The sequence below is a fragment of the Ovis aries genome, chromosome 18, assembly GCF_016772045.2.
Source record: "Ovis aries strain OAR_USU_Benz2616 breed Rambouillet chromosome 18, ARS-UI_Ramb_v3.0, whole genome shotgun sequence".
Taxonomy (NCBI): domain Eukaryota; kingdom Metazoa; phylum Chordata; class Mammalia; order Artiodactyla; family Bovidae; genus Ovis; species Ovis aries.
This window is the reverse complement of record NC_056071.1, coordinates 20,569,313-20,627,759: the sequence shown is the minus strand read 5'-3', so window position 1 is coordinate 20,627,759 and position 58,447 is coordinate 20,569,313. Positions and strand designations below refer to the sequence as shown.

The window sequence follows — 58,447 nt, the reverse complement described above, 5'->3', positions numbered from 1 at the left end:
AACATATTGTCATCTCCAAGTTTCCTCAAGTCTTATTATTATTTTGTAGTGTGTGCGTGTGTTTGTGCGTGTGTGGAAGAACACTCAATGTGAGATCTACCCTCAGTTAATGTTTAAGTATATAATATTGTTAACTACAGGCACTCCGTAGTTATAGATCTCCAGGTATTATTCACCTTGTACACCTAAATAACTGTGCCCTTTGACTACTACCTGCCTGTTTCTCCCTCCCCCTTTCAGCCCCCGACAGCCTCTGCATTCTCTGCGTCTGATTATTTTAGATTCCTCATGTAAATGAGATCACACACTACTTGTCTTTTTGTGCCTGGCTTCTTTCATTTCCAGGTGCATCCATGTTGCTGCAAATGGCAGGCTTTCCTTCTTTTTTTCAACCCAAATAATATTCCATAGTATGCGTATACCACATTTTCCTTTGCCATTCATCCACTGATGGACATTTAGGTTGCTTCTACTTTTTGGCTGCTGTGAAAGAAACATGGTAGTGTGGACCTTCCTTTGATGTCTTGATTTCAGTTTCCTTGTGCATATACCCAGAGTGAGATTGCTGGATCATTTGGTGGTTTTCTTTTTAATTTCATGAGAAACTTCCATAATGTCTTCCGTAGTGGCTGTACCAATTCACATTCCCATCAATGCCATACAAGGGTTCCCTTTTCTTCATATCCTTGCTAACACTTATCTTTTGTCTTTTTGATAATAGCCATTCTAACAGGTGTGAGGTGATACCTCATTGTGGTTTTGGTTTGCATTTCTCTGATTATTAGTGATACTGAGCCGCTTTTCATACATCTTTTGTCCATCTGTATGTCTTCCTTGGAGAAATATCTATTTAGTTCATTGGCCTATTTTTAAAAATCATTTACCCTGCCTTTTCTATTGAGTTATGCAAGTTCCTTACATCAGCCTGGGGAGTTTTTGTTTTTGGTTTTTTTTTTTTTTTTTTGGTTTGAAAACTGATTTTATTTACCAGCAATGTGATTTTGGTTTACTGACAATTTTTTTTAAATTTTTATTGGAGTATAGTTGATTTACAATGTTGTGTTTCAGGTGTACAGCAAAGTGAATCAGTTCACATACACATATGCCCACTCTTCTTTAGATTCTTTTTCCATATAGGTCATTACGGAGTATTGTCTAGAGTTCCCTCTGCTATACAGTAGGTCCTTGCTGGTTATCTATTTTATATACAGTAGCGCACAGCGTGCATGCTTAGTTGCTCAGTAGAGTCCGACACTTGGCGACCCCCGTGCACTGTAGGACCCGCCAGGCTCCATGGAATTCTCCAGGCCAGAATACTGGAATGTGTTGCCATTTCCTTCTCCAGAGGAACTTCCCAACCCAGGGATCGGATCTGTGTGTCCCAGGTTCTTTACCGGCAGGGTCTTTACCACTGAGCCACCAGGGAAGCCGTTAAACCCTTACAACCCCTCTGATTCGGACCCCGTTTTACAGAGTAAGAAGCTCAGAGAGGTTGAGGCACTTGCCCAAGCTCACACAGCGCGGATTCCAGCCTTGGTAGGTCAGTTGATCTGACACCCAAGCCCAGGCTCCTTCGTGACAGATCCCAAGAACCCCTTCCTCGGCCACTGTGAGACCTCACCCGGGCAAAAAGAGCAGCTCGGCACTTACCACCCAGCCGCCTCAGGGGCCGTTCTCTTCTTCCTATTCTTGCTCTTTGGAAACGCATACTATCAGAGCTGATCCTATGCGCTCTCTGAGCCTCGATTTCCCCTTTGTGCGTGTAAGGAGTAGGGGTCTCCCACTAGTAACAAGGACGAGGGAGAGAAAAGAGAAGAGAGTGGCTCTCTCCTTCATCCCACCCCCACCTCCAGGCTAAGGCCCCAGCCCGGTCCTCCCGGAAGCCCACTTAACACCAAGCAGGGTCCTGCGGGCAGGAATGGGGCTCGGCCCCTTTAAATCCCGCGCGGGAACGTCCGGGGCCGGGCCGCGCAGTCCCTGCTCGGCCGCCGGGAATTGCCGGCCTCGGCGCGTCCTCCGGAAGCTGCCTCTCGCGCTGCCCCCAGCCCCGCGTGCCCGCTCGGTTTGCCAGCCCTCCAGGGCACCGCGGCCGTGGGGAGGATGAGCCGCATCTACCACGACAGCGCCCTCCGCAACAAGGCGGTGCGGAGCGCGCGGCTGCCGGGGGCCTGGGACCCTGCCGCTCACCAGCGGTAGGCTCCGCCCGCGTCTCTCCGCCGCCTCCCCGCCCGGCCTCCGTCGGCTCGCGAGCATCTGCTTTGAATCCAGGCTCCCTGATTGCGCGCGGGGGTTGGGGTGGGGGTGGCGCCACCGGGATGGGGTGCGGGTGGGAGGAAAGGCGGGGCTCGCCTAACACCTCCGGGGCCTCGGGACCGTCTCTCACAGTGTTCCCCTCGGAGCGCACCCCACAGAGACCGATCGGCGTGAAGCTCACAGACGGTCGGTCTCGACTCCTAAACGGGTCTCAAAAGGCGGTGCTTACTCACCTCCACCTTTGTCTCTACCCCGCCCCGGTGACTCCGCGTGCCGCCACTTGCCCTTGCCTTGTCTTCAGGCCTTTGCACAGCTCCAGAAGGACAGTGTTCTGCAGGGACGGGGATAGCGGGTGGGAGTCGGCCTGGAAGGGTTAGGGGAGCGCAAGACCTGCCCGGTGGCCTTGTTGGATTGGGAGGGCCCAGCCCTGCCATTATGGACCCGGAGGTTATGAGAACAAATGGACCATTCCATTTGCATTGACAAAACCTTAAGAAAGGAGTCTGAGAGACGGTGAAGGACAGGGAAGCCTGGCGCGCTGCAGTCCGTGGGGTCGTCAAAGGTCGGACACGACTTTAGCTACTAAACAACCAACCACCACCAAAGAATGAAGGGCTTAACGGGGGTGGGTAGGGACAGGTAAGGTCCAGGGAGGTTTCATTTCATTCCCATCCCTTCAGTTGCCCCCACGCCTCTTCCATTTCCATAGTTCCGAAGGCGGAAGTCCCTAGGTTCTGCTTTTATGAAAACTGGAATTGGGAAGGGAGGGTCCAGTTCCTCTCAGTGAGGGACCCTGTGACCTTGGGCTTCTCAGGAAACTTCTGAGTCTGGGTTTCTCCATTCTAGAAATGGATAAGAATGAGAACAGAAATATGAAAGTGCTTTAAAACAGGTGAAAAGAGGAGATACTTTATAGCAGCTTAGACCTTAGAACCCCACCCCCAAATTTGGTTACATGAAAAAGTAAAGTTCTTTATATTTTGTAAACGCTTAATAGTTTACAAAGCACCTTCGGGTAGGTAGTCGTATGTCACCCTCATAGAAGCAAGTGAGGTGGTTGTTCCTCTCATTTGGCGGATGTGAAGACTGAGGCTCTGGTCACAGTAACGCCCTGCAGGTGGGACCACTGCACTTGTGGTTCTTTCCTGAGGACGACAGAGCCAGTGACGCCCTCATTCTCTCTCTCCCTCAGGGGAGATGGCGTCCTGCTGGAGGGAGAATTACTCGATGTATCCCGGCACAGCGTCTCGGATGCCCACGGCAGGAAGGTGAGGATGTTTCCCAGGGGGCCCCCTCAGGGCACTGGCTTCAGGGTTCCCACCCACCAGGGTATCTCCCTCTGCTTGACTCTGCCAATGCCAAGACTTGGGGTCCAGCTCTTTCCTTGTGAGGCTCACAGGGCAGGTAGAGGGTTGGCTGGGAGATTGGCAACCAAAAGGGGCCACGGATGGAAGGGATCAGTAGGGCTGTGTTGGGTGGCAGACAGACCAGGGTTGGGGGTGGGGACTGGGTTCTTGATGAGAAGACAGACCAGGCCCTAAACCAAGGGGTGTGTCTGGGGCCAGGACTGGGAGGGCTTAGAGCAGGATGGGGTGAGGTCAGTGGTTCAGGACTCAAGCTGTGGGTTCTGAGTGGGCTGGAAGGCCCTCTGAAGAGGTCCTGTCTCCCGATGGAACAGAGCTAGAATGCCGGGAACTTCTCTGAGTAGGCAGGGTGAGTGGCTCTGGGCGAGGGCCTGGCCCCGCTCCTCTGGTCTGGTGGTTCCCACTGCTTCTGGACCTGATGAACAAAGTCAGAGCAAAGTTACCTGCCTATATGGGTTCAAGGTCAACAGTGACCTTTCCCTTTGGGGTACCAGCTGTGTGGCTGGGAAATCACGTGTACCTTGAGTTGTTTGGAGTTGAATTACTTTAAATGTACTATTGGAGTCTGCTTTCAGAAGGAGCCCTGAAGCAACTCCATCTGCAGAGTAGTGAATATCTTAGCAGGGCTTTCGCATTCCTTTTTTTTTTTTTTGTCCATGTACAGCTCATTTTGCAGGGATCTTAGTTCCCCGACCAGGGATCAAACCCGGGTTCCCTGCAGTGGAAGGACGGAGTCCTAACCACTGTACCTTCAGGGAATTCCGTTGCTCATCTTTTAATGTCCCTGTGTGGCTGAGTGTTTTGGAATGCTGGATTTTTATAAAGCAGGTCACCAGTGTGGACCTGGACATTCGCATGTGCATGAGTGTGGAACCCTGAGGTGGGAGGAGGGTTGCTGTGTGTTCTGGGCCTTTGTTTCCCGCTTGAATGTGAAGTCTACCTTGCGGATACCACCTGAGGCTTCAGCTCCCATGTCCATGCCCTTCTCTTCTTGTCCTCTCAGCCTCCTAGTGTCACACCCTTTATCGCCCCCCATCTCAGACGTCCATGGACACACCTGGCTTGCATTCACCATCCCCTACTAGCAAGGGTTTCTTTCCTGAGCACGAGTTCTGAAAAGCTTTTTGAAAGAAAAGCTATGACAAACGTAGACAGCATATTAAAAAGCAGAGACATCACTATGCCGACAAAGGTCCGCATCGTCAAAGCTATGGTTGTTCCAGTAGTCGTGTATGGATGTGAGAGTTGGATCTTAAAGAAGGCTGAGTGCTGAAGAATTGATGTTTTCAAATTGTGGTGCTAGAGAAGACTCTTGAGGGTCCCTTGGACTGCAAGGAGATCAAACCAGTCAACCCTAAAGGAAATCAACCCTGAATATTCACTGGAGGAACTGATGTTCAAGCTGAAGCTCCATTACTTTGGCTACCTGATGCAAAGAGCCAACTCACTGGAAAAGACCCTGATGCTGGGAAGTACTGAGGGCAGGAGTACAAGGGGGTGACAGGATGAGATGATTAGATAGTATCACCGACTCAATGGACATGAGTTTGAGCAAACTCTGGGAGATGGTGAATGACAGGGAAGCCTGGCGTGTTGCAGTCCATGGGGTTGCAAAGAGTCAGACATAACTTAGCAACTGAACAACAAGTGCTGAATCTGTACGCCCCGCCCCTCTTCCAAATAACCCCAGATGTACTGACCAACTTATCTCCTTGATCTCTAGAACTGAGCTTAGCAAGTTCCAGAGTCCTGTGGCTACTTGGAGCCAGTTTCTCACCCACACCCCTTGTGAACCTCAGCTTCCAGCTCAGCACTAGTTTCAGGCCAGGAGATGCTTTGCTTCACCCTCCCTTCCTTAGCACACGGGTCAGCAGAGTGAGCACCCCAGTCCATAACCCCAGCCAGCCTGCCCAACAGAGCCCAGCAGGAACTGATGTGGGGCTGGACTGACCCAGCTGTCCTCTGCAGGCAGGGTGTTCTCCAGCCCCTCTCCAAACCTCCTCGTTCCTAATTTATCACTATATGCCCCCAACCACCAGCCTGCAAGCCTCCAGTTTCCTCCAGCCCTCCCCCAAGTGGGTAATGCTTGGTCCTACAGGTTTCCTACCTTGACCATGTCACACCTCCCCTTCCATGTCCCCACATGGGCCCTTAGGAACTCACCCTGTCCTGATTAAACCTTGCGCCCCCCTCTCCTGCCTTCTGGCTGCACCCAGCGCCCATCCCTGCCCTGCAGCCTGCTGGTCTCCTGAAAGACATCTGTCATAGTCTAGGTGCTGTGTAGAAACCTTTCAGGATTCCCTCTGGTCTGCCATGTAAAACCCAAACTCCAGATGCCAACTCAAGGCCTGTCTTATATCATCCCCCATGTGCTTCCGCAGCTCAGACTCCCATGAGGCTTCCAAGGCCCCTCCGCTGTTCAGACGTCCACATGGGACCTTGGCTTTTGTCTTATGTGCCTGTCCAGGCCTTTAAAATCCTTCCTACACCCTTACTCGCACAGTTGCAGGTTTCTCCACACTATGAGAACTTGCCTTCCCTGTTTGTCCCAGGTGGTGGTTTCCTCTTCTTCAGTCTCTAGTTTTTGTTTTGGATCATAGTGTTTATTTAAAATTTTCTTGATGTATAGTTGATTTACAACGTAGTCTCCTGTTTTGATTGGGACAGCTGGCAGACAGCACGTATCGCACACTTCACGTTTACACGGTGCTTGCTCCTTTGTTCTCTCTTGAATCCTTACAACATGCCTGAAAGTAGACCTCACGTTGTCTCCAGGCAACAGGGGAAACTGAGGCTAAGCGTCACATGCTGCAGGACCCACGTTTGTTGGAAGGGGAACAGTGGCAGCCCTCACTCAGAACTCCATCTCGGTGCCCTTTTTGTGGCATCTCGGCAGCCACTACTCCTGCTTCGTGGTATTTGGGGTCCTTGGGTTATGGTTTCCTGTTCTTTCTGGCTCTGACCATGTGGAGGCCGTGGGGTTGGGCTCTGAGCCTGCCCTCTCATGGACGTGTGGCCATGGTTCATCATGTATGGCCCATGCTCTACTCAACATGTGAATGAATGAATGATTATTGGGAGTTGGGGGCCCTCTGGGCAGCTTGAATATCTTTTGGAGCCAAGGTGGGATTCTAGAGTAGAGAGTGAGGCTGGGGGGGCTGCACGTGGGGAGTATGTACGTTGTGGGGTGAAGGGAGTGAACAGCCCCTCATTCTCTCTGCTTGGCCCCAGGAGCGCTACTACGTGCTGTATATCCGGCCGAGTTGCATCCATCGCCGAAAGTTTGACCCCAAGGGAAATGAAATTGAGCCCAACTTCAGCGCCACCAGGAAGGTGAACACAGGCTTCCTCATGTCCTCTTACAGTAGGTACCCTCTGCCCTTCCTGCCCTGGGGCCATCCTACACTGTGGCCTTCCTTTGCCTCCAGAGGTCTCTTAGGCGCCACAAAGTGTCTTTTCAGCATGATTGAAGTCCGTGTCTGGTCTGGGGGACATCTGGCTGGACTCTCCCTGCCCTCCGTTCACTCAGAGGGTCCCCAGTGCCCCGCCTCAGTGCTGAGGGCCTGCTGCCTTCCCAGTGCCTCTTGTCTCCTGCAGTCTGGTGGAGTCATTCTCCCCATGCCCAAGCTGAGATCAGCAGATTTGGGATTTCCAGGGTAGGCGGTGAGAGGCTGTTGGAACCCTGGCTGAGCCCCTGTGCTCTGCCCAGGCCAGGATAAGCAGGCCAGTAGAGAATCTGAGGACCATCCAGAGTTGCTGCTGGTTCCAGCAGACCCCATCCCAGCCAGGGGAGACCTCTGCCTGGTCCCTGGGAAGGCAGCATTGTGTGAAGGGCTTGAATCCCGCCTCCTCTGCCGACTAGCTGTGTAACCTTGGGCAAATCACTTAACCTCTCTAAGCCCTAGCTGTCTCATTTGTAAATAGAGATAGTAAAAATACTGATGCCTGCTGAGGGTTTGCTGTGTGCTGGGCCTCATGCTAAGCACTTTATGTACACTAGCTCTTTTACACCTCATGTCAGTCCCGTTGGGTAGGTACCGCGTTTCACCCTGTTTGTCAGGCACAGAGAGGGTAAGTAACTTGCCTGTGGTCACACAGCATGTAAAGCAGATGTACACCAGGCAGCCTGGCTCCAGAGCCCTTACCCATAATCCTCTGCATGCGCTCCTAGATGAGCAGGGGCAGGATGGGAGCGCGGGTGTTTGTGAGCAGGTACAACAGTCAGCCCTCAGCTGGCTTCTAAAGAGCCCTCCCAGAGTGCTTGCTGTTACTCTGGTAATGACCACCTCGTGCTGGTGGAAGCCCACAGGGACAGCTGGCAGAGAGCATTTATTGCACACTTCACGTTTACACTGCAGAGGTGGAAGCCAAGGGTGACTCGGACAGACTGACGCCCGAGGCGCTGAAGGGGCTGGTGAATAAGCCGGAGCTGCTTGCGCTGACAGAGAGCCTCACCCCCGCTGAGACAGTGGCCTTCTGGATGCCTGAGTCAGAGATGGAAGCCATGGAGCTCGAGCTCGGGGCTGGGGTACGGCTGAAAACTCGAGGAGACGGCCCCTTCCTGGGTGAGCAGTGCAGCCCTCGCTGTGGCCTGATGTCCCTGTATGGCCTGTGGGGGGGCTCCTGCCTTCCTGTCTGAGGGCCCCCTACCCCTCCTGCTTAGGGCTCACGGAGCAGGTCAGGTCCAGCCTCCCTGCAGACATGACCCCTTGAGATTGATTTCTCAGTTCCCTGGACAAGTGGCCTGGGGGCAACAGCCTGGATGTTCTGGATCCTGGGGTGCTGCTCAATCCTCTGGTTCCTGTGGGTGGCCTCTCCTATCTGGGGTCCCCTCCAGGGGCTCCCTGAGCACACTCAGGCCTAGAGGACCCCAGCAGAAGGGCCGGGCCCCACTAGGTTTCCACCACGTGGAGAGAGGCCAGACAGTGTGAGGGAATTCTGAGGGAAAGGAAGGGAGTCTGAGGGAATTGTGAACTTCTCCTTTCAGATTCATTAGCCAAACTCGAGGCTGGAACAGTGACCAAGTGTAATTTCGCTGGTGATGGGAAGACGGGAACATCCTGGACAGACAACATCATGGCCCAGAAGTCTTCGGAGGGGGCTGTAAGCGAGACTCGAGAGCAGGGGGATGGTGCAGCAGATGAGGAGTGGGTAGGTCCAGAGAGACGGCTGTGGGCCTGGCGTTGGTGTGGTTTCTCTCTTTCGGGAGTTTTGTATGGACTGGTTGCGGTTGGGTGGTAGCAGAAGGAGACATCAACGTAACTCTACTCCCAGCTTTGGTGGACTTCCTGAGTGTGAGCCTGATAAAAAGTCCCTCAAGACATGAAGGGACCTTTCTTCCTGGTGGGCCTGAACTGTGCCAATCAACAAGAGAGCCCCACAGATTTATAAAAGTAAAGGACAGGAAAAAGAGAGCGCAGAGGGGAAGCAAGGAGACTTAATGCCAGGAAGGCTCCAAACATTTCCACTTCAAGTGAATACATCAGCCGTGTTGAGCCGCTGAATGAACATTTCCCCCCACTCTGTTCTGGGCTTCCTGCCCAGAGTGGCTGGAAAATGGCTGACTTGGACCTTAATAGTTTTTTTGGCTCAAAGGTCAGCCCCCTAGTTTATCCTCAACCAATTCACAGTTGATTTGGTTTTTTGAGCTGTATTTCACCCGAAGATTTGAATTGGTGTCAAAAGACTCCCAAATTGAACGTTTAAAACCAAGTCTCAAAAAAATGGGCTGTCTATCTAGCTGATGAAGTGAAGACATTAGCCAGAGAAAACAGGGGCAGATAGAGGAAATGGATTCCCTTTTGTCTTAATAAAGTGAGTCTTGGACTATAAAACAATGGGAATTGCCAGGCTGGCTCCCTGGGCCAATGCTAATGAGATGAGGCCAAGGGAGGCAGCCGAGGGCCCCACTTGAGCGAACCCTTGTTTGATGACAACAGAAGACGTTTATGAAATACACTCTGTTCTCTCTCTTTACCTCTAGGACGACTGAGGTCAGGGAGAGATGGGGTACCTCCCGGACCCACCGGCACCATTGAGCATTTCTTTCATCAGCTTTCACTCTGGAGCTCAGGGGAGCAGGTCCACCCAGCCTTACCTGGTTTTTCCCTACGGCCACCGTGGAATATACTCTTCAAACAAGCTCTGCTAAAATCAAATCTAAGACCCCGATGTTAGCCGTGGGGCACCAGGCTGTGGCTCATGGAGGGTCACTCCCTGGCTGTGAGTCTAGCCTTCCCCAGACATTTTCATGGGGGCCCTTGCCCTGAGCGGCAGCCTTGTTTGTGGAGGCAGGCAGGGGGCCAGCCCCCCTGGGGCAGTCAGAAGATCTGGACTTGCTGCAGAACTGGGGGCAATCCCTCATCTGTACACAGAGTGGCTCCGAGGAGAAGTTAGCCTCCTTCTGTCCTATTTCCTGCTTTCCTCCTGCAGCTGCCCTCCTCTCCAGTACTCTGTGTTAGGGCCCTCTGCCCTCCTGCTCAAGCCTCCTCTTCCCTCGTGCCCTTCTCGGCCCCCAGAACTGCCAGTTCTTTTTCTTCCTCTGGTTCTCTGCTACCTTGGAGGTTCCTGTCTCCTGACCTCCCTTGGCTGTTTTCCTGGGGATGCTGTTTTTACGGAGGCTAAGCTCGTTCATAGGCATGGCTAGCTCATCTCCTTCTCTCTGATTCCCTCTGCCAGGCCACATGCCACATTTTGGATAACACCTTTCTTTCTTGTTTTGTACCTTGAGAATTTTTTATGAATGAGTAAAATTTCAGGAAAGGATTCCTCTACACTGACTCTTTTATTATTAGGTATAAACTGAGCTGCTGCTGCTAAGTCGCTTCAGTCGTGTCCAACTCTATGCGACCCCATAGATGGCAGCCCACCAGGCTCCCCCATCCCTGGGATTCTCCAGGCAAGAACACTGGAGTGGGTTGCCATGTCCTACTCCGATGCATGAAATTGAAAAGTGAAAGTGAAGTCGCTTAGTCGTGTCCGACTCTTAGCGACCCCATGGACTGTAGGCCCCCAGGCTCCTCCATCCATTGGATTTTCCAGGCAAGAGTACTGGAGTGGGGGTGCCATTGCCTTCTCTGATAAACTGAGCAACCTCCCTATAAGAAGACAGCTATATCTTTTTTTTTTTTTTGGCTACACCACACAGCATGTGGGATCTTAGTGCCCCCACCAGGGATCGAACCCACATTCTCTGCATTGGGAACTCAGAGTTTTAACCACTGGACCATCAGGGAAGTCCCAAAAGCCATATGCTTTTGATCATGAACATTATCTTGCGGGGTAATATGCCCACATCCACATCAATGAAGAAATCAGGTGTTGAAATCTACATATCCTAAGAATAGGTAGGGACTTAGAATGTAGATCCTGCTTGCCTCAGGGAAAAGGGGGTGATGGTAAACTAATGAAGTCCCCTAATGGGTCAAACATAATACTAGATGCTTTCTGTAATGATAATTATAGTCACTGACTGAGGAGGGCCTCTTGGTTCTAGTACTTGTGCCAAGCACTTGCAGTGTTTTACTTTATTTCCTTTTTTTTTTCATATGGTTTTCATGGTTGAGGTCCCAGCATGTATTATCATGGTTCAAACTGTCATTTGCCTCCCTGTATATTTGAGCCTGGACTCAACAATATGGCTGTGAGGCTTCGGATTAACACTTCACTTAGACTGACTGACGTTACAGGCGGCTGGAGTGCTCCTGAGTCTCTTCTGATCTTGCTGCCCTTGTCTCAGTTCACATCTTGTTCTCTCATTCCAGCTACTATAGAAGCCGCTTCCCTAGTGTCCTGTGCCTGAATGGGGCTGGCTCACCTTGAGCATGCTGGGACCTCAAGCATGTGGTGGCCAAGGAGGGCTTAAACAGGAGGAGGACTGGGGACACTGACTTGGGGAGAGGCACCCAGGGGGGGCATCCTGCTGCCCAAAGGGTAGGGCAAGCTCTTGTGGGCAGGCCACCATCCTAAATAAGCAGGCATGGTGTGTCAATCGGGGAAGCCCGGGGCAACAGCTAGGTTCCAGGGTCTCAGCAGGTTGGGGACGGGCTCCTGGAAGGAAAAGGCCATCATGGCTGGAGCTCAGAGAGTGATGGGAGTGGAACTGCATTGGAGGAGAGGCTGGAGGTCAGGCATGGCATCTTCAGCATGTTAAGTGTTGATGTTTTAGGACATTATCCTTAATATCTTGGGAGCCAGTGATCCCAGGGAGAGTAATATGATCTGATTTGTATATTTCAAAGATTGCTTGGCTGCAGAGAAACTGAAGGCAGTGAGCCCAGATAGGAGACTGCTGCTGTGGCGAGGGTGAGAGCCTAGAGTGATCTGGTCTATAGCAGCGGCAGAGAAGATGGAAAGATATTCAGGCAGGCTGGTGGAAAGGGACTTTCCAGCAAGAGAAAAGGACCTACAAAGCCATGGAGATAGGGGAGTGGCCTGACCTTGGAATATACAATTTCTGTACATGGTTACTGCAATATTATACCAACACATAAAATTTGATAATACTTTTTCAACTGATTATATAACCGTTGTCTATATTGCTACATAGTCTTCATACCGTTGTTTTTAAGATTGATTGCCTTAATGAAGATTCCCCTGGAGGAGGTCATGGTAACCCACTCCAGTATTCTTGCCTGGAGAATCTTAGGGACAGAGGAGCCTGGACAGGACTGAAGCAACTAAGCAGCAGCAGCAGCCTTAATAGTTCTGTCATTTTCCAAAATTTGGGTAGTTAATTGATCCCTATTTGGAGCTGTGTCAAAAGCTATTTTAAGTTATATAGTTCTCTCACCTGCCTGCCCCTCCCCTTTGACTATATTTGGGGGTCATTTCCTTAGGGATGGATTCCCAGGAGTCAGATTACTCGAAATCTAGGGATTCTTGTGTAAAGATCTTATCATATTGCCAGGTTGCTTTACTAAATTATCTCACCAGCAAGGCAGAAAAGGACTATTTTCATGCTACTCTTGCCAGATTTGGATGTGATATTTTAAAAATTGATAAGGTGAAAATAATACTTTAATTTTAAAGTTAATACTTTAATTAGCCTTTTCCCCCATTAATAGTGAGCTTAAATATTTTTTTCATCTTTGTTTCATAGATGTATATCCTTGTTTGTTATTCAGTTCCTTTGCCTATTTATTACTGAGGGGGAAGGTCTTTTGGGTTGGTCAGTTACATTTTAAATATAACCATTTTCCATATTTTAAAAACTTTTCCATTAAAAATTGATTTACAAACATAAAAAATTTATATATTAGTAGCCATGCTGCTGCTGCTGTTTAGTTGCTAAGTCACGTCCGACTCTTTTCGACCTAATGGACTATAGCCCACCAGGCTCCTCTGTCCGTGGAATTTTCCAGGCAAGAATACTGGAATGGATTGCCATTTTTCCCCCAGGGCATCTTCCTCACCCAGGGATCAAACCTGCCTCTCCTGCTTGGCAGGTGGATTCTTAACCACTGAGCCACCAGGCAAGACCTTTGGTGTATATACTTCTAGTCTTTTACAAAGTACAGTGTCCCTGTATATACTTCGAGTAATCTTTCCACTCACAGCTATGCCATGAACATTTCCCTAGACCATAAACCTTTCACAACATGATTTTTTATAACGTCAACATTTCTCGTATGCACGTGGATCGATGCATTTAACCAATTTCTCATTTTGGAATAATGAGTTGTTGCTTCCCACTTCCCCTGAAATAAGACTACTGAGATGCACGTTCCTGAGGGTAAATCTTTTCACACATCCACAGTCATTTTATTATAAATTCTAAACTGCAAACGCTGGGTCTAATCCTCAATATATTTTAAAGGCTTTTTTATACATATTGTCAACAGTCCTTTGGGCAGCTAATTCCCATTTGCAGCTCTATCTGCAATATAAGGACGTGCTCCATTCACCTCCCACTAAGGTATTAAAAGAAAATACAAACCCTACCAATTTGGGGTCCCAGGTACCTTTTAAAAGGAACTGCATTAAAGATCCCTTAATTCCACCATTCGCTATCTACCATGGAGAGACAGCCCCTTTGCACGAGGAGGCACATATGTAATTCACTACAGCACTGTTTGTAATACCAAAAAGTAAAGATGTTCCCTAATGTTCGGAACGTTCTGCAGTGCCAAGCGAAAGGCATGACCGTGCGTGTTAACGCAGACCCCAACAAAGGGAGGCGCCCGCTTCGTCTTCACCTGGGAGCGCGGCTGCTTTGCGGTTTCTGCTTCTCCATCCCATCCTTTTCCGACGGGCTCGGCTTTGCGCAGGGCCGGGATTCTGCGTCAAGCAGTCACTCTAGACAAAAGGCAGAGAGCCGCGTTCGCGTCCTGGCCAGGCCCTGAGTGGGCAACCCACTCCGGCCAAGGTGACGGCCCTCCCCAGCTTCGGTGTCCGCAGCAGTCTCTCGCCGCCATCCAGCCGCCCATCCTAGAGAGCCTTCCTCCAAGGCTTGCCGGAAAGCCGGACTCTTCGTGGTCAGGCCCCCGGGCGCCGGGACATGTTTCCGGGGACCACTCTCAGCAGCGCACCAGCCGGAAGCGTCCTTGTTGTGGCGGAAGGAGAGGCTCTCTGGAAGCAGCCGGTGGTCAAAGGAGCGTGGCGGGCAAAGATGATTCAGGCGATTCTGGTTTTCAATAACCACGGGAAGCCGCGGCTGGTCCGCTTCTACCAGCGTTTCGTGAGTGCGCAGCTTCGTCACGTCCTTTCAGGGCGCCTGCGCCCCCTTCCCTTTTTGGGGGCCGTACGGCGCTCGCGGGCACCGCCCGCTGACCTCGGGGTCCGGCAACATGAGTGACCCCAGACTCAGCCTTCCGCGGGCGGCAAGTCCCGGAAGGACTCTTCCAGTCTCAGGCCTTGGGTCCCACGCCCCGCTGCACCGGCTCTTTCCTCCCTCTTTCTGGACCCCGACATTTCTGTGCCATTCTGGGACACTTCTCCCAGAGTCTCGGGGCACTTTAAATGGTGATGGGGGTGTGCCTCCTTGACAGCTTGAACGAGGTCTTATTAATCTTGTTGGTCGCTAAACGCAGTTTCCCGAGGAGGAAGAAATATACAGCTTTTTAATGGTTTTGCTTTAGCCAGAGGATTTGAAAAATGCTTTTTTGGAATTATTTTACTTCAGTGTAGGCTAGAAGTGCCCAGGGACTAGACATCTTTCATTCTGTAGAATTGAAGAAAGTTTCAAAGTGGGAAATATTGAGAAATTATAAATGCTGCCGCGTGAGGGCTCAGTGAGTGATAATGCAAGTTCGAATTTTCCAAAGACGTTCCTCTGAAAAAATAAGCATCATCATTTGCCTCCTGCACCCCGACGTTTAATTTCTTCGTGGCTAGGTTTCAAAATGTTACGTACATAATTGGTGGACTGAGAAAACCATAAAGGGGAAAGTGTCAGAAAACTTACGTTCAGGCCTCAGCAACACCTTTTTTTTTTTTTTTTTTTTTAATCGTTGTGTCAAGTTAACAAACCTCTTTCAGACTTTATTTCCTCTTGTTAAATAGAATGAATAGAAATGAAAGAAATTCTTTTGGGTACCTTTTAAATAGAATTTTATAGCTGGGTTGCATTTTATTAAATCATGTCGATTTATATTAACATTCAGTAACTATTCAGTTTGCATTTGTGGGTCAGTTTTTCTCAGGTTTTTAAAAGTGTTATTGTGATATGTTACATACCTACAGGTCACCTTTAAAAAATATACATGGAATGGTTTTTACTACTTTAAAAGTTATGCAACCATCACCACAATTTTAGAATATTTTCATTATCCCCAAAAGGAATCCCTACCCATTAGCAATTATTCTGTATTTCCTCCTCAATTTCCCTAGTCTTAGGCAACCAATGATGTGTTTTCTCTCTCTCTAAATTTGCCTGTTCTGGACATTTCATGTAAAATGGAATCATACAATATGTGGGTTTTTGTTACTGACTTCTTTCTTTTAGTATAATGTTTTTGAGGTTCGTCCATGTTTTAGTGTTACCAGTTCTTTATTCCTTTTTATTGCCAAGTTACATTCCATAGATAGGTTTCCCAGGTGGTGCTAGTGATAAAGAACCTGCCTGCCTATGCAGGAGACATAAGAGACCTGGGTTCAGTGACTGGGTGGGGAAGATCCCCTGGAGGAGGAAATGGCAACCCACTCCAGTATTCTTGCCTGGGAAATCCCATGGATGGAGGAGCCTGGTGGGCTACTGTCCACAGGGTTGTATTGAGAGGCTAGTAAAGTAACTTGGCACATATCGCATTGAGTGGATCTATCACATTTTGATTATCCATTCATCAGATGCTGTTTCTACCTCTGGCTCTTGTGAATAATTCTGCTATAAACATTCATGTACAAGCTTTTTGTGTGAGTGTGTACTTTCATTTCTCTTGGGTATGTCTCGGAGTAGAATTACTGAGTCACATAGTGACTTTGTAGTGGTCATTTGGATGAACTGCCAAACTGCTTTCTAAAGTGGCTATACCATTTTACATTCCTATCAACAATATATAAGAAGTACAGCTTGGGACTTCCCTGATGGTCCAGAGGTTGAGAATCTGCCTTCCAATGTAGGGGACTCAGGTTGAATCCTTGATTGGGGTCTAAGATCCCATGTGCCCTGGGGCAACTAAGCCCATACCGCAACTACTGAGCCTGTAGGCTGCAACTAAGACTCAACGCAGCCAAAAATAAATATTTTTTTAAATTCTAATTTTTCTGCCTCTCTGTCAGCATTTTCTATTATCGTTTTGATCAGAGACATTTTAGTAGGTGTTAAGTAGATTCTCCTTGTGGTTTTGGTTTTTTCTAATGACTGATTTTTTTCGTCCCCTTACTGACATTTGTATGTCTTCTTTGGAGAGCGTAGGATTTTTAAGAACTAAATTAGCTCCTTAGTGAAAATAACCTTGGAAACTGCAAAGTACTAAAAGATATGAAGGATTATGAAAATCACTGACAGATGTAAGCATTTGGTAATTTACTATTTTGTTGAATTAGAAATTAGGTAGCCTCACCATTTCATACTGCTTACCCACTGACTACCATCACTTCCCGGTACAGTCAGATAAAAGACTATAGTTTTCAAGAATTTTTTTGGTTTAAAAATGCTGGTGCTTAGCGTGTTTTGTATTTCTGGGTACACAGAGTTAAACATTTACAGCATCCTGGCATCTGTGAACTTTGTGAGTTCTTTTAAATGGAAACCAAAAAATAGTGATTGATTTACTTAAACTTACAGTGACCAGTTATTAGCAAGTTTTTATTATTCATCCATTCATTAAATATGGAGAGCCACTGTGTACCTGTGTAAGTCAAAGTTATGAAAAGTAATTGCTCCACAATGATGTTTCCTCTTTTTTCTTCTGTTTCTTTTAAATAACCAACCACTTCTAGCCTAAATTCAGTGCTCTAGAGGGAAAGGGGTTAATGTTACTTGAGTTTATTTTCTGACTCTGAGGGTAAGTCCAGTCTGATGGTTTTCTTAAGCTTTGCTACTCAAAATGGTTCTCAGATCAGCAGCGTTCTTATTACCTGGAAACTTGTTAGAACTGCAGTCTCAGGACCTACCCCAGACCTACTAAATTAGCCTGCATTTTAACAGTATTTCTAGGTGATTCATTATTCAAACTCACTGAGTTGTTGTTGTTGCTTTTTTTTGGCTGAGACATCTCGCTTGAGATATCTTAGTTCCCCTGCCAGAGACTGAACCTGTGTCCTTGGCAGTGAAAGCGCAGAGTCCTAACCACTGGACTGCTGGGAAAATCCCATTATACATTGAGATTTGAGAGCACTAGTCTAGAGCTTTTAATTTTGTCTTTTTTTTTTTGGCCAAGAGACATGTGGGATCTTAGTTCCTCAACTAGGGATTTGAATCCACACCCCTAGCAGTGGAAGTGCAGAGTCTTAACCACAAGACTGCCAGGGAAGTCCCTGTTTTTGTTTTAATAACTGATTTCTCCATATCTTTTTTTTTAACATACTTAATATGAACCTCTTATGTATAAATAGAAATCAAATGTGGGTCATCAAGAGATCCCATCACATTTGAGCTTTCTGGTGTGTAGTAAGTGAATAGTAAGTGAAAAAAGCTATTTATAGTTCTGCAATTGTTCAAGATTCAAATCTCTCAATAGAATATTTTCTGCTTTCTCAGTAGTACTTTGTTGGTCACACAGCATCTTATATATAATGTCTGTATTACTGGTATTCAGTTCAGTTTAGTCGCTCAGTTGTTTCCAACTCTGCAACCCCATGGACTGCAGCATGCCAGGCTTCCCTGTCCATCACCAGCTCCCAGAGCTTGCTCAAATTCATGTCCATCAAGTCGGTGATGCCATCCAACTATCTCATCCTCTGTCGTCCCCTTCTCCTCCTGCCTTCAGTCTTTCTCAGCATCAGGGTCTTTTCCAGTGAGTCAGTTCTTCGCATCAGGTGGCCAAAGTATTGGAGTTTCAGCTTCAGCATCAGTCCTCCTAATGAATATTCAGGATTGATTTCTTTTAGGATTGACTGATTTGATCTCCTTGCGGTCCAAGGGGCTCTCATGTAGGTTTTTAAAACATGTACATGATTACATCTTGACTTCCTTACAGTGGTAGATCTATTGACATTTGTTATTTGTCCTGGCATAGATGTTTTCTCGGAGAAGGCAATGGCACCCCACTCCAGTACTCTTGCCTGAAAAATCCCATGGGTGGAGGAGCCTGGTGGGCTGTAGTCAATGGGGTCGCGAAGAGTCGGACACGACTGAGCGACTTCACTTTCATTTTTCACTTTCATGCACTGGAGAAGGAAATGGCAACCCACTCCAGTGTTCTTGCCTGGAGAATCCCAGGGACGGGGAAGCCTGGTGGGCTGCCATCTATGGGGTTGCACAGAGTTGGACACGACTGAAGTGACTCAGCAGCAGATGTTTTCTAGAGTAATATAAAATGTTTCAGGATTGTGCCTTCTAGGTATTCTTTAACCTTGTATGAGAATTCTTTGACATTGTATGAGAAATATCAGCTCACCTAGCAAGACAGTAATGGTTAGGGACTAGATATCTAGGTAAATATACCCTATTCTGTTTCCTGTAACAGAGCCTTTTCCATTTTCTATAGCTTCTCCTTGTATTTTTCGTTTACTCATCATTTCTGTCTTTTCAAGAAGCTGGTACCAAGTGTTCAGATCATTCCTGTTTGGAAGGGATATAGTTTTTCAGACTTTTCCACTGACTCGCTTTATTTCTTTTATTCCATAGCCAGAAGAAATTCAGCAGCAGATTGTTCGAGAGACCTTTCATCTAGTTCTCAAGCGGGATGACAACATCTGTAACTTCTTGGAGGGTGGAAGGTAAATCATCAGTTTTCTCCCCATATACCAGTTTCGGGTGGCCTTTATCATGCCATTATTGCTTCTTCAGGCAGTGCTTAAGTGTCTGGTGAGTATCTGATGCAGTTGAGCTGAGCTGATCATAGTCTGCTCAGGGAGAGACTCAGCTCTGTTTGGGAAGCTATTAAATGATTGTGCTTCAGATATTTATATGTTTGGTTCCTGGGAGGATGCTGCTGTTCAGTCACTTCAGTCGTGTCCAACTCTGTGCAACCCCGTAGACGGCAGCCCACCAGGCTCCCCCGTCCCTGGGATTCTCCAGGCAAGAACACTGGAGTGAGTTGCCATTTCCTTCTCCAATGCATGAAAGTGAAAACTGAAAGTGAAGTCGCTCAGTTGTGTCCGACTCTTTGCGACCCCATGGATTGCAACCTACCAGGCTCCTCCACCCATGGGATTTTCCAGGCAAGAGTACTGGAGTGGGGTGCCATTGCCTTCTCCATCCTGGGAGGATGGGTAGAAGAAAAAATGAAGCAAAATGGCTTTAGGCACCTCTGCCAAATTTGGTTGTCCTTCAGCTGGTGGAGATGGCCTATTGTTTGGCCTACCCTGCTGCTTTCTTTTGGGCCCGTTTTCATTCCTTGGCACAGAGCTTCTCTTTGATATGTTCAGTTCAAATACAAGCTTTTAAATGTTTCCCGTCTTCCACAGTTTGATTGGTGGCTCTGACTACAAACTGATTTATCGGCATTATGCTACCCTCTACTTTGTATTTTGTGTGGATTCCTCAGAGAGTGAACTTGGGATCTTGGACCTCATCCAGGTATGTGTAGCAGGTAATGATGGTAGCCACTTCAGAAAGTTTGGTCTGGATTTTTAGTAGCTAAAAATCTGTAGTAGCTAAAAATTTTTTATCTGTATGTAGATCCTTAAGTCAGTCTCTTTATCGATACTGGTAAACATTGCTGCATGTCCACCAGGTGGTGCTGTGAGAAAGCTCCTTAGCAGCCCTCAACCATTCTTAGCGCTTTTAGGTTCTCTGCTTCTCCAGCTCACTGCCTTTGGCTTTCTTTTGAGTCTGACACCAATTCCTGTATGTATACTCCCCCCACCCCGCACCTGAAGCAAGTAACTCAGTTCTCCATGGACACTCACCAGGGGTCCCCCAAATTTACCCAGTTCTGACACTTATCTACCTGAAGATGGACATTGACGTCAGGTCTGGGTTGTCTGTCGCCTGTGCATTTGACTGACAGCCTGTAGATTGACTAGGCCCAAGATTGCCTCCTCACATGATTTCCTCCTCAGGTTCAGTTAATTTGCTAGAGTGGCTCACAGAACTTTATAGAGAAACATTTTACTCTCTGCTACCTTAATGTGAAAAGATATAACTTAGGAACAGTCAGATGGAAGAGATGCATAGCACAGGGCAGGGGAAAAAGGGTGTGGAGCTTCTGTGCCCTCTCCAAGCGTGCCACCCTCCTCAAATCTCCACGTTTACTAACATAGAAGCTCTGAAACCTATCCCTTTTGGGTTTTATGGAGGCCTCTTTACATAGGCATGATTGATTGTATCATTGCCCATTGGTGATTGATTGAGTCTGCATCCCCTCTCCCCTCCCAGAGATCAGTAAGTGGGACTCAGAGTTCCCAGTCATACAGTTGGTTCCCATGGCAACCAGCCCCTATTCTTTGATGCTTTCCAAAAGTTAACCTTATTAGCAGAACAAGGCAACCCTATCACTTTGGAAATTCCAAGGTTTTTAGGAGCCAGCAACAAGGATGAATACCAAATACTTGTCATTATAAATTATACCATCATGTCACGTTTTGAAATTTTTTTTCAAGTATCAAACTAAATGATATTTTAAAATACATACTTTATATTTTCACTTGTAATTCTAGCCTGAAACAAAGGAACTTGATGTTTTGTCTAATACGTACAGTCTTGACATAGGTAAACATGATTTTTTAAGGCTTTTTGAAAATTAGAAATGGCTTACAGATTTGTTTTCATTACTTTCATGGAAATTGAGGTATGTGGGACCCTGTACTGGGAACCATTAATTAGGACAATTCCATTATTTGGTACATGATATTCTGGATAGACTTTGTGTGACTTCAGCAAGTCACTTAAGTTGAAAGCACTCAAAAAGAGCATGTGTAAAACCTAATAACACCAATTATAGAAAACTCCAGCTATAAAATATAAACTTTACTTCTTTACAACTATATTTTGTTAAGATAAAATTAAAGAAGCTAAATTTAATAAACTTTAGGATAAAGAAATGGAAATTTTGAATGTGTATTTTTATTTTACATATACTGTACTCTTCCAAAAAGTTATATTCTTAGATATAGCAAATTTTCATTTTATTTATATATTTTACGCATTCACATTCAGAAAATGATTTAGTATTAGTTTAGAAAGTTCAGGTATCATATTCACTTATCATATATAAAAGTATAAATAAATACTGGAAATAGCCAAAAGGGACTCATCTCTGTGGTAGTTTTAAATGCTTTCTTAACACCCGAGTCAGATTGGGTATTGAGAGTCAGTGTGGTGTAACAGAAAGAGTTCAAGATCTAGAATCAGAAAACCTGGGTGTGAGTCATGGATCCCCCATCTGGTATAGAAATGTTAGGTTGTAAAGATGGAAACAGACTTGCAGAGAACAAATGGATGTTTGTCAGGGATGGAGCATGGAGGTGGAGGGCAGCACAGGCAACGGGGACTGAGAGTGCAGACCTCTGGGTGTCAAACAGATGAGCCTGGGATATAGTATACAACTTAAGGAATGTGGCCCATAATATTGCAATAACTGTGTTTGGGAACAGATGGTTACTAGTCTTATTGTGTTGATTGTATCGTAATATATGCAAATGTCAAATCACTATATAGTATATCTGAAGCTAACATCATGTTGTATGTCAACTATATTTCAACTAAAAAAATCCAAAATACTATGTTGTAGAATTCAATTGTGACAATGTATTAAGCATTTTACGCTATAGAATGCTATAGGAATGTGCATGTAACACGTGTATTAGAAAATAAATGAAATATAGCGGTCATCTATTTTTTAAATTGAGATGCAGTTTTTGGAGGAGATGCACTTCAGATATCTATGTTAACAAGACAAAGAGAAATGTAACTTTATAATATTATGGACATTTATTAAATACTTAGGGTGTATTGGATTTGGGAAGATGGATAAAAAGTGAAAATAATAGGAAGTAGGAGGTTTGATCTTTTAAAAGACAATAAAATCAATAGTTATCCTAATAAAAAGAGAATAAAAGTCAGAAAAAGAAACCATCAAAATGTTTTTAGAGGTTGAAATACATAGTTATAATGTCAATGTATTTGACATAACTGACTCCAAAAAATAAATATCCAAAGTAGGTCCACAGAAAGACCTTGAATCTAATATCCTGATGAAATAAGAAAGGTTAAATGAAAAACTGACTCCCTAATAGACTCAGTAGATTTTTTTAAAATGTTAAAGTACATGAAAACATCTATTATGTAAGTTATTTTTTAAACTCAGACTAAAAAAAGTCATCCTGCTTAAGTGTATTTTATGGAGTAGATTGGTTATGATCCAAAAGCCTCTCAAAAAGAAAATATTAGTTAGATACTACATATTACTATTGGACAGAATCATTAAATAAAATCTTAGCCAGTTATTTGTTGAAGCAAGGAGTCATGAGACCTGTCTCTTGTTTTGGATTCTCCCATCAACAAGCAGTATGATCTTGAATCATTCATGTTTTGTTGGTGTAAGGGTTTTTGTTTCATGTTTTGGCTCTGTGTGTATGAGCATTTGTTTTGATTTATAAGTAAGATGTTCTTTTCTAACTAAATTTTTTTTTCCTCCGGAATACTGCATACTAAAAGAATTATTCATTATGTTCTAATAGTCTTTATTCCAAGGATACAAGTCAGATTAACAGTGAAATATTCTTTTGTGTGTGCTTAGTCGCTCAGTCATGTCCAGCTCTTTGCAACCCCATGGAGTGTAGCCCATCAGGCTCCTCTATCCATGGGGATTCTCCAGGCAAGAATACTGGAGTGGGTTGCCATTTCCTCCTCCAGGGGAATCTTCCTACCCCAGGAATCGAACCCAGGTCTCCTGCATTGCAGGTGAACTCTTTACCATCTGAGCCACATCTCTGTTATAGCAATAAGAAAGATAGTAGAAACTAATGTAATTTCATCCAGTAGATGCTCAGAGAAATAATTACGCAAATTATTTTTCTGAAGTAGTCTTAAATTGGAATAGAAAGTATTTTTATTTGGTTATTTAATGCATGTTTATTCAGTGTTTATTGTTGAAGAAATAATACACTTATGTGGCTCAAAATTCAAAAGGTATACCAAGAGTATATAGTGAAAACTTCTTTTCTTCTCCTCTCCCCCAGAAACAACCAATTTTAGTTCTAAAACCAAGAGCCAGAGTTTTCTCAGGGGAGAAATCTACAGACATTTTTCAAAAAGGTGTCTCTTACTGTTCACTCTAATTTGAGCAAACATTTGTAATGAGTGATTAAAAAAGAAATGAATAAGTAACATAGTTAAGGAGGAGAGCGGTAAGTTATCACTGTAAGATGGCCTGATATTGTACCTAGAAAACCTTAAAAAAAGAAAAAAAGTGAGCAGAGATTGTAACAGGTAATGAATGATATGAGCAAAATGGCAGAATATGAGATCAGTTTATCAAAATTGAATTTCCTCTTTCTTGTGAAAGCAGCTAGAAAATTCGTAATTAAAGAAATTTCACTTACGGTAGTGACAAAGGATATTTAATGTTTGGAAATTAACTTAGTATGGAATACTTGACATTGAGTCCAATAAAACTGAAAAATCCTAAAGGAAGAACATAAAGGAATTCTTGAAATAAGTGGAACTACAAGCCCTCTCCTTACTGGGAAGAGAGCAAAGATGACAGTAGGGATCAATAGATGAAATGGGAAACCGAGTATAAATCCAGGAACTCTTGTTGAACTTGGTGAAGAGAAAGTTTATCAGGAAAAATGAATGGCCAAGAAATGCAGAAATATGTTTTGAGAAGAAAAGGGCAGTAATGAGTGATTGGCTTTACTAGGCTTCAGAATATGTAATGGTTGCAGATGAAATTCTTATCCATCTGGAAAATCCAAACAAACTGGAAAACAGAACTAGCGGTAGAATTCAGGGACTGGATACAGATTTAATGTATAAAAATTAGTAGCTTTCCCTTAGCAATAATAAGTTAGAAAACATAAAATTTAAAAGGGGCCCGCTCATGATAGCAAAAAATTCCTTCAGGTACCCAGGGATAAATGTAAAAATGTAAGATCTATATGGAGAAAACTTTGAAATTCTGCTGAAAATATGCCAAAAGAGCAAAATAAATTAATAAAGCATACCCTTTGCCTTTGAGAAAATTATTAAATTATATACATACGTACATAAGTTACTTTTAAAATGTCAGTACAGTTGACCTTTGAATAACGCAGGGGCCAGGGGTGCTGACCCTCCATGCTGTTAAAAATCTGCGTATAACTTACAGTGGACCCTCCTGTATACCCAGTTCCTCTGTGTACACAGTTCTTCTGTGTACACATTTCCTCCATATCCATGGTTCCTCATCTTTGGATTCAACCAACTAGAGATTGTATAGTACTATAGTGCTTACTATTGAAAAAAATCTGAGCAGAAGTGGACCCGCACTGTTCAAACCTGTGTTGTCCAAGGATCAACTGTGCTTCCAGCTTATAAATTACTAAAAACCCAATCAGAATCCCAATAAGATTACTGTTGTTTTTAAGTAATTTTTATTGTGAAACATGTATACATAACAAATATGGAAAACATGCCTATATAGTTTGAATACCAATTTAAAGAAGAAACTGTCACCCAGATTACGAAACAGTACGTTGCTAGGGCCTTAAATCTCCTATATGTCCCTCCTCAATTGTATCCTTCTCATTCACTTTTTCAGACTTTCAAGTTGATCATTGCTTTGCTTCTCTGTATAGTTTTATCGTGTGATATGTATTCCTTAAATGATACTTTGCTAGTTTGGAAAAACTTGAGTGTAAGGAGCAATGTAAGGAAAGGATAATTTCCCACCTTTTATGTAGATTCAGGGGCTGGCAAAACTAAATTGATGTCAGGAGTTAGGATGATGGTTACCTTTGGAGAGAGGGCTTCTAGGGAGCTCTAATGCTGCATTTCAGTCTCAGGATGGCGTTTACATGGTATGTTCATTGTGAACTCATTCAGCTGTACCCTTATCATTTGTACACTTTTCTGTTTAAGTCTTATATTTAAAGGTAAATTAAAATTGTTAAGCATGTTAATTATGTTGATTCATGGAAAAGTATTTTGAAGTTAATGTTCATTGAAATTCGCCGGACAGAGCTGGTGATTATAATCACCGGATGGTGATTATAACACCATCATAATGAAAAATTCTTTTGCATGTGTAAGTGACGACTTGGGGAAAGGACATATTGTAAATAGTTATTTTGTTATTCTTTTTTATATTAATAAATTAGCATCTTATGAAAGGGGAAAGAAAGCCACATGTGTCTGCTGGTTATGTTGCTATACTGAAAACAAGGTGGTCCTGTCCTAAGTTGCCCCCTTCAGATTGGGATAAGTGGTTTGGAGTGCATTGGGGTTTTTTGTTGGTTTTTGAGATTTATCATAAGGCAAATAGTATTTTGACTGCCCCCTCTACTTTCTCATGTGACATTTTATGAAGATAGGAATTGTGTATCTATTTCTCCTTGTTTCCTAGGTTTTCGTGGAGACTCTGGACAAGTGTTTCGAGAATGTTTGTGAATTGGATTTGATCTTCCATATGGATAAGGTACTGCTCTCCCAAGCCAGGGTTTCTGGGAAGCTAAGAACTTTGACCATCTCTAGCTATCTGGTTTATAGTTTTGGGAGTACTTTGCTAAGATTTGTTACCAGTTTTAACACACACAGGATTATTACTGGGCCTGTATTATCGTTCATTTTTCACAGACAGACTTGTTGGTTTAGGCCAATGATGGCTACCAGGCCAATGGTGAGATAAGTAGGTTTATGTTGATTTTGAAATGAGTATACTCCAGTCACAGTGAAGCTTTGAAATAAACACTGCATGGAGTTGTTTTGGGGTTTTTTTGGACTGCTCTGCAGGGCGTCTTAGTTCCCCGACCAGGGGTCAAACCCATGCTCCCTACACTGGAAGCACAGAGTCTTAACCACCAGAACGCCAGGGAAGCTCTGGCACAAGGGTTTTTGACTTAGTGAAATTTACATTTTTCCTATAGTGACTGAGAAATCAGTAACATATTTTGAGGTCAGGTGATTGATATTCTGTAGCCTGCCAGGCAGAATTGAAGTGGGCCAAAGTACATGTCCACAGTTACGAGTTGCTAGCATCTAACAGTGACATGGAGAGGGCAATGGCACCCCACTCTAGTACTCTTGCCTGGAAAATCCCAGGGACGGGGGAGCCTGGTGGGCTGCCATCTATGGGGTCACACAGAGTTGGACATGACTGAAATGACTTAGCAGCAACACCAACAGTGACATGGCTAACATCCTCATGTGCAAAATTACGTGTGGGAGATAGCCAGGAAGGGGATAGATAGGGGCTTCTTTTATCCAGCTCAGCACACGCTGTACCCAGTGCTGTTCACTGGTGGAGGTGGGTGCATCTTAGGTTTGCTTGGCTCTGGTCTTTCTCCCACCGATTATCATCTCTATGGTCCATGGCCCTTGGAGGGAGATAAAGATGTTTAGGAGACTATTGCTCATTGCTGAGCCATGATCCTTTATTAGTCTGTTCTCATCATGACAAGGCAGGTTATTTTTAGATCCATCACTGTCATCGTGAGGACTTTGACATCTCAGTAGAATCTTCAGTCTCGGTTAACTTTCCCAGAGTTTTCCTGGGGCACTTTCTGCGCCAGTGCAGTGGGTGTTGAAATGGAGTGACGTTTTCTGTCTCAGCATCTGGCTTGGCTGTGTGGCTCCCTGAGCAGCCTGGTACAAGAGAATCACAGAACCTCATTCCTTTTGTATTAATAGGTACTTGACTTGGGGCTCCCTGATAGCCTCACAAGGCTTCCGGGGCTCACCAATGCTTTTGAGGTGGTCAGTCTCTCTTTTCATATGAAAGGATCTTAGAAACTTCAGAGACCTCTTACCCCTCCTCTTTGCAGCTAACAAGAGTTGTTGTAGACCAGGGCTTCCCTGGTGGCTCAGCTGGTAAAGAGTCTACCTGCAATGCAGATGACCACAGTTCGATTCCTGGGTTGGGAAGATCCCCTGGAGAAGGGAATGGCTACCCACTCCAGTGTTCTTGCCTGGAGAATTCCATGGACAGAGGAGCCTGGCGGGCTGCAGTCCATGGGGTCACAGAGTTGGACACGACTGAGTGACTTTCACTGTCAGTTGCTAAAGATGCTGCTTTCTGGTAACTTCTGTCAAGGAGAGGCATAGCTCAACTCCACTTTCCTTCTGTACCAGTGGGGAAAAAGGTTAAGAGTAAAGAGACTTGAGAATATGGAAGGAATAGAGGAATGCCTTCCATAGGCCTTATTGTTACTATTATTTTAAAGCAATTAAAAATAAAGTGAAATATAAGGTGTTACCATGGGGTTACCACCTGGTTTCAAAGTGGATTCCTTTTCATTTGTCACCTGTTGCTTACCAAGCCGGATCCACATCTCAGATCATGATTTTAGGGATAGGTTTTATCAGGGAAAGGAAATTCCCAAGCAATAGAAGAGGAGGCACTGGTCTTCCATCCTCCGGTTGTCCCCATGGGGAGGGCCTGTCTCTGCTAGAGTGGTGCCCCCCCACCTCCCCCCATACGCTCCCCCTTCCCCACAGTGCTCTCTCTTTTTATTAGGCAGCTAAGGGAGCAGACTTACTAGTGAGATACACAAACTGCCTGGATAGTAGACAGTCTGTGTTTGGGTGCCAGCTTTCTGTAGAAGTTGTCTCAGAATGCCAGCTGCCTAACATCCGAAAACTCAGGGGCCTATGGGATGATATACCTGGAGGAGGCAGTTGAGGGTCCTGTGGGAAGTTGAGTTTGGGTCCTTTGCATTTTAGTTTACAATTTAGGGTCAGTTTTAAAGTCACAGATGTGCTCATGCACACACACACACATGCCTGTTGCAGTTTTGATTGGAATTGCATTGACTCTATAAAACATTGAGGAGAATTTACTTTTTATAATATCGTTTTATCCGTGTTATGGTATATCTGTTTCTTTAGGTCTTTGAGGTCTCTGTGAACTTTTACAGTTTTTCCCATAGAGATTTTACGTATCTTCTATTAAATTTGTTCTTAGATACCTGTTTTTTTATGTACTGATGTTTTAAATATTCATTTTTCCCTTTATTGCTGCTATCGTCATATAGCAATCACTTTATTTCTGCATGTTGATGTTCGATTCAGAATTATGTTAGACTCTTACTAATTCTGATATTTTATCTGTAAACATTTTGATCATTTCTTTTCAATCCTGTACATTCCATGTCTTTTTCTAGCTCAACCCTACTGACTAGGAACTCCAATGTAATGTTGAACAGAAGTAGTGATAGTGCTCATCTCATTTTGATCCTGATTTCAAAGAGAAGTCCTCTTCCTGTCAGTATTTGCTGTATATATAGTATTTGAAGTATAGTAAATTTGGAGGTAAATGTTCTTTATTAGGTTAAAGGGAGTGTCTTCTCTTTTTAGTGGCTAAGAATTTTTTTGTCATGAAAAGTTGTTAAAATATATCAGGAGCTCTTTCTCTATCTCCTGAGGGAATCACTTTTTTTTTTTTTCTGTATTATTCTAATATTGTTTTTTAATTATTTGTGAGGAAACTTGCTAAAGCAGTAAAGTAATCTCAGTCCCATCTATTTTATTGCACATGACTTTTGCAGGAAATAAAAGGCCATAAAAATATTGTTCTTTCTCGTATGTCTTATCTTCAGATGAGTTCTATACAGTGTTTTGCTGTGGCTGCACATTTCTTTTACAAGTTGTAAAACTTTTATTTTTAGTTGCCCTATGACATCAGGAAATTGCTATCCATATCTCCTAAGGTTTTTGAAAAGTGATGACCCAAGGAACCCGAATCTCACTCTACTCACCATATGTCAGCAGGTATCTTCCAACAGGTGGCTTTCTTTCAGTGGGATTTCAAGCTCACCTTTGCCCTCAATGTAGAGCAGCTGCTAATCCAGGCATATCTTCTGTTGATAGAAGAAAATGGTCTTTTTACTTAGATAGGGAAAGGATCTATCATAAGACAATAAGAATGTCACCTTTAATGCCATTCTTCTTAATTGAAGAGTCTCTCCATCTCAAGTCAGGATTCCCCTCAGATGGTTTTACACTGTGCATTGGGTCGTCACGGGTAGCTGCCCCATTCCTCTATGCAGTGGTGGCTAGATCAGGAGGCCTGTGTAAGGACCAGAAATGACTGAATTCCTACGGTCCTGGGAGGTTTTTTTTTTTTCTTCCTAAGCTTGAGATTTCTTTCTCACCTTCTAAGTTATTTTTGTCAATGTCCTGTTTTTATTACTGCGGCTCTCTTCACCTCTTCTCTCACCCTTTTTTCCTGTATTAAAGAAAGTTTAATTCATTCCATTTCTAGAACTAAGTTCTCTTCCTGTCCCTAATATACATCATAAATCTCACTTCTTCAGCTCACCTCTGAGATGTCTTTATTTGCTCTTTCTTCTGTAACTGCAAATTTCCCCAGATTGCCCCAGTCTCTCACAGAATACAGCTCTCCCATGCTTCTGCTGGTCCTTCTAACTGTCATTTCATTTCCATCATTTCGTTGAAGGTAAACTTCTTCAGTGAGTGAGTGAGTGATTTATACCCAGTCTTGCATTTCTACTTTATCTGTTCTTTTTCTGGAGCCTATAGCCTGGTTTTCACTTCTACCCAAAATTCACTGATTATTTCCTAATTCTGCTTGCCGGTCATCACCTTCTTTAATGTTTCTGCTACATTTGATGCTGTTGATCATTCCATGGATCACTGCCTTAATCCTTTTCCTGCTGTAGTTTCTGTCACATAGAACTCTCCTGGTTTTTCTCTTATCTCTTCCCACCTTCTACCAGTAAATTATGATGTCAGTCCTCTCTCGCTTTACTCCTTTCCTTCTCATGCTTCCCTCTTAGGTCCCAGTTGCTCAAAGACATTTCTTTCTCATTTCATTCTAGTGTGGTGTTTCTTCTTGCCCCTTCTTACCTGTAGCCGGGTTCAACATGTGTCTCCTGAAAACTGTTTCTTCCCTTAGCTTCCCTCTTTTGGTGGCAGTACCAGTATTCTGTGTCAGGTACATGCAAAACCTTTCCTTCTTCTCTCGTGCCCCCAACAGCCAGTCAGTCACTAAAACCTGTGCTTCTTTGCAGAGTCCTTCTTATATCTTGTTCTTAGATTCACCAGTCATTAACATTTGTCACACTTGCATTTGTGTTAATATCTCTCTAGATATATACCTTTTTTTCCTGAACCATTTGAGAGTTGCAGACATTATAACTTTTCAACCCAAAGTACTTCAGCAGACATCTCCTAAGGACAAGACAGCATGTCATATAATAGTTGTGCATAATTCTCTAACATACTTAATTACAGCATAATTAATTATTAACCACAACATAATTAACTCTCAGGAAATTTAACATTAGTAAATACTGTTATCCAATATATAGTTTATGTTTAATTTTCCACATTTGTCCCAGTAATGTCCTTTATATGTATGTATATTTTATCATCCTAGTTTTAGTTATGAGTCAAGCACTGTCTTTAGTTATGGTAGCTCTTGATTTCAGTTGTGACTGTCAGATTTTCTAACTTTATTTTCTCTTATTGTTGGTCCTACACACTGGAATTAGATTCATTTTCTTTCTTTTTTTTTTCTTAGATGTTTTCAGTTCATTTATTTATTTATATTTATTCATTCATTTATTTTTTTATGCCATGTGGGGTCTTAGTTCCCTAATGAGGGATTGAACCAGTGCCCCCTGCAGTGGAAAGCATGGAGTCATAACCACTGGACCAACAGGAGGCCCCCTAGATTCATTCTCCAAACCCTTTAAACGAGCTCCCTTGATCACAAACCTGTTTTGGTCCCCCATTATCAAGCTTTGGCACCGTGGCCGGGCATGCAAGGTTCTCTACAATTTGTCCCTGTTCTGTCTTGCCTCACTTACCATTACTTCTAGCCAGATACCTTCTGGCCTAGCCAGACTGAATCAGTCTTCATCTCTTTGTAATTCCTGCTCTAGAGCCTCTGCCTGAATTGCCTTTCAACATCTTAAACAACTGAATCCAGCTTGTCTTTTAAGCTCAGCTCAAGTCCTACCACCTAAAGATTGTCCTGGTTACTCTGGCCTGTTGTCATCTCTGTGAACAATATGTAGTGCTATTTCTGATTTGTGTACCTTAGTTTATGTAAGTTTGTTTTTCCTTCTTCATTAGACTGTTCTTTTCTTTGTGTTTGCCCTTTTCTCCCTCTCTGGATCTAGCATGGCCCCTTTCACTGTGGGAGGTGTCTCCAGGTGTGTGTCAATAAAGAGTTCTCATGCCTCTAGCCTCACAAATTTCTTCATGACTTAAAGTGCTGCAGGTTGGAGTCAAGTTTGTTTTCATAACCTCTGGCATAGTCCCCAGCTCTCTAGACTGTGCCATTTGGAGCTTATCTTGCCTGGGGCAGTTGGTTCCCTTCCACTTTCAGAAATCCCACCGAGTACATCCTGGCTGAAGTGGGAATTGGCGTTGATCTTGGTGAATTGAGTTTTGTTCAAAGAAAGTCATGTGAGTAGCCTCCTATTCTCTTCTACTGGTGTCTCAGCAGCAAAGCTGGAACTCAGTTGTGCTTTCACAGTTTTGGTCATCAGAGTCGTGATTTAGTGGCTGTGTGAAGGGAGTGCATCTGGTTTTTATAGATTTCAGTCTGCAGTGGGCTATCTCAGGAGATTTGGAACATATGTTTTGGGGCAGGTCTGAACCCAAGAAACCTTGTAGTATAGAATTTAAAATCTCTGCTAAGTATAGGCTGCTGAAATGGGAAAATGCTGACAGCTCAAAATTGAAATGAGCTGTTGAGCCTCAAGATGAAAGGATTGTAGATAGTAATAATGCATGGTGCTCCTTAAATGTCCCTTCTGAGACCAGAGGCTGTGATAAGAGAGCTCATTAACACCCTCTACACCAGTGATGTTTGAAGGAGATATCCTGATTTCTGTCTCAAAAACTGGAAAAAGAGTAAAGGACACACGTTTTGTGTGGTTTCAGTGAGGAAGGAGGGGCTGTTTGGGCCCAAAAGGGCAAGACATTCTGTTTGAGTTTCAGTTCTTATGAAGGGTGGTAGGTGGCATATCTGACTACCTGTGTTTCTGTTTCTGAATGGTCCCAAGAGAGTGGAGGGGAGCTGAGCCCTGCCTTTTGCCCCATTGCATCCCGGGCTCTTCTCTACTGATGCTTGAGAGAGAATTTTGTGGCAGAATATTTTTCAGAGGCCAGTATCTCATTCCATCAGGACAGCTCAGAGATTAGCAATAATATTTTCTTAAATTTCTAACATTGCTGTACTTGGTTTAAAAAAAAAAAAGAAAAGCTCAGTTCAGTTCAGTCGTTCAGTCCTGTCCGACTCTTTGCGACCCCATAAATCGCAGCACGCCAGGCCTCCCTGTTCATCACCAACTCCTGGAGTTCACTCAGACTCACATCCATCGAGTCGGTGATGCCATCCAGCCATCTCATCCTCTGTTGTCCCCTTCTCCTCCTACCCCCAATCCCTCCCAGCATCAGAGTCTTTTCCAATGAGTCAGCTCTTCACATGAGGTGGCCAAGTACTGGAGTTTCAGCTTTAGCATCATTCCTTCCAAAGAACACCCAGGGCTGATCTCCTTTAGAATGGGCTGGTTGGATCTCCTTGCAGTCCAAGGGACTCTCAAGAGAATTCTGCAACACCACAGTTGAAAAGCATCAATTCTTCAGCGCTCAGCTTTCTTCACAGTCCAACTCTCACATCCATACATGACCACTGGAAAAACCATATCCTTGGCTAGATGGACCTTTGTTGGCAAAGTAATGTCTCTGCTTTTGAATATGCTATCTAGGTTGGTCATAACTTTCCTTCCAAGGAGTAAGTGTCTTTTAATTTCATGGCTGCAGTCACCATCTGCAGTGATTTTGGAGCCTCCCAAAATAAAGTCTGACACTGTTTCCACTGTTTCCCCATCTATTTCTCATGAAGTGATGGGACTGGATGCCATGATCTTCGTTTTCTGAATGTTGAGCTTTAAGCCAACTTTTTCACTCTTCTTTTCACTTTCATCAAGAGGCTTTTTAGTTCCTCTTCACTTTCTGCCATAAGGGTGGTGTCATCTGCATATCTGAGGTTATTGATAGACTACTCCAAACTACACTTAACATTGGCTACAGTACACACTATCACTTTCCTTACTTGAACTTTGCACTGCCTCAGTGTGCAGTGTCATTGATTCCCACTTGAAATTGCAGAGAACCCTTTTGGTTTGTTTAATCGTTCCTTATTGCCAGTTAAGGGCATTAGGATGACAGTGTACACAAACCAGCCAAATTTGACCTTTAGAGCTATCTGTTTGTATCCGGCCTTTTCAGTAAAACCAGTGTTTGACAAGATTGTAGTTAGAGCAGAGCGTATTACTGATGATGTTAGTTGGTTGTGTTGCTGCTGCTGCTAAGTTGCTTCAGTTGTGTCCGACTCTGCGACCCCATAGATGGCAGCCCACCAGGCTCCCCCATCCCTGGGATTCTCCAGGCGAGAACACTAGAGTGGGTTGCCATTTCCTTCTCCAATGCATGAAAGTGAAAAGTGAAAGTGAAGTCACTCAGTCATATCCAACTCTTAGCGACCCCATGGACTGTAGCCCCCCAGGCTCCTCCGTCCATGGGATTTTCCAGGCAAGAGTACTGGAGTGGGATGCCATTGCCTTCTCCACGTTGTGTTGCAGATAAAACAAATTGTATATCCCTTGATAGCTAATGTGTAGGTGCCCTAGAAGTTTGGAACAGAGATTTAGTTGTCTTGTTCTTGCTGTTGTCCTTTAGGATACACAAGAGGATTGGCCTGCTCTGAGATAAAAAACAGAATTTCTTGATCCCTAGTTGAGAACCCTTTTTAGACCTGATGTTTGTATCAGTCTCGGTAGACTTGGTCATGTGTGCTGTGTGTGCTAAGTTGCTTCAGTTGTGTTCAACTCTTTGTGACCCTGTGGACTGTAGCCTTCCAGGCTCCTCTGTCCATGGGATTCTTCAGGCAAGAATACTGGAGTGGGTTACCATTTCCTTCTTCAGGGGATCTTCCCAACCAAGGAATCGAACCCATGTCTCCTGGGGCTCCTGCATTGCAGGTGAATCCTTTGCTGCTGAGCCACTGACTTTAATTTTCAATAGCTTATAGCAGAAAGGTTCACTTCTCACCCACGCTGTGTGGCCATTGCAGTGTCTCTGCCACTGTAGTCACTCGGGTCCAGGCTGATGGAAATCTTCATCAACATGTACTTCCACCTGGGCACTTGATGTGTTGGCTCTTAAAGTGGCATATCCATCACGCTCACATTTCATTGGCTAAAGGCAAGTCACACGGCCATGCTTAAAGACCTGGGGAAGTGCAGTCCTACCCATGTGCCCAAGATGGGGGAGAACCTGAAATAGTTTTGAATATACTAATGACTACTACAGGGGTTTTTTTGTTGTTGTTTTCATTTATTTTCTTAGAGGGAAAATAAATCTGACATTTGCTTCAGTATCACTTTATAGGTGAAAACTTAGAAATTTTTAGTATCAGAAAAATAGAGGAACACACTTGTAAGAAGGAAACATGATTGACTGTTAGTAAAAGGCATCTGGTGTAGCCACTTTTCACTTTCTCTAATGAAATACTTGGTATTTGTCTCTTCAATAGTTCTCAAATGAATTTCAGGTGACTTACCAAATTAAAATTCCCTAATAGAATAAATTGCTTCCATATCTGCAAATACTATAAGATATGATATGTAAAAATTTACTGAATTTGTTAATTTCTGTTTCCAAAACCAGAATTTCAGGAGACCACATGGTAGGAACAAAGGTTAAAGGTATGGCAAGGGATAAGGAAGCATGGGAACATTGGGCGTGAAGGCCACTGGGACTGGGAACGTTGCATCAACCCCGGCTAGTCAGAGGGTCTGCCAGCAGAGGCATGAGTGGCGTTTTGGTGCAGTGCAGTTTCTCATTGAACTGCTGATATCCTTGACTCCCTCTGCTGAATGCCAGTGGGGCCTCTGCCTGATACATTTCCAGATTCCCTCTGGGATGGGAACATTGCTGCCCTAGATGGAGAGCAGTGAGGTAGAGTATGGAGTTTATGTATGGAGTTGGTCAGAGAGAAGTTTGAGGAAGTAGTTGATGGTCAGATTGTGGAGGGCCTTGACACTTGCATTTCTGAGTCCAGTGTACACTCCCCACTGCCCTTCTCGTCAAGCACTTTTGATATTTCCTCATGCTTAAAGTAGTCTTTGTTTTTAGTTTCCATGGTACCCATTCACCTGATGTTTTTCTACCTTCCTGGCAGTTTCATCTGGCACTTTGAGCTTCTTAGCTCTTAAATGATCTCTCTTCCTTTAGACATTGACTTCTTAGGACATCTTACACAGTCCCATGATTTTAGTTATCTTTCTGCTGGTGGTTCCTAAAGTACCATCTGAACTCACTTCACACTCAGTTATGTCCATTTCCAGACTGCCAGTTCTGGAGAGGTTTTTAGGGAAACCTTTCTTGCATTCCCCTTCCTGCCCATAGACTGAAATAGGTGTGTGCACGTGTGTGTGCTCAGTCACTTCAGTCGTGTCTAACTCTGTGACCCCATGAATCGTTGCCCACGAGGCTCCTCTCTCCATGATATTCTCCAGGCAAAAATATCGGAGCGGGTTTGCCATGCTTTCCCCCAGGGGATTTCCCAACCCAGGGATCAAGCCCTTGTCTCTTAAGTCTCCTGCATTGGCAGATGGCTTCTTTACACTAGCGCTGCCATTTCCCCAGCACCCTTAACTGCTTTTGCCGTGACATTTAACACAGTGTATTGTTTTTGCTTACTTGCCTGGTTGAGAGCACATACCGTGTGTGCTGGGACCTGATTCCTGGCTCTGCCACTTAAGAACTGTATGGCTTGTGCCTTTGGAACTTATATGTAGACAGGAACTCGTGATAGCACCTAGCTTTTATGGTGGATAGCAGCTAGCTTAAATGGAGCATTAAATGTACAGCAAGTGCTTAGAACAAGGCCTGTATGTAGTAAGTATTTCATTCTTTAATTTGTTGCCCATCCCCACTTCAAGATACTGTTAAGGTAAGGACCAGACTGTCTTGTTCACCCTTGTATTTCCAGATAATAGCACAATACTTGACATGTACTGCTTATTTATTGTTGACTTCATTTGTCCATCTGCTGATAGGGAAATAGTTAATCAAACTTTCGTTTTCTCATGGACCTTTTATCTACTAGAGAGAGAGAGACAATAAATGTTAGGTGGTGATAAGTTCAGGGGAGAAAATAAGCATGCTAAGGCATGGGTTGGTAAGGCTTGATGTTTTATACAAGGTGCTTAGGGAAGGCATCACTGATACAATGGCATTTGAGCAAAAACCAGAAGAAAGTAAAAGAAGTCAGAGATAGGTTCTTCCCTGGAGAATCCAGGTCAGTGGATCCAGTCCAGAGACCTTGGGGCCAATATACCTGAGTGGAAGTGAGAAAGGGGGAAAGTAACAGGAGATGAGGGAGGGATGGGGAAAAGCGGGGCAGGTAGGTCATCGTTACAGAAGAGATTGACACAACTCCCTGCCTCTGGAGAGGGCAGCTGGGTAAGTGTGGGGACTCACTTTTCCAAAATGTTGGGCCATGTGCATTTATTGCCGGTTTATCACCCTGGGGCTTTAGGCCCAGTGCACTGAAGTCCTCTCTCGATTTAGGCTTTACTGCCTAGGAGAGTAAAGAGTTTAGATTGCTCTCTGCTGCTCTGAGACAAAGTCTGAGCTTGAAGCCACATGAGTTGGTAGGTTGTCTACAGATGACCCCTTTCCCCTAGCCTAGGAGCTGTGATTAACTCCAGGACGAGTGGGGAGGGCTAGTGAGTGTGCACAGCAGCTGTCACGGCCCGGAGTACACCTGAGGTCATAGTTATGAGTCTGAAAGATCGCTCCCGATGGGGAGAACAGTACACTACGTCTTGGTCCTTGATAAATCTTGTGGCTTTATCTGCGTAGGGCCCCAAAATTAAAGTCCACATTCTGTAGAGAATAAGTCTGTACCACGAGACATTTTAAGTAGCTTAGGGGCAGAGGGAAGCCCAGGCCCGTCCGCCTGAGGTTTTAACTCCAGACAGTCCTGAAGGGAGGTTACCCTGTCTTAGCCTGGAGCCGAGCACTTGCTGTTTTTTAGCCCAGTCACTACACGAGTACATCCGTTTAGATTTTCGGGATCCATGTATCTGAATTTACCCTACAAGAATCATGTTCGTGTTGATTAGAGAAACCTCAGGAAGGGAGTGGACAGTTCCTTTTACTGCACCCGACCCCTTGGGCTTTAAAGCTGCTGCTTCTCATCCTACTTACAGAGTGAGAGAAATGGGCGCATTCTGCACAGGTCTGTCCCTGGCACCCTGCTGGCTTTCTCCCCATACCCTCACCCTTGGGTGCTCGTCTGCTTTGATGCAGACAGGGAACAGATCCACCTGTCATTCTGACCCAGGCTGAAGGCCTGTGTTTCTGTGGGTGTTCAGCACCTTTCCATCTTTATGAGCTGGCACCGCTTCCAGCTTCCTGTACACCCACAAGTCCACTCACTTTCTCCTCCCTGCCTTCCTCCTTTCCTGCCCCCCTCCCGCCACTTACCCACTGAGCTGTTGTCTTCCCTTCCTAACTTTCCTCATTCTGCCAGTGAATCAATACCATCTTTCTTCAAAGTATGAAATCTCAGGGATGCCTGCTTTGCTTTCTGTTTCCAAGTGGTGACAAAATGATACTGGTTCTTTCGTCAGGTCTGCTTCAGGCCCACCTCTGCCTTTCCTTTCCCTTTCCTTTCCCTTGCCAGATAACTAACAGATCGGCTCTAGGAAACTACAGCAGCTAAGCCAGTCTTTCTCCCACTGTTTTCACCCAGTCTAATCTTTTCACCCAGTCTAATCTTGCATAGAAACAGTTTCCCCATTTTCCCTTCAGTCTCCATTCTGAAGGGAATGGAGAGGCAGATTGCATCGTGGATTCTCTTACCCCTTGGGCTCCCTCTGCTTTAGAGCATGGACCTCCGGGGCCCATTGGGCACATCTCCCTGTTTTACATACGTGCGTGATTCACTCCTGTCTTTCTGCCTTTGCCCATGCCTTGTCGCCACCCCGAAATACCCTCATCCTCCCTGCCAACAAGCTTTGGAGATTTCAGAACCCAGCTCAAGTTTTACATTTGATGGAGTCTTCTTTGAACTCCACTGTTGTAGGTCTCCAACCTATTTCTCTTCTTACTCGTGCTTTAAAGTTTGTATTCCTAATTCTTTCCAGTAGGTTTTTAAGTCTTGGAAATTTAATCTCAGTATGTGATTCTTTGTTGGTCATCTGGACAGGACAGGGCACTCAAATATAATTGATGGGTTGATTATTACAGTTGATTGATCGTCCAAATTTGGTGTGGTTTTTAATTTTCAAAGCACTTTTCAGATATAATGTCTGATTCACACAGCTAAAGGCTTGTTTTTAAAAGCTGGATTCTAATTAGACCTCCACTTTCAAGATTATGACCTATGTGACTGGTTTCAGGGCATATATCAGTGTATCGCTTAACTTTGCCTTTGCTCCCTTGGGAGGTAACATGTGGTAGACTCAGGAGGAGCCCTGTGTTCCTTGAGTGGGATTCTGCCTGAAATGGCTTCAGGGGTTCTGGCTCTGACAGAGTCTGTGTGACTTAGGCAGCCCTCTTGAAATCTTCTTGTACCTCAGGTTTTTTGGTTGTAAAACAGGGGTGACACCATCTTTACTTGACTCTTAGACTCCCTTTTTTGGGTAATATTTATAGTCTTAGCATATCAAATCCAGATTTGCCTTACAGGCAATGACATTTCATAGTTCACTAGCGTTTCAACATTGTCCTTTTTAGTGATACATAAAATAATGGTATGATTTATAATCGAAGACTCTTTGCTTTGATTAAATACATTAATATTCACCATTCATGGTTATTTTGAAGACTGAAGTTGGTGAGTAATTGCTTAGCTTAATAAATGATGACTTCTGCCTTTATTTTTACAGTTTTCCTACTGTTCTCTCTGCTTTCAGAATTATCCCCTTAAATCCATCCTTTACACACCTGCCTGATGACATATTACAGGTGTGTTTGTGACTGACTGCCTCCCGTTTGAATTATTCAGTGGCTCTCTACCCCCCACAGCAGTGATTCCTTACGGGAAGAAGTACGTGCCTCATTCCTTCCCCCACCTTCCTCAGAACATTTATGGACACTAAATGACGCTGGGTGCTAGAGAGAAGTGTGTTCTACAGGTGAACTTTGGTGAATGTAGGAAAAGAGCTGGGGACCACTGCCACAAGGATTGAGCTAAGGCCCTTTAACACCATCTGCAAAGACCTCCAAGACCACCTAATAACTTGCCTTTAGGGATGTTATAGCTTTGTAAATTTTTGACTCAGCATATAAAGGGCTACAGAAGATGGGCAAGGCCCAGGGCTGTTCCAGGAGCAGTGCTTTAGGAGGAACAGAAATTGCAGGGATGGGGATCATCTCCTCAGATACAGGTTTATGGACCCAGGCATGGCATTTGGAACTTTTTCTTGATGGTCACAATAAATTGTGCTTCCCTTTCCTGACTGCCTGCCATTTGTTCAGATTAGAGAGAATGACAGTAGTTCTCCTCATTTTACAGTTGAAGAAACCGAGTTTTAGAGCTGAGATGACTCAGTAAGTGGCAGAGGCAGAATTCAGACCCTGGACTCTGGTTTCAGAGCCTGTAGTCTCACAGCTATGCTGCCTGTGGTGTCCTCTCCTGATTTAGCATCCTCAACATGGTAAAAAAATATATTAAGCACATGTAGTGCTTATTATTATTATTATTATTTGGTTTCACTGCAGCTTAACTGGAGCATGTGGGATATCGTTCCCTAACCAGGGATTGAATCCAGGCCCTGTGCATTGCGCATGTGGAGTCTTACCCACCGGACCAGGAAGTCCCTAAGCTCAAGTTTTGTTAGTAGATAAGAGAAAGGATAAAATTGAGGAGAACAGGCCTGGACCATTTTTTTTACCCAGTGTTGTACCTAGTGCATTTGGGACCAATGTTACAAACAGGCAGGAAATGACAGAGGATGAAACAGTAGACAATAAAGAAAAGGTCCTGCTAGAACATTTTTTAAAATTACTTTAGAGAGAACTCTGACTCATAATAGGAAGTTTTTTTTAAGGAAGGAATAATATGCAATGAGTATAATTTACTAATCAACGATATATATGTAAGGGCACAAAACATAAAACCTGCGCACGAGGGACTCCCTGGTGGTCTGATGTTTCACACTCCGTGCTTCCACCGCAGGGGCCATGGGTTCCACCCCTGTTCGGGGAACTAGGATTGCACATGCTGCACAGCCTGGCCAAGGGGAAAAAAAAGCAGAAAATGAGTAATCCTGTTTGCAAGAAGAAGAATTACTAGCAAAGCACACAGAATAGTTAATGAGTTACTGGGTAACTTTCTATTCCCCTGCCTGGATAGCTTCTCTTTCGTTTACCAGTAAAGGCCCACCCTCATCCAGACTTCCATAGCATTTTATACTTGGGTCATAGTACTTATCACGGTCTTTCCTTTTATTATAGTTAATTCTATACATGCTTTATCTCCCCTACTTGACTATAAGCCCTTTGAGGACAGGGTCCAAATATTATCTTTATTTCTTCCTTCTGGCTCGTAACATTCTGTGATGTTAAGCATATTTTAAAATAGACATTGTTACAGATCACATTCTTTTGATGAAAACCAGTGATTACTTGAATCTAATACATTCTCTCGTGTGTGTGTGTGTATACAGTGGACTCACATACAAATAGTTTATACAAATTCATCTCTAAACCATTTGGCAAAAAGAAAGAGAATAAAAGCTGGAAATACAGAATGATTCCGCCCACGATTCTCCTCCGTTAGTCTGTGTCTGGAGTGAGTGTGAGATGGAAGGTTTGAATCTTTGCCTCTGCCCTCATGTGCCTGTCATGCGCCTCCCATGAGCAATGTATGGTCTCTGGAGTGATTTTAATGCTTAAAGATACAGTGCAGATTTTCAGTCTGTGTAGTCCTTTAAGGAACCAACCACTTCATCTAGCACTTAACTGGAGAAAAGAAAAGGAACAGTAATCAGGAGCAAAGACTGTCTGGGTTGGACCTTCGGTGATCTTAAGGGCTTTTGGCCATGTATGCTTTCCATCTTACTTCCTTAGAACTTGAACCTTATACAAGATGAGACTCCACTATTTTCTCGTTTTTTTTTCATTGAAAATATGTGTCATCATGTGAGTAACAGAGAATGAAAGACGGGAAGTCAGGGGCTAAGTATTGAGTCTTATGGAATTTCATGACAAGGCATCTGAAGAAAACTGTGGAAAAAGTCCAAAGACCAAGGAAGTTCATAAGGAGTTCAGGAGACACTAATAGCAAGGAAAAGAGAAAAACAAAACTTTATTAAACAGGTTGCTTTGTTTGCCTGTTTTCTTTACTTTAGCAGAGGCTGCCATGTTTCTGGAAGGTGTATTTATGCCCGCTTCCCCTTTTTCATTTCTTTTTAAAATGGATAATACGGGAACTAGAGACTGGCTCTGGGCAAAATGATTCAGATGATTTTCTCTTCCCCTATCAATGAGGGTCCTCCTACCCATTGACCTGTTAAGAGCCACCACACCTGCTAACACAGACGAGGAGATGATGTATGCATACCCCATCTTACCTAGAATCTCTTCCTTCCTTACTCTCTGGAGGCGTTTCCTAGGAATTGATGAAACCAACCAGGCTTTGTGACTTGGGGTAGAAAAAATTATCAGCACTTAGCTTTTATATAGTAGACTAGATGTTTTATTAGGGATTAACGATTCTCTTTCAGAACTTGAGTGTTGCAGTATTGGCATCCTCCTGTTCCAGCGCAGGCTCTGTGATCATGCTTTCTTGTTTGATTAGTGTCTTATTGTCTTCTCTGTGGTGATTGTTGTTTTAAAAAAGATATGAGAGTATGGATAGCCAGTGGGAATGTGAGCCCTGTGTCTTTTGTGCACGGCAGGCTTCTGTCCTCCAGTGTGAAATACCTGAAGTGGGTTAATCTAGTTGAGAGGTTTCTGTGGATATGAGTGAACTTGCAGCGTGGTATGTGTTAACGTGCCACTAGTGTCCTGGAAGCTCTTACCTCCCGCCTCTGCCTGTGGAGTTACTCCAGAAGGCTTCCTGCTGTCCCCATATAGAACTGCATTTCACTGTAGGAACAGTGTTATTCATGGTGCTTCGTTTTCACTGCACGGCTGCTCTGTGGTACCATGTCCTGACTCAGCCTTTGTGTCCTACTGGCATGAGAGCCTTGTTTATTATATCTGTAAAAATTACATCGTTAAGGTTAATACTTAAATGTTTGGAATATAGTCCACAATCCCTGGAGACAGTATTTTTACTGGAGGAAAAAGAGTAATGTTTGTTACCAGGCTCCAGATCACTTTGCTTTTAGTGATTCCTGGAGGACCAAGGGAAGAAGTGCCCACTGAACTGAGAGGGTATCTTGAGACTGAAATACAAGGCAGGTGGCTCTATATAATCAGTGGATCAGTTCATTATTATAGGGTAACTTACTCACGGGGTGGGGGGGGGGGGGGGTTGGGCAGACAGTGCTCCGGAAGCTTTTGTAGCTGCAGTCCACACAGCTGAGGGGCCATTGAGACAATTTCATAGCTTACCTCGTGCAGGAGGAGGTGTATGCTTGGAAACAGTCATGTGTTCCTAAATCAAGACTTATAAATGGGTTACTAGTCTCATGGGTGCTAAGTATAAGTGAGCAAAGGTCTTCATCATTGTTTGGGGATTAACAGAACATAGAGGCCACCTGGTTCTAATGATTATTAAACACTATCTATTACATTCAATTCCCAACGACAGAGAAGTGATTACCACATAGTACAGTCCTGGGAAGGGTCAGCAGAAGGACAGGAGGAACTGTGTGGGCCCAAGATGGCATCAGTTATGCTAACGGCCATAGACAGTGGTGGCTTCTGTTCACCTGGGATTGGATTCAGGACGCTTTTGACTTCAGTGACAAACATAACCAAGGATGAACTTTTTGAAGATCCTAGAATCCTCTGTTCTTGGATAAGGTTGTTGAAAGTGACTTGCCTCCATTCCCTGCAGTTCCAGAGCCGTGTCCCCAAGGAGCACATCTGTCCTCGAAATGACACTTTTATTTTCCCTCTTAGATTGCATCAGTCCTGACATGAAACAAGTAAGCTCATTTTAACCCACTTTTACTTGTAGAGGTTAACTCCTATGTCCAGGCAGTAGAGGGTGCTTTTCAGTGCCAGGGTGGGAAGCCAGGCCAACTCAAAAGGCCTGTGTCCCTTCAAAATCAGGACTTGTGAACCATATAAGCCTCTTTCATCCATTCAGCCAGATTTGTGAAGTACTACTGTAACCACCACAGCGCTTGGCAGTGCGGACCCAGAGATGAATGTGACATAGACTCTGCCCTCAAGATCATGAACTCCTTATTGCAAAATTCAGATTTAAATTGAAGGAAGTAGGGAAAACCACTAGACCATTCACGTATGATCTAAGTCAAATCCCTTACGATACAGTGAAAGTGACAAATAGATTCAAGGGATTATATCTGATAGACAGTGCCTGAAGAACTATGGACAAAGGTTCGTAACATTGTACAGGAAGCGGTGATCAAAACCATCCCCAAGAAGAAATGCCAAAAGGCAAAATGGTTGTCTGAGGAGGCCTTACAAATAGTTGAGAAAAGAAGAGAAGCGAAAGGCAAAGGAGAAAAGGCTATATCCATCTGAATACAGAGTTCCAAAGAATAGCAAGGAGAGACAAGAAAGCTTTCCTCAGTGATCAGTGCAGAGAAATAGAGGAAAGCAATAGAATGGGAAAGACTAGAGATCTCTTCAAGAAAATTAAGAGATACCAAGGGAACATTTCATGCAAAGATAGGCACAATAAAGGACAGAAATGGTATGAACCTAACAGAAGCAGAAGATATTAAGAATAGGTGGCAAGAATACACAGAAGAACTATACAAAACAGATCTTAATGACCCAGGTAACCAAGATGGTGTAATCACTGACCTAGAGCCAGACATCCTGGAGTGCTAAGTCAAGTGGGCTTTAGGAAGTATCACTATGAACAAAGCTAGTGGAGGTGATGGAATTCCAGTTGAGCTATTGCAAATCCTAAAAGATGATGCTGTGAAAGTGCTGCACTCAACATGCCAGCAAATTTGGTAAACTCAGCAGTGGCCACAGGACTGGAAAAGGTCAGTTTTCATTTCAGTCCCAAAGGCAATCCCAAAGAATGTTCAAACTACCTCACAATTGCTCACATCTCACATACTAGCAAAGTAATGCTCAAAATTCTCCAAGCCATGCTTCAACAGTACGTGAACCATGAACTTCCAGATGTTCAAGCTGGATTTAGAAAAGGCAGAGGAACCAGAGATCAAATTACCAACATCCGTTGGATCATAGAAAAAGCAAAAGAGTTCCAGAAAAACATCTACTTCTGGTTCATTGATTTTGCTAAAGCCTTTGACTGTGTGGATCACAACAAACTGGAAAATTCTTACAGATGGGAATACCAGACCACCTGACCTGCCTCCTGAGAAATCTGTATGCAGGTCAAGAAGCAACAGTTAGAACTGGACATGGAACAACAGACTGGTTCCAGATTGGGAAAGGAATACGTCAAGGCTACTGTCACCTTTTATATTTAACTTACATGCAGAGTACATCATGTGAATACTGGACTGGATGAAACAGCTTGTGTTTCAGCTGGAATCAAGATTGCAGGGAGAAATATCAATAAACTCAGATATGCAGATGATATATCTGTGACCCTTATGGCAGAAAGTGAAGAGGAAGTAAAGAACCACTTGATGAAAGTAAAAGAGGAGAGTGAAAAAGCTGGCTTAAAACTCAACATTCAGAAAACTAAGATCATGGTGTCCGGTCCCATCACTTCATGGCAAATAGATGGAGAAACAATGGAAAGAAGAAACAGTGGCAGACTTTATTTTCTTGGGCTCCAGAATCACTGCAGATGGTGACTGCAGCCATAAAATTAAAAGACGCTTGCTCCTTGGAAGAAAAGCTATGACCAACCTAGACAGCACATTAAAAAGCAGAGACATCACTTTGCCAACAAAGGTCCACCTAGTCAAAGCTATGGTGTTTTTCAGTAGTCATGTACGGTTGTGAGTTGGACGATAAATAAAACTGAGCACCGAAGAATTGATCCTTTTGAACTGTGGTATTGGAGAAGACTCTTGAGAGTCCCTTGGACTGCAAGGAGATCAAACCAGTCAGTCCTAAAGGAAATCAACCCTGAATATTCATTGGAAAGACTGATGCTGAAGCTCCAATACTTTGGTCCCCTGATGTGAAGCACTGACTCATTGGAAAAGACCCTGATGTTGGAAGAATTGAAGGCAGGAGGAGAAGGGGACGACAGAGGATGAGATGGTTGGATGGCATCACCGACTCGATGGACATGAATTTGAGTAAGCTCCGGGAGTTCATGATGGACAGGGAGGCCTGGCGTGCTGCAGTCTATGGGATTGCAAAGAATGGACACAACTGAGCAACTGAACTGAAGGTCTCCCTTCAAGGAGAAGAACAGACAAGTGAAAAATATGACAGTGCACTGAGCTGAGTGCCTCGGGTGAGATGCATGCTGGACACAGCAGTATCACTGAGTAGAGGTGATTACCTCAGCCCGGAGAGGTCTTTAGTCTTTCTTGAATTTACTTCACCGAAGTCTTGGGTGTTCATCACCTCAAATCTTGGAAGGCTCCTTTTGCAATCTCTGATTTTTACAGAACTGCTTAAGAAGATCAGCATGAAGAATAGTGGAAGGTAGTGAGGGTTAGGATTAGCAGTTCTCAGCAGAGTCGGAAGCACCATACGCCCTTGTTCCAATTAAAGAAGTGCTTTCCATCAGGAAATCCCAGCAGGTTAGACAGTCATTTAACTCTCCTTCAATACCTCCCAGGGCTGTTTTCCCCTTTCTGTGCATTTTCACAGTGCAACTGCTTACCAAGCCTTTGTTGGCACAGAACTTCTGATTCAGGTCCTTCAGAACAGAAGAATCACACCTTCCAGGAGTCCCAAAGCTATACCTAAGCACTGGTGAATGCTCAGCATGCACCAGATTTGTTCTTCTTATTTTCTGTATCAGTAAACTGCGTCACAGGAAAACTTCTGAGAGAGCCCAGGGTACAAACTTACATTCTGGTCACAACCTTCATCTTGCCTCTAGGGAATGAGATGGGGAAGGCCTCAAACAGTTAACTTATGCTGACAGAAAAGAATAGAGGGGCCCACACTGGATGCCCAGTGGGGCCAGTTAGAGAAGCAGGTACCTTCTCTGGAGAGAGGGTGATGTGACAGCTTCCTGGAAAAGAAAGATGGGAGACAGATGTCCCCCTGTGGGGGGAGGGGGGAGGGAAATGGTCTTCATAGCAGGTTAGATTGCTTTTCAGAGCTGTACACCTCTTGACTTTTAGTCATTCCTGCGTTCTGACTGTTGTGAGGGGCCTCTTGAAGACCTTTGCGTCTGCTTTCCTCTCTTCTTGTGCCCCCTCCCTGATGCAGGCTTTGGGTTTCTTCTTGCTCCACCTCCCTTTGTTGGTTTGCTCCTTTAGCTCTCAATGTTCTCTGAGGTTTTACCTACATTGCTGCTGGCATCCTCAAGTTCAGTCCATCAGTCAGCTCGTGTCGTTTGTCAGAACCATTCTTTGTGATTTGTTACCTCTAGTTTTTTAGGTACATGAATTTGGTGCTGATTCTCCATTGTCTTCTCCCCACACTCATGCTTGGCAACCTCCAACTTTCTCAAGGCTCCTCTGTCTCCACTCAGAGAAAGCTCACCCACCTTCCATGGTTCACTGCAGGTTCAGTAAAAGCAGGTCTTCACCGACTTGTCAGGTTAACCTGGGCAGCTGGTGAGCTAATCCCCCGTGGCTCAACCTCGGTTCATGGACACCACATGAGTCACTGTGGTTACCAAAGGTCAGTTGTGATAGCTCCAGACCTGTTGATGTCAGTTATATTGGTATTGTGGTTAAGTCTTTTATCATAATTCATAATATATAGATAAACCATATGTGAGAAAAGAGATTTGTTCTATAAAACTTATCTTGCTTTGGAAAGGCAAGTTACTTAAAAGAGGAATGAAGTTGAATTGGTTTGGACAAGATAACTAAAGGAGACCAGAGCAGGAGGACTCCTAAAGTCTAGAAAAATTCCATACTTCCTGTTTCACAGAAATCTGAGTCCTCCCTCTCCTTTAGAGGAACTGGAAATTGTAAATGATACATTATGAGTGAATTGTATACAAGAGAAATTACATAGATGTTGTTTAGTTGCCAAGTCGTGTCAGACTCTTTGCAACCCCCATGGACTGTGGCCCACCAGGCTCCTCTGTCCATGGGATTTCCCAGGCAAGAATACTGGAGTGGGTTGCCGTTTCCTTCTCCAGAGGGAGCTTCCCAACCCAGAGATTGAACCCGTGTTCCCTGCATTGGTAGATGGCTTCTTTACTGCTGAGCTGGCAGGGAAGCCCCCATTGATGTCTAACCGGTAGAAAAGATCCCGTGGGCTCCACACCAAAAGTTTTGTGGCTCTCGGAGTAGTGTCTGTAGTAGATGATTGTAGTAGAAGCTTGGACTTTGAGGGAAAAGTCACAGTCAAAGTCAAAATAACTGTCTTCATTACATAAGTTGTTGGTTTAAAATGCTCTTCATTGGGGGTAGAGAAATCAGTGTTACTAATCTGCTGCCTCCCTCTCCCCGCCCCCTCCATCTTCCTAATTCTGCTAGCTGTCGTTTTTCTGCATTGTCAAAGCATATAGCATTGACATTCTCTTGTCACTCTAACCCCATTTGTCTTAGTCCTACCAGTAAGGATATCCAGTGCTTGCTGCCGGTCTTTCTGCCACGGTTTTTCCAGTCACCTCTTGGTTGGCAAAAGTTTTTTCTTCAAAACAGGAATTTCCGGTTACCTAGGTGTAAAATTCTTGAGTTACCTTTTCTTTTCTTGGGAATTTTTGTAAATACTGCTGCTTTTTCTGCCAACATTGAATTTTACTGTGGGAATTTTCAAGCTTGTGTCCCTCTTTTAAGTGATTTGATCATTTCGCCTGCTTGTGGAAATTGAGAAACCTTACCTTCAAGGTCTGTCTCGGCACTGACTGTTTCGGGTCAGTTTTTCCCTGGAATGCAATGTGCGTTTTCGGGAACATCTTGAAAACATTTTTGCATCATCTTTATGAGCTGAGTCTTTACATCCCTCTTCTGTTCCATGTTACAGGTTTCTTTTACATTATGTTGTATCTCCTTTGCTATCTTCTGTAACTCATTTTCTCCCTATTGCTGTTAACTCTTCTTTTTGTCTGGTTCCTTTTATATGCTTTTTCAAAATTTCTCTCCTTTTTGCTCCTTCCTGTGTTTTTAGCAGTGTCTCTTCTCCCTTTTCTTCCTTCCAGATTCTTCTTAATTTCTCTGTGTTTTGTTTTTTTTTTCTTTCATTTATGTCTGCTCTTCTTGTCTGCCTGTTTCTCCCATATAAGCTCTTACGCTTCGGCTTTAGGCTCTTGCTTCATAGTTTCCTTTTTTCAATTCTGTAAAATATGGTGTTGCATTTTGTCTGCTCTATGACAGCATTTTTCTGGCATGTAGTCTTAGTCTGCCCTATGGTTTTCCTGTTTCTTTCCTAATTTGTTTCTTGTTGCATCTTTATATAGATCCCATGCAGATTTCATTTTTATAACTTATCTTTAAATAGGTGGGTTTTTCAGGGACCAGCTATTTGCAGGATGCTGTTTAGGGGAAGTACCAAGTCTGTGTTCCAGGCTGACTGCAGTTGTTCTCATGATTTCAGGTTCCAGGTGAGTTTCTTTAATTTCTACCCAGCCAAAAGAGGTAGACATCTGTGATTTTCCTACCACGCAAAGACTGCCCTCTCTGCTCCACAGAGACCAGCCCTGGGAGGCAGAATAGAGCTCATTTGGATGACTTTTCACTTAGGCCCAACTTCAGGCCCAAGGAAGCGCTTATCTTCCAAAAATCAGGAAACTATTGAGTCACAGAGGGTGTATCCTTCACCTATAAGAAGCATGTTTTGCAGGCCTTCCTGAGTTCTCCAGCTCCCATGCCCTCTCTCTCTAGCATCCTTTCTTTTCAAAAGGAAAGGAGCCCTTGTTCGGGCTCCCTGCTTTTGACAGCTTTTACACCCATTTAGGTGCCTGTTGTTCAGTCACTCAGTTGTGTCCAACTCTTTGCAATCCCATGGACTACAGCACGCCAGGCTTCCCTGTTCTCCACTATCTCGCAGAGTTGGTTCAGCTCATGTCCATTGAGTCGGTGATGCCATCCAACCATCTCATCCTCTGTCATCCCCTTCTCCTTCAGTCTTTCCCAGCATCAGAGTCTTTTCCAATGAGTTGGCTCTTTGTATCAGGTGGCCAAAGTATTGGAGCTTTAACATCAGTCCTTCCAATGAATATTCAGGGTTGGTTTCCTTTAGGATTGACTGGTTTGATCTTGCTGTCCAAGGTACTCTCTAGAGTCTTTCCCAGCACCACAATTCAAAAGCATCAATTCTTTGGCACTCAGCCTTCTTTATGGGCCAACTCTCACATCCATGCATGACTACTGGAAAAACCATAGCTTTGACTAAACAGACCTTTGTAGGCAAAGTGATGTCTCTGCTTTTTAATTGGGAGCCTGGGATTATGGTTATCTTCAGTTTGTTGAAAATGGAGTTTGCATTTTTGTTTATTTCTCCTTGCACTTGAATACCTTTACGAATAACATTTAAAAATTATGACTTCACAATGTAGTGTTCAAATCAGACTAATGTTTTCTATTAACCAACCACTGGTCCCCTTATATCCTCTGTTAGGCCTTTTGCTACACCTTCCCCATAAAGCCTCTCCACCACACTGTCATCCATCTTTTAAGCACTAAAGCCCAAGAAGGATTCTGTTCAAATTTATGAAAAGCCTGTTATTCATTCAACACGCCTACTCCACACTGGGCATTGTTCTAGGCCTTGGGAAGAAAACATGGAAGAATTCCTGCTTTATCTTTGACACACCCAAGGCAAGTCCTGAAATGATTCCATGTAGAATCTTCCTCTATGTTTAGAAGAAGAAAGTAAAAATCAGTTTGGGATTTTGAGGACGTATGGTGGAAACATGAGCTCTGGAGTCAGACCTAGATTCAGTGATCAGGTCACTAACTATGACCTGCTAAATACGTGAGGTTGGGACAGTTTATTGACTTTTCCATGTATTAGTTTCCACATATCAGTTTATCTCAGGTAGATGTTATAAAGCTAAATAAGTTACATATAAAGTGCTCAGCACATAGTAGATGCTCAACAAGTACCACTCCCCCCATGAAAAAGGTATTTATTACAAAGAATAAATACTAGGAGTACTGGTATAGAGACCCCTATTTTTTAAATTGTGGTAGCACTTGCATAACATAAAGCTTACTGTCTTCATTTTTAAATGTACTGTTCAGTAGTGTTAAATGAGCTCACATTTTTGTGCAGCCCATCTCTAGCACTCTTTCTCTTGCAAAACTGACACTGTGTCCCCACTGAAGAGCATCCCCATTGCCTCGTCCCCACAGCTCCTGGCAGTCACCATCCTACTTTCTGCCTCTATGATTTTGACCACTAGGTACCTTATATAAATGGAATCATACTGAATTTGTCCTTTTATGTCTGGCTTATCTCACTTAGCATGGTGTCCTAAAGGCTCATCCATATTGGAGCACGTTGCAAGATTTTCTTGTAATGCTGAGTAATATTCCATTGCCGTGTATATGCCACATTTTGTTTATCTGCTCACACATTGATTGGGTTGCTTTCTACTTTTGACTGTTGTGAGTAATGCTGCTGTGAAGATAGGTGTACACGTCTCTCTTTGAATCTTTTGAGGATAATCCCAGAAGTAATAAGGTAATTCTGTGTTTAATTTTTAAAGGAAACATCATACTGTTTTCTGAAGCCTGTTTCTTGATGGGGAAGTATAAACAGTGTAGTTCCCCAGAGACTAATTTTAAAACCAATCTTGTTTAATGTTTTATAAACTATCTATATATGAGAGTTTCACTATTAAATCTCCTTTGCATATAGGTAATGAAATAGTTCATATTCTGTAAAATATAAGAATACCTCATGTGAGTATAGACAGAAAAGTGGTTAATAAGCCTTAATTAGTGTAGGGAAACATATTTGTATTTGAATGTAGGCTTTAGTATACTCCCTCAAGGTCAGAAGGATTCTAGTTGCAGCTGTCAGTGTATTTCCCCACTTACTGTGAACAAAACATGGAGAACTGATGGGCCAGTAAACTTCATATGTCAGAAGTACACAGACACACGGACATGTCTTTTTCCTTGACTCTCCATAGCAAGACTCTCCATACAGTGGAGTATATTGGCCCTCAAATCCTCCGTAGTCTAGTCTAGTCTAGACCAGTGTGGTCTCAACTGAAGACAGTTGTTGCCCCTGCAGACATTTGACCGTGCCTGGAGACATTTGTGTTGTCTCAGCTGAAGGGGTGCTCTGGAATCTAGTGGACGGAGACCAGGAGTGCTGCTACACCTGCCGCAGTGCACGGAGCAGCTCCCCTGCCACAGAGAACTCTCCAGCCCCAGGTGGCAGCTTGAGAGACCTGCCTTAGACCCAAACCAGCCCCTCAGCATTGTTCTCAGCCTCTCTCGCATGTAAACCTGACATTCCAGCCGGGCCCAGGTGCGCCTCAGACCATACACCAGCTGAAATCTTCCTGTTTCTCTGGTGTCAGGCCCAGCTGCAGGTCTCTCACTGTCTCAGTGAAGCTAGCTGGCCTCTCTGACCACCACTCTCTCCCTTCTTGGACTTCCTGTAGGACTGTCCCACTAATTTGGCACTTGGTTGACCATACAAGGTGGTCTCTTTCCAAAATTGACTAAAGTGCCTTGAAGGCCATGTTGATATGACTTGATGTGAAATGTGACATACCAGCCCTTACATAGCCCAGTGGGCACCTCTGACCTGACCCACCTGGGGCTCCATGAAAGCTTTCCTGCATGTGTAGTGTAGAGTTGCTGAATCAGCACAATACTCGGCCATCACCGCAGTCTGAGAACGGTGAGCTGGGTGGAAGGTCCACATGGGAGCCCCGTGACCAGAGACGTGTTCATGCTGAACCTGGTTTCCTCGCTAAGCTAGAACACATGAAGAGGGTGCCAGAGGATGGGCCTGTTATGAAGCCTGGAGGACAACGTGTTTCACATGGAAATGTATGTAGACAGGAACTGTTCTGTCATAGCTGGGCTAGTTGAATGCCAGTCGGTATTTATAGTGATCAGACTTGTAAGCCATCATTATTTATTTAGAGCCCAGTGTGTGCCAGCACCACGTAGGTGCTTTATACAGCTTATCGCATTCAGCCCTTACCACAGTCCTGGAAGGAAGCTGAAGCACTGAAAGGGTCATTTGCCCAAGCTCATTCGGCTCACAAATAGCAGAGCTGAAATTTGCACACAGTCTGACTTCATGCAGCACCACCCTGCCTTGAGTGTAGCCAGGCCCTCTTGCCACTGGTCCTGGGGGAGATCTGTGTCTTGACACGCTGAAATGTGGGGGAGTCCCCTGTGGCCTCACCGGAGAGGTGGGTGACCCATGGGGCTGAGGCGTTCGTTGCTCATCAGTGTCAGTGTCGTGCCTGGCCTCTCTGCTTCTGCAGGAGAGCCCATGGGGTTTCCTCTGGGGCCACAGCCTCACGACCACAAAGGGCTCTGACCTTCTCACTTCTGCTTCCCCTGCAGGTACACTACATCCTTCAGGAGGTGGTGATGGGTGGGATGGTCCTGGAAACAAACATGAATGAGATTGTGGCTCAGATTGAAGCCCAGAACAGGCTGGAGAAGTCCGAGGTGAGACACTGCTGGATTCTGCCCCGGCTGGTCAGAGAAGACCTGGGAAGAGGGAGGAATGGCTGCTGTTTGGAGTTGGGTTACTGTGGAGCCTTAGGAGTGTTTTCTGCTCCATCCTCTTTTTTTCCCTGAGTCCATTGACACTCATTGGTTTGAAGATTAAACAGGTGAGAATGAGGCTAAAGGTGTGAATGGAAAGCTAGGTGGCACAGGAAGGCAGACAGCTTCTGGCTTGGGGGATTATGTGGGTTGTAATTCCTCCTTTCATAACCACATGTTCCCTGGGGTACCCAGAATCACCTTCTCAGATTCTAGTGTGGTTTCCTAGCTTGTGTGCCTGGGAGTCTGTCTCCCAGCAGCCACTTCTCGTGGTGTCTATCAAACCTCAGAATGGCCAGTTTCCAGTTAGCCTGATAAAAAGCTACGGTAGAATTTGGGCTGAGTTTGAAAATAGCTTCCTCCCAGTCCACCCCCTCATGGTGCTGAGTCTGATGCAAATGCTCCCAGTACGTTCTACCCTGTTCCCCTGAGGTCTCTCCATCACCTTCGTCAGCCGTACCAGGGAGCAGAGGTTACCGGCACACACCTTCACAAGTGGGAGAGCAAGCACAACAAGTTACCTCTGTAGCTATCTGAGCGTCTTTAAGAGCTTCACCGCTTTGTGCATCAGAGCTTGATCTTGCGAAACCAGGGATTCTTTGTGTGAGGACTGGCAGTCCTGCTGAAGAAGCTTTTCCAAACCGCAGCTATTGTGGCAACTAGAGTTCTCTTAGAAATGCAGGCTGGGAAGCTTCCAAGAATAGTGAGTGAGTCAGAGGCCAGAGGTTTGGAAACTAGAGGAAACAGAGACTTGCCGGGCAAGGGTGGGATTGGAGTCAGGATCCGGAAATTGGTCGAGGAGGAGGAAACGGTTTTGAGAGTGTCCTCGTCAACTTCTCCCCTTCTCTGCACGCCTGGGCCGCTGGAGGGCTGGGGCTCGCCACGGGCACCTTTCCTCCGCGCGCTGTCTCCAGCCCTTCCGTGTCTGTGTATGCTCCACCTCCGCTGTGGCCTCCCCCCATCTTGTGGCCACATGTCATTTCCAAAGCCAGCTCTTCTCCATCTCACGTTATTAGTTGGCAAGCAGTTGTCCTAAGCTGTGACATTCCTTTTTCTATTAAGAATGTCCCTGTGACTGCACTCGTCTGTTAAGAGTCTTCAGTCTCTTGAGGAAAGTCTTGTATTTTTGTTTCGTAACTGAAAAGTGACCCTGATACTGAAGACAACTTGGTTAAACCATGCTGGTTATTTCAGCGGGCGTCTGTTGAGCAGCCCCTGTGTGCCAGGCACTGTGGGCGCTGGGGCCAGGAAACTGCACGAGACACAGCACGTGTTCTGGGGTGCAGAGTGTGGGCCCCTTTACTGCGGAACCCACTGTCCTAAGAGCTGTGTTGGCCACCTTTGAGGCATAAAGATGGAAAAAGCAAAGCTTGTGTTACATGTACTCAGTTTGGACATTTTCTCTCCCTCTGTCACTTGTTTTTTTGTTGTTGTGAAAACATTAAGCAGATGACAGTGAGAGTTTATCACACAGCCACCTTTATATCTCTGCAGGGTGGCCTTTCAGCTGCACCTGCCCGGGCAGTGTCCGCTGTGAAGAACATCAACCTGCCAGAGATGCCCCGGAACATCAACATTGGCGATCTCAACATCAAGGTCCCCAACCTGTCCCAGTTTGTCTGAGAGTGGAGGACAGCTGAACTGAGTCCTTAGAGCCAGCAGAGCCGAGCCAGCCCTGCAGCACAACCCGCTCTACACCCTCAAGGAGTCCAGCCTTGGGCCCTGGCCCCCACTGTCCTGGAGCAGGAAAGAGCCCTGTGTCCACTGCCAGCCTTCTCACACGTGCGGCCTTGCCCATCTCTCGGACACACGGCAACTGCGGGTGTGAGGGGCCCTGGCTACCTCAGTGGGGGTCAGGTGCCCAAGTCATATGCCCCCTTTCCCTCCTGTGTGCAGCCACTCCCAGGGCTTGGGGACTGTAGTGAGAGCCCTCTCCCCACCTCGATCCCAGAACCCCATCCTGAGGATGTGTGCTGACTCGAGGCTTCAACCTTGAGTTGAAGGCTCCCTGAGATCCTGCAGCGTTGACTGTGATGGCGAGGTGCCGTAGCTGGGAACAGATTGACCCTCTAGATCTGGAAACATGGTGCATGGCAAACAAGGACAGGAGTTTAAGGTGATCCAAAGTGGCCTGCTGGCTCTCCTAGGGTTGGCACACCCAGAATCCTTTGGCACAGCCCAGCCTTCTCACCCCCACCTACGTTCCCCACAGCCACAGTCCCAGCTCTGCTCGCCCAGCTGTGTGTGTGTATAGGACACAGTCCACTATGTAAGCCTGTTGCTTGCCTGCCTGCACATTTCTGCCCACAGGGAGGGTACTCCCACAGCCAGAGTGGTCCCCGTCAAAGGGGTGGCGCCCCTGTCTGTAGAAGGCAAAGCTGACATGTGGAACATCTCAGAATTGTGACTGTGCTAGGTTTAAAATACATTCTCCTCCCGAGGAGTAGATGGGTCAGTTGCTGTGTTCTGAATGATGGGTGTTCGCTGGGTGGAAAGCCACTGCAGTCTGCACCAGCTTGTGGAGCATGAGAGCCTGAACCAGGGACCTGTTCTGGACCTGGGACACAGGCAGCGTGCTGGCTGAGACCTGTGGCAGCGCAGCATCTTTTCCCCACATTCAGAGGGTCCCTCCCTGAGCTCGCTCTGGGCTTGCCCTGTGCCCTAAGGTGACAGTTCACTAGAGCTCGCTGTGGAAACCCATAAATATTTCCCATGTGGTGAGGGTCTTTGTGCCTGTGGTTGGTCATCTTAGAGATGGAGCTGCTCCTCGGAGCAGTGCCTCTTACCCCTGCACTGCCTTGGGGCCAGGTGCCTTGATAGCTGCCTTGAGGTTAGGGAGCTCTCTGTGCCATGCTACTAAGTCTCCCAGCCTGGGGACTTCTTGTGCTTGCCGGCTGGTGGCCCAGACTGTTTGCTCAGGCCTCCTGATGTTGTCACAGAGCCTGTCTGAGATGTGCCCAACAAGACCATGTGTTGAGTCACGTCTTCTCCCGCTTTGAACAGTGCTTCCTGTGGTGGGTGTCCTTTATTCCCTGTAGCCTCTTGACTCAGTCTTTCGGAACCTCTCCAATAACCTCAGAGATGGGCAGTGTTGCTCAGAAGATAGACAGTTATGTGGGAAGAGGGAAATGTAGGTAAATATATCTATCCAATGTCAAAGCCTCTGATGTTCTTTTAAAAAGTTTTCTTTTTTTTTAACAGACATTTCAGCCTATTCACATTCCTCTTTCATAATTTGCTTAAAGTGAAGTAGGAACAAAGAAGGAAAATGTTATTTATTTTATACTTTCTGTAAGATGGCATAAGCAAGATCCTTCGACAATCCTTACAACAGACATTATTATCTCTCACTCTGCAGGTCAAGAAAGTAAGACTTGGAGAGGTCAAGTAACTTGCTTTAGGTCACACAGGGCTAAGAGTTGAGACTGACTGCCTAAATCTGCGGTTCTTTTTTTTTTTCTGCTGCTCAAGATGGCTTCTCCCAATTTTATTTTCTTTCTTATGGATAAGGAAACCTCACAATTTGCAGATAGCTTCTCAGAAGCTGTGATTAAAACAGGTTCAGTTTTCTAAAGCAGCCAGTGAAAGCATGAAAGAGTGTAAGAACTGGAAGGTCCTCCACGTGCCTGCAGTGAACCGATGAGGAAACCGAAGCCCAGGGTTTCGTGTTGAGGGTCACAAAGCTAGAACTGAGTCTCTTCTCATCTTTAAAATTTTTATTGGAGTTGATTTACCACGCTGTGTTAGTTTCAGGTGTACAGTAAAGTGAATCGGCTATGTGTGCACCCACCAAGTTGTTTTCCTTGGTTGCTTTATGGCCCATTGCATTGCTACAGCATAGCCACATGTCCTGGATTTCCTGGGATACTCTGTTAATGTCTCGCCTGCCAGAAACCAGTGATTTCCCCCAAACCATTGACTGGTCTGGAGACTCCCAGCAGTGGAAATTCCAGCCTCATCCCTTGCACTGCCTCTAAACAATGACTTGAGCCTCGTCTGTGGTTTGGAACACTTGATCCCTTTGGATGAGCCACAGTAATTGTTCATTAACTACTTGAGGTTGCCTGTGAATCAACCTTTCTGGCCTGGTATCAGCAAAGCCATAAACTTTAATAATAAGGAAACCTTCGTTGGCCTTTTTTCAGAGAGGGACACAGATATTGCTGCTGAGAGACGTCAGTTGTGAAGAGGGGCTAGGTTTGAATTTGGGGGTCCTTGGCCCTGCGTGGCTCACACTGAGGATCTTCTAAAGTGGTACAGAACACTGGGTTTTCAGTGCTCACTGCCACTAATAAAACTCATATTCTTCCATCATTCAACTTCTAAGTGCCTGGTGAGTGCCAGGCCCAGTTCTAGGCGTCCAAAGATGGAGAGAAAGGCGGCTCTGCCCCCTGCGGCTGTCTGCTGAGGGTCTAACGCTCAGGTTGCGTCTGACGGGCAGCCTGGATGTGGAGACTGCAGTCAGTGACTGTGTTACGTGGAGTATTTAACAGTAACTCGTCTCCCAGCCCCAGCTGACCCCACTGTGCCCTGCTGCCCATACTCTATCTTCAAGCTGCTATCTCAAAAATACCATAGGCCAGGTAGCTTAAAAAACGATGTCTTACAGTTCCGCAGGCTGGTCATGGTCAAGGTGCTGCAGATTTGGCGCCTGGTGTGGACCGACTTCTTGTGTCACAGAAGGCCATATCCTTGCTCTGTCCTCACATGTTGAAGAGAGAGCCCTGGGTTCCATCCCCGTATAAGGGCACTATACCCACCGTCAGGGTGCCCCCTCATGATGTCACCCAAGCCTAATCACCTCTCAAAGGCCCCGTCTCCAGATACATTCACATAGGGAACTGAATGTCAGCATACGAATCTGGAGGAGGACAGTGAGATAGATGGCATCACCGACTCGATGGACGTGAATTTGAGCAAACTCCAGGAGAGGAAGGACAGGGAAGCCTGGCGTGCTGCAGTCCACGGGGTCACAAAGAGTCAGACGTGACTCAGCGGCTGAACACCACCACCAAGCATTCAGTCCGTGCAGCGTACCTAATGACCCTCTCTTCTGCTAGGCCTGGTCACGGCCCTATGCTTGTCAAAATTGAGGACTCTTAGGATATCTTGAATCTTCTCAAATCCTTGTTACTCAGGCTTCTGCCACTTACAGAGCCAGCCTTTCGTCCCCA

General features: G+C 44.9%; 2 protein-coding genes across 3 annotated transcripts; both read left to right on the top strand.

The window, feature by feature from the left end:
- Window positions 1-2,009: 2,009 nt before the first annotated feature.
- ARPIN (actin related protein 2/3 complex inhibitor) lies at window positions 2,010-10,382 on the top strand. Of its 2 annotated transcripts, XM_027957073.3 has the most exons (6): window positions 2,010-2,192; window positions 3,446-3,521; window positions 6,849-6,981; window positions 7,976-8,182; window positions 8,605-8,768; window positions 9,601-10,382. In XM_027957073.3, the coding sequence occupies exons 1-6, from the start codon at window positions 2,101-2,103 to the stop codon at window positions 9,607-9,609; spliced, it is 681 nt and encodes a 226-aa protein (XP_027812874.2). In that variant the 5' UTR covers window positions 2,010-2,100; the 3' UTR covers window positions 9,610-10,382. The 2 variants fall into 2 exon arrangements, with proteins under 2 accessions (XP_027812874.2, XP_060257621.1); XM_060401638.1 differs by having other exon boundaries at window positions 8,605-10,382.
- Window positions 10,383-14,163: 3,781 nt separating this feature from the next.
- On the top strand, window positions 14,164-57,397 carry AP3S2 (adaptor related protein complex 3 subunit sigma 2). Its single transcript, XM_004017752.5, has 6 exons — window positions 14,164-14,295; window positions 18,847-18,938; window positions 19,629-19,740; window positions 25,712-25,783; window positions 53,067-53,174; window positions 54,768-57,397. The coding sequence occupies exons 1-6, from the start codon at window positions 14,227-14,229 to the stop codon at window positions 54,894-54,896; spliced, it is 582 nt and encodes a 193-aa protein (XP_004017801.1). The 5' UTR covers window positions 14,164-14,226; the 3' UTR covers window positions 54,897-57,397.
- Window positions 57,398-58,447: the final 1,050 nt, after the last annotated feature.

Coding starts and splice junctions, on each gene's coding strand:
- ARPIN (XM_060401638.1), top strand. CDS start 2,101: ATGAGCCGCATCTACCACGACAGCGCCCTCCGCAACAAGGCGGTGCGG. Junction 6,982..7,975: donor CTTCCTCATGTCCTCTTACA/GTAGGTACCCTC, acceptor TTTACACTGCAG/AGGTGGAAGCCAAGGGTGAC. Junction 8,183..8,604: donor AGGAGACGGCCCCTTCCTGG/GTGAGCAGTGCA, acceptor TTCTCCTTTCAG/ATTCATTAGCCAAACTCGAG.
- AP3S2 (XM_004017752.5), top strand. CDS start 14,227: ATGATTCAGGCGATTCTGGTTTTCAATAACCACGGGAAGCCGCGGCTG. Junction 18,939..19,628: donor AACTTCTTGGAGGGTGGAAG/GTAAATCATCAG, acceptor CGTCTTCCACAG/TTTGATTGGTGGCTCTGACT. Junction 25,784..53,066: donor TGATCTTCCATATGGATAAG/GTACTGCTCTCC, acceptor CTTCCCCTGCAG/GTACACTACATCCTTCAGGA.